This window comes from Oncorhynchus tshawytscha, linkage group LG01, assembly GCF_018296145.1.
Source record: "Oncorhynchus tshawytscha isolate Ot180627B linkage group LG01, Otsh_v2.0, whole genome shotgun sequence".
NCBI classification, from domain to species: Eukaryota; Metazoa; Chordata; class Actinopteri; order Salmoniformes; family Salmonidae; genus Oncorhynchus; species Oncorhynchus tshawytscha.
The window spans coordinates 40,518,505-40,590,293 of NC_056429.1; the positions used below are offsets into that span (position 1 = coordinate 40,518,505).

The 71,789-nt window shown below is 43.5% G+C and overlaps 2 long non-coding RNA genes across 2 annotated transcripts; one reads left to right on the plus strand and one right to left on the minus strand.

Moving 5' to 3' along the window:
• The first annotated feature begins 13,925 nt into the window (after window positions 1–13,925).
• Window positions 13,926–40,884, plus strand: LOC121846469. Its single transcript, XR_006083335.1, has 3 exons — window positions 13,926–14,820; window positions 30,509–30,563; window positions 39,927–40,884. It is a non-coding gene; the product is annotated as an uncharacterized LOC121846469 (long non-coding RNA).
• On the minus strand, window positions 14,159–15,369 carry LOC112248518. Its single transcript, XR_002953240.1, has 2 exons — window positions 15,156–15,369; window positions 14,159–15,031 (listed from the first exon to the last, which is right to left on the minus strand). It is a non-coding gene; the product is annotated as an uncharacterized LOC112248518 (long non-coding RNA).
• Window positions 40,885–71,789: the final 30,905 nt, after the last annotated feature.

Sequence of the window (71,789 nt, forward strand, 5' to 3'; positions counted from 1 at the left end):
CGTATGTTGTCGAATTTCATCCCACTACCGGGTTCCATGCGCAGAGATAAGGCAAACCTGTTAACTGAAATGTTTCCAGATGACTGCCTCATGAAGCTGGTGGAGAGAATGCCAAGGGCGTGCAAAGCTGTTATCAAAGCAAAGTGTGGCTACTTTGAAGAATCTCAAATATAAAATATGTTTGAATTTATTTAACACATTTTTTGGTTACTACATCATTCCATATGTGTTATTTCATAGTGACAGTCTTCACTATTATTCTACAATGTAGAAAATAGTAAAAATAAAGGAAACCCTGGAATGAGTAGTTGTCCAAACTTTTGACTGGTATTGTATATATACAGTGCATTTGGAAAGTATTCAGATCCCTTTGACAAAGCAAAAAGTAAAATTTTTTTTGCAAATGTTTAAAAAATAAACTGAAATAGTATATATATGTTGAAGCACCTTTGGGCAGCGAATTCAGCCTCAAGTCTTCTTGCGTATGACGCTACAAGCATGGCACACCTATATTTGGGGAGTTTCTCCTGTTCTTCTCTGCAGATCCTCTCAAGCTCTGTTAGGTTGGATGGTGAGGGTCACTGTACAGCTATTTTCAGGTCTCTCCAGAGATGTTAGATCGGGTTCAAGTCCTTGCTTTGGCTGGGTCACTCAAGGACATTCAGAGACTTGTCCCGAAGCCACTCCTGCATTGTCTTGGCTGTGTTCTTAGAGTCATTGTCCTGTTGAAAGGCGAACCTTCGCCCCCAGTCTGAGGTGTTGAGCCCCCTGGAGCAGGTTTTCATCAAGAATCTTTCTGTACATTGCTACATTCATCTTTTCCATTGATCCTGACTAGTCTCACAGTCCCTGCCTCTGAAAAACATCCCACAGCATGATGCTGCCACCACCATGCTTCACCATAGGGGGATGGTGCAAGGTTTCCTCCAGACGTGACGCTTGGCATTCAGGCGAAAGAGTTCAATCTTGGTTACATGGCAAACTCCATGCGGGCTGTCATGTGCCTTTTACTGAGGAGTGGCTTCTGTCTGGCCACTCTACCATAAAGGCCTAATTGGTGTAGTTCTGCAGAAATGGTTGTCCTTTTGGAAGGTTCTCGCATCTCCACAGAGGAACTCTGGACCTCTATCAGAGTGACAATTGGGTTCTTGTTCAACTCCCTGACCAAGGCCCTTCTCCCCTGATTGCTCAGTTTGGCCTGGCGCCCAGCTCTAGGAAGAGTCTTGGGGGTTCCAAACTTTTTCCATTTAAGAATGAGGTCACTGTATTCTTGGGGACCTTCAATGCTTCAGAAATGTTTTGGTACCCTTCCCCAGATCTGTGCCTCGACACAATCCTGTCTCAGAGCTCTACGGTCCATTCCTTTGACCTCACGGCTTGGTTTTTGCTCTGACATGCACTGTCAACTGGGGGACCTTATGTGCCTTTCCAGATCATGTCAAATCAATTGAATTTACCACAGGTGGACTCCAATCAAGTTGTAGAAACATCTCAAGGATGATCAATGGAAACAGGATGCTCCTGAGCTCATTTTTCGAGTCTCATAGCAAAGGTTCTGAATACTTATGCAAATAAGGTATTTCTGTTTTGGAAACATTTCTAAAAATCTGTTTTCAATTTGTCATTATGGGGTACTGTGTGTAGACTGATGAGGATTTTTTTTTATTTAATCCATTTTAGGATAAGGCTGTAACGTAACAAAATGTGGAAAAAGGGGTAGGGGTCTGAATACTTTCTGAATGCATTGTATGTATTTAATTGACCTTAATAAATGATCATTGTAATTGCGCACACATTAATGTCAGACATGTACCTATTCTGATGCTCTGTTGCTGATGACTGGGATGAATGCAGGAGCAGATTTCAGGACCAGGACAAGACACCTTATTTTTGACAGATGACTGATATATGGGCATGTACGTGATAGGCCTATCTGGCTTATATGATTATGACATTTATAATGCTTCTTGACAGTGTCTTAAAATGTATTTTCTTAGTCCAAGTAAAGTGAAACAGGATGGTAATAATGCTTCATGACAGTGTCGTAAAGTGTATTTTCTACAAGTTATTTCAAATATGATGAAAAAACATGACTAAAGAATTCATTAAAACAAAGGATTTAAGAAACAAACGTTTAAACAATAGGAAACCTCTTGGCAGGGACAACACTAATTTGAATAAATGTGTCATAACCAGCCATGAAATAACCCAATATATGTCGCAACAGTTGTAAATATATGGGTCATGAAAATGTTATGACCAAATTATGAGACGTTATGTCAGCTGTTATGACATATTATGACATGGTTATGAATATGTCATAAGGTGTTATGTCAAGTAAAGTGTTGCCGAAGATTCTAATGACATTCTTAACGCTACGAAGGCTCTGTGAAACGAGGCCCTGAACATTGCGAAGGTCCTATAGGATCATATTCCCAAATTGTCCCGCATATTTTAAGAAAACCTTCCATGAAAAACACTCAAAAACTTTGGTGACATTCAGAGAACATCTAAGAATGTAATTTTAAAACATATACATTCCGTTCTCAGTAACAAAAATCTTATTAAGTGTGTTCAGGTGTGTTGGCCGCGCCCACTAATTGACCCCACCTGATCTTAATGAGTGCTTGTTTCCTTTGAAATTGTGTTTGTTTGAATAGACTAAAATGAACATCTTTGTATGTGTAAGAAATAACATGGCATGCTAGCTTCATCTTGGTGGTTTAGAGGATTAATTCCAGCAAAAGATTACAGGGTCGAATCTCACTGATGACATGTCACAATAAAAAATAAAAAATGTGTTTGCATGAGTAATGCCTAAGGAAATTAATTTCCATGTGTCCTATCTGTGTTTGGAGTTAAAAAAAAGTTAACCCCAAATAAGCTAGCAGTGTTGATACAACTACTTATTGAAACAGTGAGGGAAAGTTAAGTTATTAAAAACACCTCAAAATAAAACCCTAATTTCCCTTCTCACAGCATTAATAAAACCTTACAGGAAAACTTTAAAGGAGCCAGAGTAAAATGTTCTCAGAACCTCACTGCAGGGGGGTTTGAACAGACCCACTGCTGTTGGAGATCACACTTACTGACTCAAGGTAGTTTGGGGAATGGGTAGGGGAACTGGACAATAATAATGATGATACTAATAAGGATGTTTCCACTACCTCTATGCACTGGCGACCCGTCATTCAGGACAGAGCCCCACCTGTTTTAAGCCCAACATGTTTTGAATGTTAACTGGCATTAATACGAGTCACTTATCAGTTTGCAAACAAACAATCTCTTTTTTGCATTCTTGAGTAAGGCAGCTCCAAAATGCAGGTGTTTCAGCCTAGCTCAGTGCTTTCTGTGGTGGAGGGGCAGCGAGCAGAAAATACAGAGCGTAGGGGTTGGTAATCTCTAGTTGCGCCGTGAATGGCTCAGTGTTCTGTCACTCATGGGGACACTACGTTACTGCAAAATCTACAGGGAGAGCTAGAAAGTTCAAACCCCCTTGGGTGCTGCCATAGATTTACATTAGAAGTGCCCATCCATGAAGGCTCAAGGTCATTGGCCACAGATAAAAGGGCGTCAAGTCAAGTTATATCTACCGCTACGGTAGATATAACTTGATTTGACGCCCTTTTATCTGTGATTGGACTGATGTCAACATCGTACTTTCAAAATCTCAGCTAGCAAGCTAGACAAGCAGTCATCGTATTTCATGTCGACAATCTACTGGCAAATCCTTTTCAATCCTTGTCATGTGAAGATAAATTATAGATAAAACGTTATTCGTGCTCATCAGCCATTGTACATAAACATAACACAACAAGTTGGAAATCACAAATTCAACAATGCGTGGTTTGGAAGGAATCCGTGGCTAACTTTAAGCATTGCAAAGCAATCACTATTTTTGCAAAGCAATCACTATTTTGCTTCCCCTGGTATTCGGTGGAGAGGGTTGTGGTTCAAGTCTGGGTTTAAGGGTCTCTTTTCGAAGCTTAAAATGATAAACATTCTGCCGCGTTCAAAACTGGAAACTCGTAAATCTCAGACTTCCGTGAGACAACTGTGAACTCTGAAAAAATTGAGCTCCGACTGGGAAAATATACTTTGAACAGTCATCCAACTCTGAATTCCAAGTCGGGAACTCGGGCCTCTTTCCAGAGCTCCGACCTGAAGATCACGTCATGGTTCGACCTTGTTTTTTTACAGAGTTCCCAGTTGTCTTAAAAGCACCATAAATCCAGACTTTGATGACAAAGTTTGATGACAAAATGTACCCACAAGAAGGACAGAAGTGCCACCTTCCTGTTCAAGTGGGGCAGAGATCAAATTCTTTTCAATAAATAAATAAATAAATAAAATAAAAATATATCAACCCCAAACATTTTTTGGGGGGGATTGCCTGTTTTACATGTTATTTTGCCATTAATACGTGTCACATACACAAACAGGCAGCTCCAAAATGTAGGTGTTTCGGCCTAGCTCAGTGCTTTCTGTGGTGGTTGGGCAGGCCACCGTGATTGGCTCAGCATTGCACCGTGATTGGCTCAGTATTCTGTCACACATGGGGACACTACGTCACCCACCTTTAGAAAGGGTAGACATCAAGAATGTGAGCCCTTTGGGTGCTGCCATAGAGTCACATTAGAAGTTCCCTTCCAATAAGGCTCAAGGTCATTGGCCACAGATTAAATGACGTCAAATCACATTATATCCACAGTAGCTTTGATTGGACTGATGTCAACATCTTTCAAAATCTTAGCTAGCAGTCATCATCATAAACCAAGTAAACTACTGGCAAATCATTTTTAATCCTTGTCATATGACAAGAGAAATAATGAAGATAAATTATAGATAAAATGTATCGGTGCTCATCAGCCATTGGACATAAACATAACACAACAAGTTGGAAATCGTGACAGTGGCTAACCGCAAGCATTGCAACTGGGAATTCAGACTGGGAAAATATGTTTTGAATGGTCATCCAACTCGGAATTGTAAATCTTTTGCTTTGATTACATACTTTGCCAACGAAGGCCCGCTGCTCAAAACAAGGTGAGTCCAAAAATGTCTTATATGCTGCTGCATAAATTATGCAATATGCCAGAGAGATATGGTCAGCCATATCAGCTATGTTTTTTTAAAAGGCAGTAAACGAGGCTGAATGAATTGTTTTGCTGCCAGACAAGGCTCCGCTGATAGCTAGGTGTAGTGGTGGTAAGGATTCACTCCATTGTGCTGAAAATAAAGCTCTGCTGTTGAGACAGATTTATGTGGACCCTAACAGTTTGTGGGCACTGCTTGTCGCCTTTATGGAATCCATACATTTTTAAATATTATTTTGCCCCACCAAGATTTACATGCTAAAATCGCCACTGCCAGAGCGATACAGTGGGGAGAACAAGTATTTGATACACTGCCGATTTTGCAGGTTTTCCTACTTACAAAGCATGTAGAGGTCTGTAATTTTTTATCATAGGTACACTTCAACTGTGAGAGACGGAATCGAAAACAAAAATCCAGAAAATCACATTGTATGATTTTTAAGTAATTAATATGCATGACATAAGTATTTGATACATCAGAAAAGCAGAACTTAATATTTGGTACAGAAATCATACGTTTCCTGTAGTTCTTAACCAGGTTTGCACACACTGCAGCAGGGATTTTGGCCCACTCCTCCATACAGACCTTCTCCAGATCCTTCAGGTTTCGGGGCTGTCGCTGGGCAATTCGGACTTTCAGCTCACTCCAAAGATTTTCTATTGGGTTAAGGTCTGGTGACTGGCTAGGCCACTCCAGGACCTTGAGATGCTTCTTACGGAGCCACTCCTTAGTTGCCCTGGCTGTGTGTTTCGGTTCGTTGTCATGCTGGAAGACCCAGCCACGACCCATCTTCAATGCTCTTACTGAGGGAAGGAGGTTGTTGGCCAAGATCTCGCGATACATGGCCCCATCCATTCTCCCCTCAATACAGTGAGTCCTCCTGTCCCCTTTGCAGAAAAGCATCCCCAAAGAATGATGTAACCACCTCTATGCTTCACGGTTGGGATGTTGTTCTTGGGGTTGTACCACAGATGGCTTTGGTCACTTTTCTCCTAACTTAGCCTACCGTTCTTTTTTTTGTTGTTGCCCTTTTTCTCCCCAACTTCGTGGTATCCAACTGGTTCTTACAGTCTTATCTCATTGCTGCGTCCTCCGAAACACAACCCAACCAAGCCATACTGCTTCTTGACACAATGCCCAGTAACCCGGAAGCCAGCCGCACCAATGTGTCAGAGAAAACACTGTGCACCTGGTGACCTGCACTGTGCCCGGCCCGTCACAGGAGTCGCTAGTGCGCGATGGGACAAGGACATCCCTGCCGACCAAACCCTCCCCTAAACCAGACAATGCTGGGCCAATTGTGCGCCGCCCCATGGGTCTCCCGGTTGCGACTGGCTGTGACAGCCTGGACTCGAACCCAGAATCTCTAGTGGTCCAGCTAGCACAGCGATGCAGTGCCTTAGACCACTGCACCACTCGGGAGCCCTCTTAGCCTACTGTTCTGACTTGGTGGTCCACATGTAGCCTATAGCCTGTTTTAGAGAAATGTCATCAAGTATTGTAAGAGCTTTCATTGTCTGATTATATGCCCCTTTTATTTATCCTACGGTTCTGACTTAGTGTACAGGGGGAATACTGTAAGAACGGTCCATGTTCTAAATTATGTCACTGTAGATTTCAAAAGTGCTGAACAAATACATGTTAACTCCGTCAGACTTAGCTCTCTCATTAATATCTTGAAAGAAATTCCGGATTGCCTCTTATCCGCCCATCGTTCACTTATGTCATAGTTTGTACATCTCAACTGTCAGTAGAAACCACATTTGTTTAAGCAAGTCAGCCATATCAGCTATGTTTTTTTAACGGCAGTAAATTAGGCTGAATTAACTGTTTCGCTGCCAGACAAGGCTCTGCTGATAGCCAGGTGTAGCGGTAGTAAGGATTCACTCCATGGTGCTGTAAATTTACGCTCACATTTATTTATATATACAGTGGGGCAAAAAAGTATTTAGTCAGCCACCAATTGTTCAAGTTCTCCCACTTAAAAAGATGAGAGAGGCCTGTAATTTTCATCATAGGTACACTTCAACTATGACAGACAAAATTTGAAAAAAGAGTCCAGAAAAATCACATTGTAGGATTTTTAATTTATTTATTTGCAAATTATGGTGGAAAATAAGTATTTGGTCAATAACAAAAGTTTATCTCAATACTTTGTTATATACCCTTTGTTGGCAATGACAGAGGTCAAACGTTTTCTGTAAGTCTTCACAAGGTTTTCACACACTGTTGCTGGTATTTTGGCCCATTCCTCCATGCAGATCTCCTCTAGAGCAGTGATGTTTTGGGGCTGTTGCTGGGCAACACGGACTTTCAACTCCCTCCAAAGACTTTCTATGGGGTTGAGATCTGGAGACTGGCTAGGCAACTGCAGGACCTTGAAATGCTTCTTACGAAGCCACTCCTTCCTTGCCCGGGCGGTGTATTTGGGATCATTGTTATGCTGAAAGACCCAGCCACGTTTCATCTTCAATGCCCTTGCTGATGGAACGAGGTTTTCACTCAAAATCTCACGATACATGGCCCCATTCATTCTTTCCTTTACACGGATCAGTCGTCCTGGTCCCTTTGCAGAAAAACAACCCCAAAGCATGATGTTTCACCCCCATGCTTCACAGTAGGTATGGTGTTCTTTGGATGAAACTCAGCATTCTTTGTCCTCGAAACACGACGAGTTGAGTTTTAACCAAAAAAGTTATATTTTGGTTTCATCTGACCATATGACATTCTCCCAATCTTCTTCTGGATCATCCAAATGCTCTCTAGCAAACTTCAGATGGGCCTGGACATGTACTGGCTTAAGCAGGGGGACACGTCTGGCACTGCAGGATTTGAGTCCCTGGTGGCGTAGTGTGTTACTGATGGTAGGCTTTGTTACTTTGGTCCCTGCTCTCTGCAGGTCATTCACTAGGTCCCACCGTGTGGTTCTGGGATTTTTGCTCACCGTTCTTGTGATCATTTTGACCCCACGGGGTGAGATCTTGCATGGAGCCCCAGATCGAGGGAGATTATCAGTGGTCTTGTATGTCTTCCATTTCCTAATAATTGCTCCCACAGTTGATTTCTTCAAACCAAGCTGCTTACCTATTGCAGATTCAGTCTTCCCAGCGTGGTGCAGGTCTACAATTTTGTTTCTGGTGTACTTTGACAGCTCTTTGGTCTTGGCCATAGTGGAGTTTGGAGTGTGACTGTTTGAGGTTGTGGACAGGTATCTTTTATACTGATAACAGGTTCAAACAGGTGCCATTAATACAGGTAACGAGTGGAGGACAGAGGAGCCTCTTCAAGAAGAAGTTACAGGTCTGTGAGAGCCAGAAATCTTGCTTGTTTGTAGGTGACCAAATACTTATTTTCCACCATAATTTGCAAATAAATTCATTAAAAATCCTACAATGTGATTTTCTGGATTTTTTTTCTCATTTTGTCTGTCATAGTTGAAGTGTATCTATGATGAAAATTACAGGCCTCTCTCATCTTTTTAAGTGGGAGAACTTGCACAATTGGTGGCTGACTAAAAACTTTTTTGCCCCACTGTATATATAATATATGATTTTTTTTTAAACAAAAAATAAGAACCTCCCTACAACTTAAAATTAAACTCTCCCAGGGACAGGCGACATTTTCACTTCTGTTCTCAGAACATTAAAAAAATGTTGCAAGGTTTTAGGGGACAGTCAAAATTCATAAACTTTTGAGAGACTACTTTCATTTCAATATGTCCTACCTGCACTTGGTACACTAGTGGTGGGAGAAGCACTCTCATGTCACATTTAGTAGGCTATCTGGGGCTAATATCTGGTGGGCAAAGACACAATGTTTAAGTGGAAAGTCAAAATGGATAGCCTAAACTTGGATGCACAATTGAGACGCAGGTTAGCGTTTTTCGTCATGAATCTCTTTCTGGAGGCTACACTACAGACTGGCCACTAGCTGGCATAACCATAGTCAAAATCAGATTTTAAATCTTACCTTAACCCTAACCTTAAATTATGACAACAAAAAAAATCACATTTTTGTTTTCATGAATTTGTACAATATAGAAATTCTGCATTTGCAGCTGGCCTATCTAAGGGGGGCATCACTCAGTTCTGCCTCCAGGATCATGACAATAAATGTCAACCTGAGACTCTCCTTTCATTTCAATATGTAGCTCGCTAGTTACCTAAAGTAACAGTGTCTGCGTCCAGACTGAGACTAGCTAGCTAACTCATAGAAACAATTTGGCTAAAAACAATACAGTAACTGAAGCCTATGCATGACATATTTCAGTGAAATCTGTTTTGATATTTCAAGTGAGGTTGTTATTCATTAGTAGGCATATTTTGAGAAAAACAGTAGGCCTATGATAAACCATGCAATTCACGCATTATATCCATTATAAATAACTTTGCACCGACATTAGGCTATTCTATTACAGTTAGGTCCATCTTGTATTTAAATAATGTGTTCAACCCCCCAAAAATTGCTTAAATTATTATTGAAATCTTGTTGTTGTGTTTTCATAACGCATTAGCTTTTGTTTTTATCTTCACATTTCCAAGATAGCTACTTAAGCAATAAGGCCGAGGAGGTGTGGTATATGGCCAATGTACCACGGCTAAGGGCTCTTCTTACGCACGATGGAACGCGGAGTGCCTGGACACAGCCCTTAGCCGTGGTATATTGGCCATTTAGCACAAACCCCGAAGTGCCTTATTGCTATTATAAACTGGTTACCAACATAATTAGAGCAGTTAAAATAAATGTTTTGTCGTACCCACGGTATATGGTCTGATATACCACGGCAGTCAGCCAATCAGCATTCAGGTCTCAAACCACCCAGTTTATAATAGAATACAACCAACGGAATGTTTCCAGTCTCACTGTCCTCGAAAGTGCTCTGTGCGGGTACCCACGGAGTTCCCAATTGAGGCTCGGTGGGAAATTGACACCTCCTGCTAAATGTGAGCTGGATTAACATGCCAATGTGTCTTAGTAAGTATGTGCAATGCGCACCCGGTTTCTAGGTTTTATTGCCATTTAGATGAGGGCTGAAGTTGCACATTAGCACAACCAGAACGTGCTATTTGAGTACCATGGTTTAGGTTGTAAACACCACAAATTACCCGTGTAAACCTAATAGGCTACGCAATATGATTAATCACATCTCGCACCACCTTGGATAGGAGCGCAGCTACCTAGAACAGATCTGTAGATGGATAGTGTAACTCAAAAACACGACATTGAAATCGAAGTTTTCAACAGACAATTATTTGCATAAAATATGAAAGACAGCCAGCCATGTATCTAATATTGAAATGCAGGCATGCCGTTTTGGACAGTATGATCTTTGTGAGATAACCACTCATTGAAAATGACCAATAATATTTCCCATGCAACATAAATAATGACCAAAAACTACTCTTGGCAACGAATAGCCTATTTCTTAAAATTGTCCAAAAAATTATAAAAAAGGTCAAAATAATAATTAAATCATGTACAGCCACTAAAGCCTCAGAAAATAGAAGGAGCTACATCCCTTCTGACTATGAGTTAGACTTCTGATGTTGCTGCAATTATGGAAACAATCCGGCAACATTTCAATCACTTCCAATTATATTTCCATACTGTACCGTTGCCTACAAATTTCCATTTGTTGTTGCTTTATAAAAAATATGATGAGCCTAGTATTCCTTACCTGGAAAATGCCTAGACAGAAATATCATGTGTAGTTTTGTTTTCGGTGCATGGTGATGTTAGATCACCATTGTTTTTATGAACTAACACAGTTAATACTGACTGTAGAGGCCCAAAAATGGTAAAATTAAATAAAATATTATTGGAAAGTCAGCAGTGCGATTTCAACATGTAAATCTTGGTGGGGCAAAAAAAGTAAATAAGTGGGATGTATGCCAGCAAAGCCACTACACAACACTCAACAATACATTAATTGCACTGTAATTGTGACAGACGGTGCCCACAAACGGCCTACATAAAGCTGTCGCAACATCTTACCACTGCTACACCTGGCTATCAGTGGAGCGTTGTCTGGCAGCGAAACAGTTCATTCAGCCTAATTTACTGCCTTTTAAAAAACATAGTTGATATGGCTGACTTGCTTAAACAAATGTTGTTTTTAATTGAGATGTACAAACTATGGCATAAGGGTACGACAAGTGGATAAGAGGCAATCCATAATTTCGATTAAGACTTTAATGAGCGAGCTAAGACGGACGTAGTCAATATAACTATTTGTTCAGCACTTTTGAAATTAACAGACAGAAAAAAAAGAAGAAAAAAAAGAGAGAATTTAGAACATGAGCCATTCTTACAGTGTTCTCCCTGTAAACCAAGTCAGAACCGTAGGATAAATAAAGGGGGCATATAAGTAGACAATGAAAGCTCTTACATTACTCGATGATGACATTTCTCTAAAACAGGTTATAGGCTACAGTAGAACAGTAGGCGAAATTAAGGGGGGTAAATAGACCAAATTATTAGGGTGAAGCACACTAACATCTTACTACACAACATACACTTAGTATTACATTCTTAGCTAGAGTATACATATCTTCCTGGCATATTACCTAATTTATGCAGCAGCATACAATACATTTTTGGACTCACATTGTTGTGCTGTGCTGACTTGAAAAGGAAGGTGGCGCGGCGGTCCTTTGTAGGCTAATTTTGTCGTCAACTTCTGTCATTCTCTGGATTTATGGTGCTTTCATAATAACTGGGAACTCTGAAAAAAAACAAGGTTGAATCATGATCTCATTGATCTTCAGGTCGTAGCTCTTGAAAGAGGCCGGATTTACAATTCCGAGTTGGATGACCGTTCAAAACGTAGAAGGCTAGCATCACGGAGTCGCCTCTTCACTGTTGACGTTAGGACTGGTGTTTTGTGGGTACTATTTAATGAAGCTGCCAGTTGAGGACTGGTGAGGCGTCTGTTTCTCAAACTAGACACTAATGTACTTGTCCTCTTGCTCAGTTGTGCACCACACCTTTTTCTATTCTGGTTAGAGTCAGTTTGCGCTGTTCTGTGAAGGGAGTAGTACACAGCGTTGTACAAGATCTTCAGTTTCTTGGCAATTTCTTGCATGGAATAGCCTTCATTTCTCAGAACAAGAATAGACTGATGAGTTTCAGGAGAAAGTTCTTTGTTTCTGGCCATTTTGAGCCTGTAATCTGACCCACAAATGCTGATGCTCCAGATACTCAACTAGTCTAAAGCCTGACAGTTTTATTGCTTATTTAATCAGTACAACAGTTTTGAGGTGTGCTAACATAATTGCAAAAGGGTTTTCTAATGATCAATTAGCCTTTTAAAATGATAAACTTGGATTAGCTAACATAACGTGCCATTGAAACACAGGAGTGATGGTTGCTGATAACGGGCCTCGGTACGCCTATGTTGATATTCCATAAAGATTCTGCCATTTCCAGCTACAATAGTCATTTACAACATTAACAATGTCTACACTGTATTTCTGATCAATTTGATGTTATTTTGATGGCTAATTTTTGCTTTCCTTTCAATAACAAGGACATTTTTAAGTGACCCCAAACTTTTGAACGGTAGTGTATATATATATTTTTTACATTGTTAGCAAACTGATATGTGACACGTATTAATGTAAAAATAACATGCAAATAACATGTAAATCAAACAAGTATAATTTTCAACGTTTGCTGAGCTTGAGATCCTGATCTGCATTTTGGCAAAAATATGAATGAACATCAGGGTGAAAACATAGATAGGCTTAGCCTATTATGCATGTTTGATTCAAATAAAGACTAATAAATGTCCATATATATATTAAATGAATGTTGAGCTATACAGTGGGGAGAACAAGTATTTGACACACTGCCAATTTTGCAGGTTTTCCTACTTACAAAGCATGTAGAGGTCTGTAATTTTTGTAATAGGTACACTTCAACTGTGAGAGACGGAATCTAAAACAAAAATCCAGAAAATCACATTGTATGAGGTACATACATCAGAAAAGGAGAACTTAATATTTGGTACGGAAACCTTTGTTTGTAATTACAGAGATCACTTCAACTGTGAGAGACGGAATCTAAAACAAAAAGTCGTCCTGTCCAGAAAATCAAAAAGCTATATTTTTGTCTCATCAGACCACATGACCTTCTCCCATTGTATTTTAATCCATGATTTTTTAAGGTTTTCTTTGAGACTGTAAGCTTTTCAGGTCATTTTGCCGTGTATTGCATGACAGATATTTGATCACTTGCATAGCCCCAGACCGGGGTGATAGAATCTTGAATTTCTTCCATTTTCTAATAAATGACTTGTTGCCTTCTCACAGACCTGTTAGCCTTGTGCAGGTTTACTTTTATCCCTGATGTCCTTACACAGCCCTGGTCTTGGCCAATGTGGAGGCGTTGGAGTTTGATTGAGTGTGTGGACAGGTGTCTTTTATACTCATTCACCTTATTACAGGTAATAACTGCACCTGTTTGAACTTACGTTACAAATACTGTCATGCAATAAAATGCAAATTAATTACTTAAAAAATCCAATGTCCATTTTTGTTTTAGATTCACAGTTGAAGTGTACCTAATAAAAATGACAAACAGACTCAAAATCAACAAATACTTGTTCTCCCCACTGCATGCATGTTATTATCCATATTGGCATATGGCAGGCAAGACCATGTTGAGTAACAAAAGCCTAAACAGATGTCCAAGGAACATCAGGGATAAAATTTAAATGGGTTTAGAATATTTACCTGCACAAGGCTGGGAATGCAATCGAGGCTCCATATGAAGACTCCAGAGGCTTGCTGTGGCCAAATCAAGCATTGCTGTGCGCCTTCCACATTTTGTAACAATGCTGAGGGCTCCATATAGCTCTGTATTGACACGATTGGTTGAAGGTAGACGCGGGGGGGCTTACATCCTGTATAAAAAACAAATTCACTTCCATGACAAACATGGATAATTTTGTGGGAAGGATAACAAGTTTACAAAAAAACAACAATATTTGATACCTTGCGTAGGCATTTCAAAGACACCTAAATTAGTTTGAACTCCTGGAAAGAGATCGGGGACGTAATGGTGATACATGCTTTATAAACAAACAAACTCTCGTATAAACAGAAACTCACTACCTTAAATTGATTATTTTGAGGAAAGGCTACCAGAAAAAAGATCTTTATGATACCTTGTTTAGGGATTTCAAAGACGACAATTTGTTTGAACTACTGGAAAGAGATCGGGAAGACAATGGGGATAGATGCGATAAAGAAATCAATGGAGTTAAATAAACGTTAAATCCACGTTAACAGTGGATATTTGTCAAAATCCGATTTGGATATACTTGGCTGTTTTTGATGCGTAACATTTAGAAGTTTTTCCAGATTTAAAAGTGACTACAAATGCTAACTCCCATTCGTATAAACTGGTAGCATAGCTAGCATACAGAAATAGGTGTTGGTAGTTAACTGTAGTTAAAAAACAACAACCTGTAATGCAGTTGATTAATGACATGAACATGTATTGGAGTTGACATCCGTACAAGCATTATACTCCTATTTCTACCTCAACATGTGAAATACACATATAAACAGCCTAAATGTAGGCTAGTTTTTCTGGGGAGCAATGGTTAGATTTGCGATGGGATGCTGGTGGGAAAACGGTGCAGTCCTCCTACTTCATGCGCTCTTGGGTGAGCTCTTACGTCAAGCACCAGGAAACTGACGCCACATCTCAGATGAGGTAAGGTCTTGTCTTTTAGCTAGTTGTTTGTAATTAGCTGGATGGCTATCAAGATTAGCCCTGAATCACTACGAGTGAAGCGGTGCAGACGAAATTATTGGATGTTTAGGACAGCGCTCCTAAGCACAAGACGTATGCGCTCTTCAACTTCTGTACAGCCACTGCAATGTCAGATTGACCATGCAGAGCCTAAGGCCAGTAATGCAGTGTCCTGCAATGCAAAAGAGAGGACTGTTAGTTTGGTCAGGGGTGTAATCTTTACTCCAAACAGTTCCATTTTGCAACGAAAAAACGAGTTTCTATTGGACAGATTGAGCAAACAGGGAGGGACCTACCTTAAATCTCTCCAACAGAAACTGTTTGAAATAATGATTACATTTAAAATTTAAATCATTTAGCAGATGCTCTTATCCAGAATGTCTTACAGGACCAATTAGGGTTTGCTCAAGGGCAGCGCGACAGATTTTTCACCTAGTTGAATCAGTTACTGATCCCATTGCTCTTAACCACTAGGCTGGCTACCTGCCGCCCCAGGTTTAAGTAAGGCGGTAGTTGTGATTAAGGAGAGTGAGGACAGGTGTGGAGGCTGATTAGCAATGAGCTGATGCTTGTTGAGGAGCTCTGTTCAAGTCAACTAGTTAAAGTGTTGCAAACAGGCATGGAGGCTGATTGGCAATTAGTAGCAGCTGGTGCTTGTTGAGTTGCTATCGAGCTGCGTTCAAGGCAACTAGTTAAGTGTTGCTTTCAAGTCTGGCCCTCTCCTGAATTTTTGTTCATTCTTAACACCATTCAATGATCTATTCAACACCCATGTGTATGTCTTCTATGGCCTTTGTCATTAACCAATAATTATACTCTATTCAGTCCTATATAACTTCACTGGCTCTGTACTTTTACAAATTCCTTTAGGCTATAAATACTAATGAAATCTCTTTGCTTAATTAGATTTTGCTGGTACACTTGCAGTTATGGCTGAACTTTCCCACGAGAGCGGCTGATTGAATGGCTCTCCAGTCCGTATGGAAGCGGGAAAACATTCTGCAGAACCGGGGAGATCATTTCCATAATTACCCCTGTCTATCAGCCCTAACGACCTTTGCAACAATAAAAAAAAATCTATTGTTAATTCCATCTCATACTGCTGACATGCAAGTGATTCCTATCTTTTACATGTTTGAGGGGTTCACAAGATAACAAGTGTAGGCCTACCTCTTTTTCTTCTTTCTCCCCCATTTCAGCTCCAAAGAGCAGTCGATTCAATTAGCCCCGACACTTCACAGCCAGGGTCGAGACTGGGGCTGCTGACGGAGGGTATAGGCAATGAAAGAGATCCACTTGTGCCTCCCCATCCACGCCTCATCCCCTATATGGACCAAAGTTGTATAATTTATGGGCCTGGGAGATTTTTTAAAGATGGATCTTCATAGCAATCCATATTCATGTTGCGTTTTGAATGGTGGGATAGAAAATGAAGTACAGAATAATTAAAAAGATCACAAGTCCCCCCTCGCAGGTAATTATGCCAAAGTCCCAAATGGCACCCTATTCCCTATTTAGTGCACTAGTTTTGAATAGGGCCCAAAGCAGAAAGTAGGCTTACCACACTGAGGCTGCAGATGTTTCCCTTTCATATCACAGAGCACATTGGCCAGTGTTAATTAGTGTTGCTTTGTCAGTGTAACATTTCTCCTGTTGATTCAGGTGTTAAATTATCACTCAGTAGTGTAAAATAACCGCAGTGTTGGTGTTAATAACCAGAGTTGAATCAAAACCACACCCATCATTGTCATATTTCCCAGCGTGCTCTATTGTAAGTTGGTTTAAAAAAATAGTTTATTCCTGTTTACTGTCTATCCTGCTGCCTAGTCACTTTATCCCTACCTACAGTGCATTTGGAATATATTCAGACTCCTTAACTTATTCCACATTTTGTTACCTTAAAGCCTTATTCTAAAATTGATTAGATTGATAAGGGAAAAAAACAATCTACACACAATACACCATAATGACAAAGCAAAAACAGGTTTTTAGAAATGCTACCAAATGTATAAACCAAAAAAATGGAAATATGACATTTACACAAGTATTGAGACCCTTTAATCAGTACTTTGTTGAAGCACCTTTGGCCGCGATTACAGCCTCTTGGGTATGATGCTCGAAACTTGGCACACCTGTATTTGGGGAGTTTCTCACATTCTTCTCTGCAGATCCTCCAAAGCTCTGTCAGGTTGGATGGGGAGTGTTGCTGCACAGCTATTTTCAGGTCTCTCCAGAGATGTTTGATCGGGTTCAAGTCCAGCATCTGGCTGGGCCACTCAAGGACATTCAGAGACTTGTCCCAAGCCACTCCTGTGTTGTCTTGGCTGTGTGCTTAGGGTCATTGTCCTGTTGGAAGGTGAACCTTGGTCCCAGTCTGAGGTCCTGAGTGCTCTGGAGCAAGTTTTCATCAAGGATCTTTCCGTACTTTGCTCCATTCATCTTTCCCTTTCCTGACTAGTCTCCCAGTCCCTGCTGCTGAAAAACACCCCCACAGCATGATGCTGTCACCACCATGCTTCACCGTAGGGATGGTCCCAGGTTTTCTCCAGACGTGATGCTTGGCGTTCAGGTCAAAGAGTTCAATCTTGGTTTCATTCTGAGAGTCTTTAGGTGCCTTTTTGCAAACTCCCAGTGGGCTGTCATGTGCTATTTTACTGAGGAGTGGCTTCCGTCTGGCCATTCTACCATAAAGGCCAGATTTGTGGAGTGCTGCAGAGAGGAATGTCCTTCTGGATGGTTTGCCCATCTCCACAGGGGAACTGGAGCCCTGTCAGAGTGGGGCGGCAGGGTAGCCTAGTGGTTAGTGTGTTGGACTAGTAACCGGAAGGTTGCAATTTCAAACCCCTGAGCCGACAAGGTACAAATCTGTCATTCTGCCCCTGAACAGGCAGTTAACCCACTGTTCCTAGGCCGTCATTGAAAATAAGAATTTTGTTCTTAACTGACTTACCTAGTTAAATAAAGGTAAAATAAAAAAGAGTGACCATCTTGGTCACCTCCTGAAAAAGGCCCTTCTCACCCAATTGCTCAGTTTAGCCTGGCGGACAGCTCTAGGAACAGTTTTGGTGGTTCCAAACTTCTTCCATTTAAGAATGAAGGATGCCACTGTGTTCTTGGGGACCTTCTGTGCTGCAGAAATGTTTTGGTACCATTCCCCAGATCTGTGCCTTGGCAGAATCCTGTTTTGGAGCTCTACGGACAATTCCTTTGACCTCATTGCTTGGTTTTTGCTCTGACATGCACTGTCAACTGTGGGACCTTATATAGACAGGTGTGTGAATTTCCAAATCATGTCCAATCAATTTAATTGACCTACAATCAAGTTGTAGAAACATCTCAAGGATGATCAATGGAAACAGAATGTACCTGAGCTCAATTTCTAGTTTCATAGCAAAGGGTCTAAATACTTAAGTAAATAAGGTGTTTTTTATTGTATTTTTATACACTTGCCCCAAAATAAATAAAAAAACAATTTTCGCTTTGATATTATGGGGCATTGTGTGTAGATTGATTTTAGAATAAGGCTGTAAAATGTGGAAAAAGTGAAGGGGTCTGAATACTTTCCGAATGCAATGTGTATGTACATATCTATCTCAATTACCTCGTACCTCTGCACATCTACTCAGTACTGGTACCCTTATATATACAGTAGCCAAGTTATCGTTACTCATTGTGTATTTATTCCTTGTGTTATTATTTTTCTATTATTTCCCCAAAAAATTCTCTGCATTATTGGGAAGGGCCAGTAGTAAGCATTTCATTGTTAGCACATAGATTAAGTAAGGGAAGAACACATATGTTATTTACATTACCTTTGGAAATAATAGACAACGCAGCTGGGCGAGGAGGACCCGAGTTCATTTTTGTACAGAACGGGGGCATTTATCCCACTTATACTCCGGAGTGGTGCAGCGGTCTAAGGCACTGCATGTCAGTGCAAGAGGCGTCACTGCAGTCCCTGGTTTGAATCCAGGCTGCATCACATCCGGCCGTGATTGGGTGTCCCATAGGGCGGCGCACAATTGGCGTCTGGGGTCGTCTGGGGTAGGCCGTCATTGTAAAAAATGATTTGTTCTTAAAACCTGTTGTGACTAGGGGGCAGTATGTTCATTTTTGGGAAAAAAACGTTCCCGTAGTAAACGGGATATTTTGTCAGGACAAGATGCTAGAATATGCATATAATTGACAGCTTAGGATAGGAAACACTCTAAAGTTTCCAAAACTGTAAAAATATGGTCTGTGAGTATAACAGAACTGATGTTGCAGGCGAAAGCCTGAGAAAAATCCAATCCGGAAGTGCCTCATGTTTTGAAAGCGCTGCGTTCCAATGCGTCCCTATTGAGCAGTGAATGGGCTATCAACCAGATTACTCTTTCTCCGTATTCCCGAAGGTGTCTACAGTATTGTGACGTAGTTTTACGCATTTATGTTGAAGAATACCCGTAAGCGGCTACATTGCGCAAGTGGTCACCTGATGCTCCCAGAGAGATTCTCGCGTAAAATACAGAGGTAGCCATTAATCCAATCAGTCCTACTGAAAAACGAATTGTCCCGATGGATATATTATCGAATAGATATTTGAAAAACACCTTGAGGATTGATTATAAACAACGTTTGCCATGTTTCTGTCGATATTATGAAGCTAATTTGGAATATTTTTCGCCGTTTTCGTGACTGCAATTTCCTGGCGATTTCTCAGCCAAACGTGAAGAACAAACGGAGCTATTTCGCCTACAAAAATAATATTTTTGGAAAAAAGGAACATTTGCTATCTAACTGGGAGTCTCGTGAGTGAAAATATCCGAAGCTCATCAAAGGTAAACGATTTAATTTGATTGCTTTTCTGATTTCCGTGACCAAGTTACCTGCTGCTAGCTGGACAAAATGCTATGCTAGGCTATCGATAAACTTACACAAATGCTTGTCTAGCTTTAGCTGTAAAGCATATTTTGAAAATCTGAGATGACAGGGTGATTAACAAAAGGCTAAGCTGTGTCTTAATATATTTAATTTGTGATTTTCATGAATAGGAATATTTGAATAGGAATATCCGTTGCATTATGCTAATTAGTGTCAGGCGATGATTATGCTCCCTCATGCGGGATGGGGAGTCATTAGAGGTTAAAGGACTTGCCTAGTTAAATAAAGGGAAACAAAAGAAAACAATACTAAAGCACACATTTACTGATAGAAATATAAGCAAAATTGTTACATGCAAATTCATACTTTCTCATCTTTTGGATGCTAGAGATGCAACCCAGTTGTTTGTTCGATTAGTTCGATATTTATGGACGCGACCCAGTCATTTGTCCTTTATGGGCAATGTTTTTATCTAGCTGAAATTACAGCTACACAGTCACAACCTCTGCAGCCAGAACACAAAAAAAATATTTTCTCAAATTTTGTGCACAAAGTTCTTTACATTCATCTTAGTGAGCATTTATCCTTTGCCAAGATAATCCATCCACCTGGCATATCAATAAGCTAATTAAACAGCGTTATCATTACACAGATGCACCTTGAGCTGGGGACAAAAGGCCACTCTAAAATGTGCAGTTTCACACAACACAATGCCACAGATGTCTCAAGTTTTGAGGGACTGTGCAATTGGCATGCTGACTGTAGGAATGTCCACTAGAGCTGTTGCCAGAGAATTTAATATTAATTTCTCTACCATAAGTCGCCTCCAACGTAGTTTTAGCGAATTTGGCAGTACGTCCAACCGGCCTCACAACCGCAGACCACATGTAAGCATGCCAGCCCAGGACCTCCACATCCGGCTTCTATCACGGTTCAGGTATGACCCAAATGCAGACAGTGTCGAAGAAACAAATGCATATTTCTTATACAGGGGCAGGCAAACAACAGAAACAGGAGCAAGAAACAGACAGGCGCAGGGGAACAAACACTGGTAGGTTTCACAAACAAAACAAACTGGCAACAGACAAACAGAACACAAGTCTAAATACACAGGGGATAATGGGGAAGATGAGCGACACCTTGAAATCACAAAGCACAAAGACGGGTGAAACAGATCAGGGTGTGACAGCTTCTTCACCTGCGGGATCGTCTGAGAACAGCTACCCGGACAGTTGATGAAACTCAGGAGTATTTATGTCTGAAATAAAGCCCTTTTGTGGTGAAAAACAAATTCTGATTGGCTGGGACTGGCTCCCCCAGTGGGTGGGTCTATGCCCTCCCAGGCCCACCGATGGTTGCACCCCTGCCCAGTCATGTGAAATCCATAGATTAGTGCATAATTCATTTATTTCAAATGACGGATTTCCTTATATGAACTGTAACTTATTAAAATCATTGAAATTGTTCCATGTTGTGTTTATATTTTTGTTCAGTATAGTTTGTTGCTAGCAAACCTGCCAATATGAAAAATACCAGTTGCTGAAAACCGCTGGTCAAACTAGAAACATGGGTGGATTTGAGAGCATAGCACCACTTGCATCATGACTGCAACAGTAGGGACCAGAGAAATTTATTTTCATCAGTCACCACGTTAGGTCATCAGATGCTCCCAAAAATGTTTCTGAAAAGACAAATACACTACATGACCAAAAGTATGTGGACACCTGCTTGTCGAACATCATGGGCATTAATATGGAGTTGGTTCCCCCTTTGCTGCTATAACAGCCTTCTCTCTTCTGGTAAGCCGTTCCACTAGATGTTGGAACACTTATTTCCATTCAGCCCCAAGAGCATTAGTGAGGTTGGGCACTGATTTTGGGTGATTTGGTCTGACTCGCAGTCGGCGTTCCAATTCATCCCAAAAGTGAATGGACCTCGCTTTGTGCACGGGGGCATTGTCATGCTAAAACAGGAAAGGGCCTTTCCCAAACTGTTGCCACAAAGTTGGAAACACAGAATCGTCTAGAATTTCTTTGGATGCGGTAACATTAAGATTTCCCTAAGGGGTCTTGCCCAAACTATGAAAAACAGCCCCAGACCATTATTCCCCCTCCACCAAACTTTACAGTTGGCATTATGCATTCAGTCAAGCAGTGTTCTTCTGGCTTTTGACAAACCCAGATTCTTCCGTGAGTGATTCGTCACTCCATAGAGCGCATTTCGACTGCTCCAGAGTACAATGACGGTGAGCTGTACACCACTCCAGCCAATGCTTGGCATTGCACATGGTGATCTGAGGCTTGTGTGCGGCTGCTCGGCCATGGAAACCCATTTCATGAAGCTCCCGACAAATTATTCTTGTGCTGACGTTGCTTCCAGAGGTAGTTTGGAACTCAGTAGGACTCAGTAGGACATTTATTAGTAGGACATTTATTCATAGCTGATGCTTAAAGTTAGAGAGGGAGATATAAGACTCCAGCTTCAGAGATTTGTGCAATTCATTCCAGTCATTGGCAGCAGAGAACTAGAAGGAAAGGCTGCCAAAGTAAGTGTTGGCTTTGGGTATGACCAGTGCTATATACCTGCTGGAGCTCGTGCTACGGGGGGGTGTTGCTATGGTGACCAGTGAGCTCAGATAAGGCAGGGCTCTACCTAGCAAAGACTTATAGGTGACCTGGAGCCAGTGGGTTTGGCGACGGATATGTAGCGAGGGCCAGCCAACGAGAGCATACAGGTCGCAGTGGTGGGTAGTATATGGGGCTTTGGTGACAAAACGGATGGCACTGTGATAGACTGCATCCAGTTTGCTAAGTAGAGTGTTGGGGGCTATTTTGTAAGTGACATCGCCGAAGTCAAGGATCGGTAGGATAGTCAGTTTTACGAGGGTATGTTTGGCAGCATGAGTGACGGAGGCTTTGTTGCGAAATAGGAAGACGATTCTAGATTTAATTTTGGATTGGAGATGCTTAATGTGAGTCTGGAAGGAGAGTTTACAGTCTAACCAGACACCTAGGTATTTGTAGTTGTTCACATATTCTAGGTCAGAACCATTTAGAGTAGTGATGCTAGTCGGGCGGGTGGGTGCGGGCAGCAATCGGTTGAAGAGCATGCACTTAGTTTTACTAGCATTTAAAAGCAGTTGGAGGCCACGGAAGGAGTGTTGTATGGCGTTGAGCTCGTTTGGAGGACGGTTAACACAGCGTCCAAAGAAGGGCCAGATGTATACAGAATGGTGTCGTCTGCATAGCAGTGGATTAGAGAATCACCAGCAGCAAGTGCGACATCATTGATATATAGAGAGAAAAGAGTCAGCCCGAGAATTGAACCCTGTGGCACCTCCATAGAGACTGCCAGAGGTCCGGACAGCAGGTCCTCCAATTTGACACACTGAACTCTATCTGAGAAGTAGTTGGTGAACCAGGCGAGGCAGTCATTTGAGAAGCCAAGGCTATTGAGTCTGCCGATAAGAATGCGGTGATTGACAGACTCAAAAGCCTTGGCCAGGTCAGTGAAGACGGCTGCACAGTACTGTCTTTTATTGATGTTGGTTATGATATTGTTTAGGACCTTGAGCGTGGCTGAGGTGCACCCATGACCAGCTCGGAAACCAGATTGCATAGTGGAGAAGGTATGGTGGGATTCGAAATGGTGGGTGATCTGTTTGTTAACTCGGCTTTCAAAGATTTTAGAAAGGCAGGGCAGGATGGATATAGGTCTATAAAAGTTCGGGTCTAGAGTGTCTCCCCTTTTGAAGAGGGGAATGACCGCGGCAGCTTTCCAATCTTTGGGGATCTCAGACGATAGGAAAGAGAGGTTGAATAGACTAGTAATAGGGGTTGCAACAATTTCGGCTGATAATTTTATTAAGAGAGGGTCCAGATTGTCTAGCTCAGCTGATTTGTAGGGATCCAGATTTTGCAGCTGTTTCAGAGCATCAGCTATCTGGATTTGGGTGAAGGAGAAGCGGGGGGGGTTGGGCAAGTTGCTGCAGGGGTGCTGAGATGTTGGCAGGGGTAGCCAGGATCGATCATTGTGGATTTGTCGGTGGTGAAAGTGTTTGCTATCCTCAGTGCAGTGGGCAGCTGGGAGGGGGTGCTCTTATTCTCCATGGACTTTACAGTGTCTCAAAACTTTTTGGAATTAGTGCTACAGAAAGCAAATTTCTGTATGAAAAAGCTAGGCTTAGCTTTCCTAACTGACTGAATATATTGTTTCCTGACTTCCCTGAAAAGTTGAATATCGCGGGGGCAATTTGATGTTAATGCAGAACGCCACAGGATGTTTTTGTCCTGGTGAAGGGCAGTCAAGTCTGGGGTAAACCAAGGGCTATATCTGTTCTTAGTTCTAAATTTTTTGGAAAGCACTTTTGAAGAGCAACCAGGCAACTACGCCCCCTTTGGCAGTTCTATCTTGTCGGAAAATGTTATAGTTAGGGTGGAAATGTCAGGATTTTTTGTGGCCTTCCTAAGCCAGGATTCAGACACGGCTAGGACATCCGGGTTGGCGGAGTGCTAAAGCAGTGAATAAAACAAACTTAGGGAGGAGGCTTCTAATGTTAACATGCATGAAACCAATGCATTTACGGTTACAGAAGTCAACAAATGAGAGTGCCTGGGGAATGGGAGTGATGCTGGGGGCTGCAGGGCCTGCGTTAACCTCTACATGACCAGAGGAGTAGGATAAGAGTACTGCTAAAGGCTAAAAGAACTGGTCATCTAGTGCATTCGGAGCAGAGAGTAAAAGGAGCAGATTTTGAGGCGCGGAAAAATAAATTCAAGGCATAATGTACAGACAAGGGTATGGTAGGATGTGAGTACAGTGGAGGTAAGCCTAGGCATTGAGTGACGATGAGAGAGGTTTTGTCTCTAGAGGCACCATTTAAGCCAGGTGAGGTCACCACATGTGTGGGGGGTGGAATAAAAGGGCTAGCTAAGGCATATTGAGCAGGGCTGTAGGTGCTACAGTGAAAGAAGACAAAAATCACTAACCAAAACAGCAATAGACAAGGCATTTTGACATTAGGGAGAGGCATGTGTAGCCGAGTGATCATAGTGTTCAGTGAGTAGCTAGGCAAGCTGGAGGAACGCCGATTCAGATAGCTAGCGTGACCTTGAAGCCCAGGAATTGTCTGATGGATCTCTTCGACTAGCCGGGAGATGGGCCTAGCTCCAGGCTAACTGGTGCTTGCTTCTGGACAGAGACGTTAGCCAGGAGTAGCCACTCGGAAAGCAGCTAGCTAGTTTCGATGATCCGGAGTAAAGGTTCAGAGCTTGCGGTAGGAATCCGGAGATGTGGTAGAGAAAAAGCTACTACTACTAGCTAGTAGCTAATTAGCTGAAGGGGGTTCCGGTTCTAAAGTATAAAAAAATAGCAGATTCCTACCACATTGGGTGAGGCTGGTTGCAGGAGAGTGTGTTCAGTCCGTAGATGGAAATTGAGATTAAAAATATAAAAAATATATACAAAGAAAAACAATATATTCACGGGAAGGGACAAGACAAACAAAATATCATCTGACTGCTACGCCCTCTTGTAAATCTACATTTTATGCACTACACCAGCCTTTCTTAAAGTATGGGTCGTGACCCAAAGCGGGTCGCAGACCTGTTAAAACCTCTACTGACTCCCCATCCCGCATGCGGGAGCGTCATCATCGCCTGACAATAATTAGCATAACGCAACGGACATAAATATCCCTAGAAAATATTCCTATTCATGAAAATCACAAATGAAATATATTGAGACACAGCTTAGCCTTTTGTTAGATTTTCAAAATATGCTTTACAGCCAAAGCTAGACAAGCATTTGTGTAAGTTTATCGATAGCATAGCATTTTGTTCAGCTAGCAGCAGGTAACTTGGTCACGGAAATCAAAAAAGCAATCAAATTAAATCGTTTACCTTTGATGATCTTCGGATATTTTCACTCACGAGACTCCCAGTTCGCTAGCCATGTTCCTTTTTCCCCAAAATATTTTTGTAGGCGAAATAGCTCTGTTTGTTCTTCACGTTTGGCTGATAAATCGCTCAGAAATTGCAGTCACGAAAACTGTGAAAAATATTCCAAATTAGCTCCATAATATCGACAGAAACATGGCAAACGTTGTTTATAATCAATCCTCAAGGTGTTTTTCAAATATCTATTTGATAATATATCCTTTTTCAGTAGGACTGATTGGAGTAATGGCTACCTCTGTATTTTACGCGAGAGTCACCCTGGGAGCCATCAGGTGACCACTTACGCAATGTAGCCACCTACGGCTATTCTTCAACATAAATGCGTAAAACTACGTCACAATGCTGTAGACACCTTGGAGAATACGTAGAAAGTGTAAGCTGGTTGATAGCACATTCACAGCTCAATAGGGACTCATTGGAACGCAGCGCTTTCAAAATATGGGGCACTTCCGGATTGGATTTTTCTCAGGCTTTCGCCTGCAACATCAGTTCTGTTATACTCACAGGCAATATCTTTACAGTTTTGTAAACGTTAGAGTGTTTTCTATCCAAAGCTGTCAATTATATGCATATTCTAGCATCTTGTCCTGAGAAAATATCCCGTTTAAAACGGGAACGTTTTTTTTTTTTTCAAAAATGAAAATACTGCCCCTAGAGTCGCAACAGGTTTTAATGGTGGATCGCAACTTGTTAGAGTAGAGGTTAAAGCCTTTGAAAGCATTGCTTGCAAGTACAAATAATTTTCTAAGATGTTTATCTTGTTGTATCAGAGAGTATTTGTACTAGATGGTTTGTAATTCAGGTTTTATGTCAAGTGTATCACCCTGCTAGCCTAGCATGTCTGTTAATTAATGTAGCAGCTAGCTTTACTTATGTAAATTCCTTTCATTTCTTTAGGTAGCATACAGGTGAATTTTGTGCACTATTGGTGTTTAGAATAAGTTATTTTCACAGTTGTTGGCTAAGCATTGTGTTGTGTATTTATATATTAGGCTTAAGCTGCGTCAGTAATTACATTCCTTTATATGTTTCAGTTTCACACTGGTTCATCAATAAAACACTGGAGGTTTTTGGAAGCGTATCCCTGACTCTGGTTCGGTTTTTCTTTTTGAATGGAGTTTGTCTGGCTGTCAAATTATGGTTACACACACCATGAGGACAGTATAGTGAAAAAGCAAGTGACCAGCTGGCACAGCTACTACTGCAAAGGATCCACACACACAGCGGACCCTGCAACATGGTAGAGGCCAGAGTGGACGACCTCGCTTCTGTGACCAGTTCAAACAGCACCCAGCAGCAGCAGCCAGAGCTGGCGCCAGAGCAGAAGCAGCGTGAACATGAGCATCCTTCAGAGAGAGAGAGAGAGAGAGAGAGGGAGAGAGAGAAATACTTGAAGCAGCTGCAGAACTTGAAGTTGAGGTATTCAGCAACAAAATTAGCAGACCACTATCATGAAAAGACGTAGCTGAATGCACAGGTGAATATGTCAGGGAGAAAGCTGAGCTACACAACCATTTCCTACCAGACCTAGGACCAGCACATGATGACATCAGGTCACCCTCGCCTAACCACTCAGACAACACCCTAGCTACATGGGCGACCGCACGTGACTACAACCGCAGATTCACCCTGATAAGCAAACAAAGGGACATTCCATAGTGCAGCACTGTCCAAGCTTAACTCATTGCTCCCCAATCAGACAGGAATGTACACTGCTAAAGCCCCACATCGTAAGGGAGAACTTCGGTCAGATAGCATTGCTCACGACCATCCATTTGACACCCTAGCTCGGCCTTACTGCCCCCAACACAACCCAGCTCCTGCAGACCAGACCCAACCTAAAATGGTAGACTTTGCCAAGTACCTAGCACGTCGTGAGCTAGTGAACACAGGACTCACACAGTTTGACGACTGGCCTGAGAGCTTTAGGGCATAGCATTGATCATTCATTGGTGCTATACAAGGACTCGACCTCTCTCCGAGGGAAGAGCTGGAGTCAGCGCAACACGTAAAAAGGATCCGTCCAGTCCATGTCAATAACCGGTGCTATGGGTCATCAAGTCATTGAGAGCTCACTCTTCAAAAGATTAGACACCTTTCCCAGAATCTCCAGCAAAGATTATTACAAACTAGGAGAACTTGGACATCTTCTGACAGAAGTGCAGGCTGCAAAAGCAGACGGATCCCTACCTGGTCTGGCCAACCTGGACACCCCCCACAGCGTCATGCCTATAGTTGAGAAGCTACCATATGGCCTCCAGGAAAAGTGGGTCCTTCAGGAAATAAAGTACACAAGGATGTCTTGCCCCATTCTTACTTTACAGGGTACATCTCCTGCGAAGCCAGATCTAGGAATGACCCAAGATTCCTAATCTCCAGCCGCAGCAGTGGCCCCATGAGAAGTGAGAATATTACCATGAGAATCTCACGCATGAGAACCCCCAACGTGGATCAAAGTGCCCAGATTCTGTTGCTGGGGAGAGACATTGTTATAGTGCATAAAGTGAGAAAACAACACAATGCCCCCTTTGTTCAGAGATTCGACTTGGGCTGGGTACTATTGGGCGAAATATGCCTGGAAACTCACAAGCTGAGCATGAGCAGCATCAAAACGAACGTATTGGAGAACGGATTGCCATCTTTCCTCACTCCGTACCAGAGCTACTTTCGCTCCAGAGAAAAAGGTGAGCTATGGCGGGGAGCAGCAGGATGATTTCTCCCATATATTCAAATGAAGTCCTTTTCACAAAGCAGCTGAAGACAATCTCGGACACACAGTGTTTGACAGGACAGAGAACGACAATAAGACCGCTCTATCCATCAGACAGTCTTTTTTTAAAGACTATGGACAAAGAGTTTTACAAAGACAACACAGCTGGGTAGCTCCTCTTCCCTTCAGAACACCCAGACCTCCTCTTCCGAACAACCACAAACAAGTGTTCACTCTGGAAGCCTGACATGAAAGAGGAATTGGTCACCTTCATGGAGAAGGTATTTGAAAACAACCATGCTAAGCCAGCGCCCCTACTGAAAGACGGAGCGGTGTGTTGGTATCTGCTGACCTTCGGGGTCTACCATCCACAAAGGTCAAGCCAGATCAGGGTGGTTTTTGACCCCAACGCACAGCAGTACGATCTCTCCCTTAACAACGTGCTGCTCACAGGTCCAGACCTAAACAAAAGCCTCCTTGGAGTTCTCATCCTCTACGGAAAACAAACATTGCTGGCAGAGTCACACCTACGACTGCACAAGATCGTATCGGACGTGAAACCAGGCCAATGCAACACAGTCTTGGATTATGCTGGGAAATAACAAAGGACACATTTTCCTTCAGAGTATCAGTCAGTGAAAAACTATACACGCTTTGTGGAAGTCCTGTCAACAGTCAATAGCCGCCTCGGCCTGGTAGATCCGATAACCACTAGACAGAGCCATACTGCGGGAACTCTCCTCAGACACTTGCGATTGGGATTCACCATTCCCCAAAGGAAAGCTGAAAGAATGGGAAGCATGGAGGAATTCACTACAGCTTCTGAAGCTGCTTCATATATCACGCACCTTTACCACAAACTCCCTCGAAGGCAAAACGTACAGAGCTATATGTGTTTTCAGACGCTTCCAACAAAGCTATCGCCGCAGTAGCTTGCCTCAGAGCCACAGACAAAGTTAACCCCTCAGTCTGAGCCTACTATACCCTGGCTCAAACTATGTAGAGCAGTGTTGGCAGCAATGTTCCCCAATTTTTGTTTTGCCACTGAGCAAATTTCAGGTCTGCTGAGTGTAAATTTGAACATTGTGAAAATTCTGTGCAACTTCCAGCGCGCGTTTACTGTGAACACTGAGGCTGTACCTGTTTTAAGTTACATTTTTGACAGTGGCCAAGTAGGCTACTTTGGCTATTTGATTATAATGTAGGCCTACCATAAAAACAATGGATAAAAAGCATCCCATAACATTTTAACATGGAAATGGCTGTTTTATCATTCACCCTACAGTAGCAGCCAATGTGTGGTGTTCAATGTAGGACTATATTCCATGAGACTTAAAAAAACATGCAGGGCTTGACAACCTCTACAGGATCAGTGTCCCCCCGCAGGATGGTTGAGCTAACGTAGGCTAATGTGATAAGCACGAGGTTGTGAGTAACACAAATTTCTCAGGACGTAGACATATCTGATATGGGTAGAAAGCTTAAATTCTTGTTAATCTAACTACACTGTCCAATTTACAGTAGCTATTCCAGTGAAAGAATACCCATGCTATTGTTTGTGGAGAGTGCACAGTTATGAAAATGTATCAATAAACCAATTAGGCACATTTGGGCAGACTTGATACAAGTCTTGGATCAGTCTAAAACGTTGTACATACACTGCTGCCATCTAGTGGCCAAAATCTAAATTGCACCTAACCTGGAATAATACATTGTGACCTTTCTCTTGCATTTCAAAGATGAAAAGAAAAAAATGCATGTTTTTTCTTTGTATTATCTTTTACCAGATTTAATTTCTTATATTCTCCTACATTATTTTCATATTTCCACAAACTTCAAAGTGTTTCCTTTCAAATGGTATCAAGAATATGCATATCCTTGCTTCAGGTCCTGAGCTACAGGCAGTTAGATTTGGGTATGTCATTTTAGGCAAAAATGTGAAAAAAAGGGGCAGATCCTTATTAACCTGTTTATCCACTTGTCCTTCAGACAAGGAGATGACTGAAAATGTTGTGGTGTTTTGACGCAAGAAACCACTTTACAAAATAGAATGCATTATTGTTCCCATACCATTATTACAGAGTCAAAGAAATGATGCTTCCCTCTCCCTATTTGCTTCTAGGGTTGCAAAGGGTCGGAAAACTTCTGGAAAATTTCTGGACATTTTCCATAGGAAGGTAAGCCTTGGAATTTGGGGAATTTTGCTTAAATTCATCAAAACATTTGCTTATAACAGTGAACGTTTTTGTGGGATACACATAAGGCAATACTAGGTATTGTGCAACCCTCTCTGAGATGCTATTGAGCCCACACTACACTGTCTGAGCCAAGGACTACATGCTTTCTGGTAAGTTTTGATTCCAAAACTGGGTGGGGGGAATATATTGTATATGACATACATGATCATACAGTTGTTTCCCTTGTTTCGCAAGGGCCACAGCTTTTTTTGGAGTGATAGGTAACAATGCTTCGTGGGAGGCAGTTGTTGATGTGTGCAGAGGGTCCCTGGTTCGAGGAGAGGGATGGAAGAAAATCTGTTACACATGGGTGGAACTGGTAACTCTAAAATTCACTCGAAAGGCACCCAGGGGATATATGCAAATAAGGCTCAACACCGTATTTGCATAAAATAAGGTGTTGAGTGTGTGTGATACTTTGGCATCGCTCTGAAGAACCTTATTGTCACGATCGTCGTAAGAAGCGGACCAAAGCGCAGCGTGGAGTGAATGCATCATTTAATAGATTACGAAAAAACACGAAGTAAACTGTACAAAAACAATAAACAAATAATGACCGTGAAGCTATCATAAGAACTGTGCTGACACAAGCAACTAACATAGACAATCACCCACAACCCACAATGACAAAACAGGCTACCTAAATATGGTTCCCAATCAGAGACAACTGCCTCTGATTGAGAACCATATCAGGCCAAACACAGAAACAGACAAACTAGACATCCAACATAGAATGCCCGCCCAGCTTACGTCCTGACCAACACTAAAACAAGGAAAACACAAAAGAACTATGGTCAGAACCCCCCCCCACCAAGGTGCGGACTCCAACAACTCCTAAACCTATAGGGGAGGGTCTGGGTGGGCATCTGTCCGCGGCTCTGGCTCTGGCTCTGGACCCCACTCCATCATTGTCTTTGTCCACCTCCTTAGCGTCCTTTGAGTGGCGACCCTTGCCGCCGACCTTGGCCTAGGAACCCTAACAAAGGGCCCCACTGGACTGAGGTAGCTCCGGACTGAGGGGTAGCTTAGGCTGGTTGATGTCTCTGGCAGCTTCTGGCTGACTGACGGCTCTGGCAGCTCCTGGCTGACTGGCGGCTCTGGTAGATCCTGGCTGAATGGCGGCTCTGGCTGAATGGCGGCTCTGGCGGATCCTGGCTGACTGGCGGCTCCATGCTGACTGGCGGCTCTGGCGGCTCCATGCTGACTGGCGGCTCTGGCGGCTCCATGCTGACTGGCGGCTCTGGCGGCTCCATGCTGACTGGCGGCTCTGGCGGCTCCATGCTGACTGGCGGCTCTGGCGGCTCCATGCTGACTGGCGGCTCTGGCGGCTCCATGCTGACTGGCGGCTCTAGCAGCTCCATGCTGACTGGCGGCTCTGGCGGCTCCATGCTGACTGGCGGCTCTGGCGGCTCATGACAGACTGGCGGCTCTGGTGGCTCGTGACAGACTGGCGGCTCTGGCGGCTCATCACAGACTGGCGGCTCTGGCGGCTCATGACAGACTGGCGGCTCTGGCGGCTCATGACAGACTGGCGGCTCTGACGGCTCATGACAGACGGGAGACTCTAGCAGCTCTGGGCAGACGGGAGACTCTAGCAGCTCTGGGCAGACGGGAGACAGCTCTGGGCAGACGGGAGACTAGCAGCTCTGGGCAGACTCTCTAGCAGCTCTGGGCAGACGGGAGACTCTAGCAGCTCTGGGCAGACGGGAGACTCTAGCAGCTCTGGGCAGACGGGAGACTAGCAGCTCTGGGCAGACGGGAGACTCTAGCAGCTCTGGGCAGACGGGCAGCTCAGACGGCGCTGGGCAGACGGGCAGCTCAGACGGCGCTGGGCACACTGCCAGCTCAGACGGCGCTGGGCAGACTGCCAGCTCATGCGGCGCTGGGCAGACTGGAGACTCCGGCAGCGCTGGAGAGGAGGAAGGCTCTGGCAGCGTTGGACGGAGGAGCTCTGGCGCCTCTGGACTGAGGGGCTCTGGCGCCTCTGGACTGAGGGGCGGAAGCTCTGGCAGCGCAGGACAGGCAGGAGACTCCGGCAGCGCTGGAGAGGAGGAAGCCTCTGGCAGCGCTGGACAGGCGGGAGCACCTGTAGGGATGAGACGGAGAGACAGCCTGGTGCGTGGGGCTGCCACCGGAGGGCTGGTGCGTGGAGGTGGTACTGGATAGACCGGACCGTGCAGGCGCACTGGAGCTCTTGAGCACCGAGCCTGCCCAACCTTACCTGGTTGAATGCTCCCGGTCGCCCTGCCAGTGCTGCGAGGTGGAATAGCCCGATAAATTGTGAGGATAAAGCTCAATACATTTTTGGGGCTGACTCTCGGGCTTCCATCCGCGCCACCGTGCTGCCTCCTCATACCAGCGCCTCTCCGCCTTCGCTGCCTCCAGCTCTTCTTTGGGGCAGCGATATTCTCCTGGCTGTGCCCAGGGTCCTTTACCGTCCAACTCGTCCTCCCATGTCCATTCCTCTTGGGCTGCTCCTGTTGCCGCTGCCTGTCACCACGCTGCTTGGTCCTGTTGTGGTGGGTGTTTCTGTAAAGGTTTTCCTCCTCTTCGTCTGAAGAGGAGAGGCAAGAAGGATCGGAGGACCAATATGCGGCGTGGTAAGTGTCCATGGTTCTTTTAATAAGAAATACTCAACATGAACACAACTGATACAAAAACAATAAACGTGAAATGAACGAAAACCAAAACAGTACCGTGTGGTGAAAAAACACAGACACGGAAACAAACACCCACCAACAAACAATGAAACCCAGGCTACCTAAGTATGACTAATGACACCTGCCTCTGATTGAGAACTATACTAGGCCGAAACATAGAAATCCCAAAATCATAGAAAAACAAACATAGACTGCCCACCCCAACTCAAGCCCTGACCATACTAAATAATGACAAAACAAATGAAATAAAGGTCAGAATGTGACATTTGCATGTTTCCCCTCTTCAACCAATATTTTTAAGTGTAGGGAATAGGGCACCATTTTGGACGCACCCTCGTGGTTCCACCAGTCAGTGTGCCGTCCGGAGGACTGCCTTTGATTCCACGGAGAGTATGAGCAACCAACCTCAGTTTAGTCCAGTTGTCTCACCAACACATTAAGGGGTTTTAGCACTGAGGATGTATTTCAAAATGAGCTCTCTCTGTGACCGTGACTTTGGGACTATGTGGACTGTGTACTTGTCCACCACAAGATCACAGCAGATGTTGTCTGTTTAGTAGAGGAGGTTACATGGATGGTTAAATTTGAATTAGTCAGTTTGCATGAAAGTGAGAGGCGGTTGGTTGTTTTTCATTTATGAATATGTTACAGAGTGACTACAATGTTCAGTGTTTGAGTTTTTGGACCAAAATATAATTCTTCATTTTTTGCATATAAATGGGTTTCAAGAGGTACTCTTAGCCTACTGCTTGGGCATATGGCTTTTGTTGTTTTGCAAAATCTTTTAAAATAGGATTCTAGTCATTGCCTTCTTCTACATCACACAATATGACAGTGTCAATGTATGGATCTTGTCCTTCAGATTTTCCATCAGTTTCACATTACTCAGTGTTCTTCCCTATCTTTGGTAAAGGACAAGTTACACTGTTTTTGTTCTAAAAGGATATCATGATACAATAATTACCTTTCTAATAATTCCTGGTTGTCTTAGATATAAGTTAGCAATTTTGTATATCCATTATTTGTTATAATTTTTTTTTTAAACATAAGCACACTGAAGCCTCTAAGCCTGTATGTTATCAAGGCATATGGCCACCAATATGCTGTCTCTGCTCTCTGTGCTTGAAGAGTAATGGTATCTGACGGTCTCACGTTGGATATAGTTCTGCCACTCACTTAGCTAACTCAACATCAGCAGCACTGCAGAATGAGAGCGAAAGGAGAGCGAGAGAATAGAAAGAGATACAGATTAAATACCACATGCTAATTTAGTGTGGATTCCTTTTTAAAGATATTGACATTTGATCATTGGTAGCCTGAGATTGATTTCTCCAGCAGAGCTGCACTCTCTCTCTCTGGACATGATCATTGGAATAAGACCTCTGGCTTTATTCAGCGGGATTGTTATATTGCTACATGAAAATATGTGTTCATGCTTTCATGCACATATTGAGATATACAAAACATCAAGAACACCTTCCTAATATTGAGTTGTCACACAATATGTGTTATTCAGTTACACGATTGTGACTGGTTGAGGTTAGGTGAGGGTTGTGGTGATGTCCACCTACTGTGTGACTACAGTTAAATAGCTGACGGAGGCAGAGATGTAGTTCCGTTTAAGAGTCTTTATAGATTCAGGTAATGGAGATGATACATGGCAGGGAATGATTGACAGTTGTTGACTTGAGACTCGTCTTGAATTGAGATTTGGTAGGCTTTGTATGGAGTATGGCTTATCTAAAAGGAGATGACTGGCAATAAAAGAAAATGACATACATAATAGGCTGTGATTGGAAATAATCAATGACAAATGCAATAAGCATATACACTGAACCAAAAATATAAAACGTAACAATTTCTAAGATTTTGCTGAGTTACAGTTCATAAGGAAATCAGTCAATTGAAATAAGTGCATTAGGCCTTAATCTATGGATTTCACATGACTGGGATACAGATATGCATCTGTTGGTCACAGATGCCTTAAAAAAGGTAGGGTTGTGGATCAGAAAACCAGTCAGTATCTGGTGTGCCTCATGCACCGTGACATCTCCTTTGCATAGAGTTGATCAGGCTGTTGATTGAGGAATGCTGTCCCACTCCTCTTCAATGGCTGTGCGAAGTTGTTGCATATCGGCAGGAACTGGAGTACGCTGTCATAAATAGTGATCCAGAGCATTCCAAACATGCTAAATGGGTGACATGTCGGGTGAGTATGCAGTCCATGGAAGAACTGGGACATTTTCAGCTTTCAGGAATTGTGTACAGATCCTCGCAACATGGGGCCGTGCATTATCATGCTGAAACATGAGGTGATGGCGGCGGATGAATGGCACGACAAAGGGCCCCAGGATCTCGTCATGGTATCTCTGCACATTCAAATTTCCATTGATGAAATGCAATTGTGTTCGTCGCATTATTGCCATTATCCTTGTGATCAGGCGACAAGTGGCTAATCTGCCCTTGCCTTCCATTCTGCTAGCTGACATTCAATCGCTGGAAAATAAATGGGACGAACTGAAAGCACGTATATCCTACCAACGGGACATTTAAAACTGTAATATCTTATGTTTCACAGAGTCGTGACTGAACGACGACATTAAGAACATACAGCTGGCGGGTTATACACTCTATCCGCAGGACATAACAGCAGCCTCTGGTAAGACACGGGGTGGGGGCCTATGCATATTTGTAAACAATAGCTGGTGCACGACATCTAAGGAAGTCCATCGAGAGCATCCTGACAGGTTGCATCACTGCCTGATATGGCAACTGCTCGGCCTCCGACTGCAAGGCACTACTACAGAGGGTAGTGCGTAGGGCCCAGTACATCACTGGGGCCAAGCTTCCTGCCATCCAGGACCTCCATTACAGGCGGTATCAGAGGAAAGCCCTAAAAAATTGCCAAAGACTCCAGCCACCCTAGACATAGACTGTTCTCTCTGCTATCGCACATCAAGCGGTACCGGAGCGCCAAGTCCAAGAGGTTCTTCTCAACAGCTTCTACCCCCAAGCCATAAGACTCCTGAACATGTAATCAAATGCCTACCTAGACTATTTGCATTGCCCCCCCCCGTCTTGCTCATGTGACAAAATTTGATTTGATTTGTCAGTAGCTTATTCCTGCCCATACCTCCACCATGGGGCACTTTGTTCACAAGGTTGACACCAGCAAACCGCTCGCCCACGCAACGCTATACACGCTGTCTGCCACCTGCCAGGTACAGTTGAAACTGGAATTTATCTGTGAAGAGCACACTTCTCCAGCGTACCAGTGACCATCTAAGGTGAGTGTTTGCCCACTGTAGTCGTATATACAAACGGCAAACTGCCATCAGGTCAAGACTCTGGTGAGGACGTCAAGCACACAGATGAGCTTCCCTGAGAATTTTTATCTGACAGTTAGTGCAGAAATTCTTCAGTTGCGCAAATCCACAGTTTCATCAGCTGTCCGGGTGGCGGATATATCCTGGGTGGAGGTCCGTGGTCTGCGCTTATGAGGCCGGTTGGACGTATTGCCAAATTCTTTCAAATGGCATTGGAGGCGGCTTATGGTATAGAAATTAACATTACGTTCTCTGGTAACAGATCTGGTGAACATCCCTACAGTCAGCATGCCAATTGCATGCCCCTTCAAAACTTGACATCTGTGGCATTGTGTTGTGTGACAAAACTGCACGTTTTAGAGGGGGCTTTTATTTTCCCCAGCACAAGGTGCACCTGTGTAATGATCATGCCGTTTAATCAACTTCTTGATATGCCACACCTGTCAGGTGGATGGATGATCTTGGCAAAAGAGAAATGCTCACTAACCGGGATGTAAACAAGTTTGTGCAGAAAATGTTAGAAAAATAAGCTTTTGTGCTTATGGAAAATTTCTGTAATCTTTTATTTCATCTCATGAAACATGGGACCAAAACTTTACATGTTGCGTTTATATATTTGTTCAGTATAAATTGGTTACGCATAAGCAGAGCAGCAGTTAATCAAAGAAAGGAGGTGCAGTAGCATGCGGCATGGTAGGCCGAAGCTATAGCAGGCTAATTTATCAATGGCTGCATGGCAAGCAAACAAACAATATAACGCTAATGAAGGTAGCAAGCATAGCCATAAAGCAGGCCTAGTTAGCATGACAAAGGCAATGAACAAACAGTGCTACAATTATTAACGTGACCATTAACACTACAAGTACTAAAGAGATCAGATCAATGGACTCAAAATGTCTGTTTGACTGAGCCATTAGTATTTCACAGCCATTAGTGGCCAATATCAACTATAGCCTACAAATATAATGGTGATGGAGTTCTCTCCTTATCCTCTTGTATTTACATTTTAATGACACATAGTGGTTATTTGTGATAGTAATGCTACGTTTGATACCGGAGCTCTGAGGCATGCGTTGAAATCGCTAAGCAGCTGACTTTGAAGCAGTGTGCCGATGCGTGTATCACTTTATAAGAAGTATGTCAATGATGTCCGAAGCTTTGTTTGATCAAACCGTGTGTTGCAAAACGCGAGATCCCACTGACTTCGCCGTGGTTCCGTGGAACATTCAAGGACGTGAGGGTATGAATTCAGTTTATTTAGTATTGTATAAGCTTCTGTCTTAACATCCTAAACAGTGCCATAGATTCAGTTTTTCACTAATAGTCAACTTGAAGGCAAAAAGCAAAGCATGATGTCAGCCTGATGTTCTATTTGATTATAGGCTACTAAAGCTAATGACTTACCTTTGCCACAGAGTTTTGCTGATAATCACACACTGCTATTTATTGTTGACCAGCAGATGTCACTAATGTGCGTTGTTGAACAGATAATGAAGCTCTGAGTAATGAACCGTTTTCCGGCACAATTTGGTGAAAGCGCAGAAGCCTTCAGAAAGGCTTGGTTTCCCATCACTCGTTTTTGAGAGCGATTTGTCGTGTTCAGCTTTGTCTGGGTGAAGGACCCGGATTGAAAGGAGGCACCCTCTAACCTGCCCGTATAAATACCTTGCCATTAAGTTATATAGTGCTCTCCGTCCTCACGTGACCGTAGAGATGGGTTGAGGGCACACCTGCCACAAACGCCCTCCCCCGCATCCACGTCACTGATAGTGGAGGCTGGTGAGGGGAGGATGGCTCATAATAATGGTGGGAACAGAGTGTAATGGCTGGCATGAATAGAATGCTGTCAAATACATGAAAACCATCTATTTGATACCATTCCATCCACTCCATTATTATGAGCCATCCTTCCCTCAGCAGCCTCCACTTTTCACCAAGCAGGGAATTCTGTACGGATTAAAAAACAACTGTCACACCCTGATCTGTTTCACCTGTCTTTGCTTGTCTCCACACCCCTCCAGGAGTCGTCCATCTTCCTCATTATCCCCAGTGTATTTATACGTGTGTTCTCTGTTTGTCTGTTGCCAGTTCGTTTTGGTTTGTTGAGCCTACCAGTGTTTTTTCCCGTGCTCCTTTCTGTCTCTATTTCCTGGTTTCTAGCTTTCCCGGTTTTTGATCATTCTGCCTGCCCGGAGCCTACCTGTCATTCTGTACCTTGTCACACCACCCTGGATTACTGGACTCTGCCTGCCCTGAGCCTGCCTGTCATTCTGTACACTTTGGACTCTGCTCTGGACTACTGACCTCTGCCTTGACCTGTCGTTTGCCTGCCCCCCCTGTAATACACTTTTGTTACTTCGAAACTGTCTGCATCTGGGTCTTCTCCTGAGCCTTGACACCATCTGTCAGTATCTTTTGGCATTACCAGTAGAAATCATCAACAATCATCAGACAACCAATAATACATATCCATATAGTGGCTTGCTCTTCTTGGACAATCATAAATATGCTAGGCATATGAAATGATCCTCTTTGATGATATGATATTTGACTTGAAGTCCAAAGTATTTATGATTAGAGCAAGGTTTTTAATTCCCTGCTTGGTAACGTGGATGCGGGGGAGGGTATTCGTGGAAGGTATGCCCTCCACCCATCTCTATGGTCACGTAAGGAGGGAGGGCACTCGTGGCAGGTGTGCCCTCTATATAACTCTATGGCAAGGTATTAATATTGGTAGGTTCGAGGATATCTAATTTAAATCCAGATCCTACACCCAGATAGCTGAGTAGTTGAGCACGACAAATAACAACCTGTATACGTAAATGTGAGTACAAGTGTTTTATCTTATTTGAGAGGATAAGAATAGGACTCGATCATTGTCTGTGTTTTGCATGGTTGAGATCGGCCACTAATGGCTTAGTCAAACAGCCTCTTTGAGTCTATCGATCTATTCACGTATGTACTTGTAGTGTTAATGGACACGCTAATAATTGTAGAACTTTTTGTGCGTTGCCTTTGTTATAATAACTAGGCCTGCTTTATGGCCATGCTTACTGCTATTGTTAGCTTTGTGTTGATTGTTTTCCTGCCGTGCTACCATTGCTAAATTGGACTGCTATGGCTTCGGCATACTGTTCTATTGCAACCCCTTTCTGGCCATTAATTGTTAACTGCTATATTTAGGCTTTCCTTTACCCATTTATATGCTTATTGCATTTGCATATTGTCATTGATTATTGCCACTTACAGCCGGGTTAATGCATGTCCATTGCTGTTATTGCCCATTATTATTTACACCTTTCTGTGTCTCCTTTCAGAATCTCCATACAAAGCCCACCAAGTCTCAGTTGAAGATGAGCCACATGTCAACTGTCAATCATTCCCTGCCAGATATCACTACCTGAATCTATAAAGACTCGTAAACTGAACTGCATCGCTGCCTCCGCCTGCTCTTTAATTGGAGTCCCACAGTCGATGGGCATCGCCACAACCCTCACCTAAACCTCAATCAGTTACACAATATTGTTCAATTACAAGATTGCAACAGGCTGTGAACCAAAGTTTTGGTCACTGTTTCTCTGGGCACCCTTATTAGGGGAAGACATGCAGGCAATGCGTATGCTCATGTTCAGGCGAGAGCTTTGTACCTGGAAGGTCGTTTGTGTATAAGCTGTTGTTGGTGTTGGTTTATTTCTGTGAGCAACCATGCTGTCTTGAAGAAATGTTTGGGGTGCGGTCGATTTGTTCTGAATGGTACGTGTTGAGTTTGACCATCATTGAGTTTATTCATTTGACAATATTTAAGATGCTGATTTAATGTAAAGCTCCTGCCATGTCATTTTGTTTTCAGTTTGTTTGGAGAGGCTTTGCTGGTTTGAGATCCAGGCAGTTTATTAGCAGTGCCCTCCAATAAGTTGACCGTCTTTAAGTAAAGTCATTTTTGTATTTCTAAAATACCTCATGTTTTTGTAAATGGAGTGGTTTAACTGTTTATTTTCACTGTTTTTGGTCATCTTGTGAACTTGGCCAACTGAATCTCTGTGAAATCACTGTTGTATTTCAGAAAGCTGTGTAGTGGAAGTAACAGGCCGTTATTGTAAATAAGAATTTGTTCTTAATAACTGGCTTGCCTTGTTAAATAAAAGGTTTAGTTGTGTTTTAATCATTTAATGTACTCTTGTTCATGTGTCAAACAAGCAAACCTAATCCCCTGAGCTTTAAACGTTTGTGGTTGTTCTGCCTCTGTACTGTTTCCATCTAATGGGCTTAGAACCTATAACCTTTTAGATGTTACAATTGTAATAAAACATTTTATATTGTTGCCAAGGTGTTGTCTAGTCCATTGCATTGCTCAAAACTGTTGACCCAACTCAATAGGTGGCCTGTCACGAACCTTTCTTAGTTTAGGTGTTCCCCTCATTAAACAGTAACTGGCGGTGTTGCTACAGCAGGTGTTACTACAATATATTAAAGTAGTGTCTGCAAAAACACTGCAGTAAATACAACAGTATATTAGTCATGTAAAAAGGAAGATTGCTCAAGCAACACTTCTCCCAGTACTTGATTATGGTGATTATGATCTACATACATGCAGCAGCCTCTGCTTTAAAACCTTTAGATTCCGTTTCATCACTGTTTCATCACTGTTTTGTCACTGGGGACAATTTTCATACATATCACTGCATTTTGTGTAGTTCTGTTGGCTGGGAGGCTCTGACTACCAGAAGGGTCCAGCATTGGCTCCTTTTTGTATATAAAGCGGTTCTTCAGGCTCCCCCACTACCTTGGCTCACACAACAGAAGATCCAGCCATTTTCAGACCAGCTCTCTGGACTGGATGGTTCTGGAGGTCCTGTCTCCGCTGACCTGGGGGAACAATGCTGTTTTTATGTCTCCAGCTCATGGAATAGTCTTCAGGCCACCTTGAAAATAGACTTTAAAAAATACAGGTAATTTTTGATCTTGTATTTATTTTATTGATATTATTTATTGTATGTTAACAATGGTGACCCACCCTGTATAAATAAAACAATTATGTAAGCAAAAACACTACTGTGAATACTATAGCATACGACAGTCATGCCCTCAAACACACTACAGTGAATACTATAGTATACTACAGGCATGCCCTCAAACACACTACAGTGAATGCTATAGGATACTACAGTCATGTCCACAAAAACACTACAGTCAATACTATAGTATACTACAGTCATGTCCTCAAAAACACTACAGTGAATACTATAGTATACTACAGTCATGTCCTCAAAAACACTACAGTGAATACTACAGTAAAGTCTGCAAAAATACAGTGAATAATATAGTATAGACATATATTAATGATACAGTATTTAGACCATAATATACTATAGTATTTTTTCATGTGGGTTAGCTGTAAATGTGTAACATGTTTGATTTCTAAATGCATTGTATCCACATTTGTGGTTGTATTGTGTTTCTCATTAGCCAAATAAAATCAATCGATCAAGGGATACTACAGTGTGGATTATAGTATTCCACAGTATACTACAAAAATCTATAGTAAGTGCTTCACGATCGAGGGGGGACCTCAGAGGAAATACCCAACATGAGCTTCCCACAGCATGTTCAAATCAAAACAGCACCGACAAAGCTAACAGCTAGCAGTAAAGCTGGGTAAGCAGTCCAATCGACCTAGAAATTCTAACGTAAGCACTACGTGATCGAAAGATACTACAGTGTGTAGTATAGTATTGTACACAGTATACTACAATATTCAATAGTAAGCACTACATGATCAAGGGATACTACAGTGTGTAGTATAGTATTTGATAGTATACTACAACATTCTATAGTAAGCACTACACGATTGAGTGATACTACAGTGTGTAGTATAGTTCTCTCCATATACTACACAATTCTAAAGTAAGCGCTACATAATCGAGGGATACTGCAATATGTAGTAAAGTATTCTCCAGTATACTACAAAATTCTAAAGTAGACACTACATGATCGAGGGATACTACAGTGGTGTACAGGATTCTACAATATTCTGTAATTAGTACTACACATTATCGAGGGATACTGCAGTGTGTCGTATAGTATACTACATTTTACTACAGAATTCTAGAGTAAGTAGTACAGTGTTTTATAGTAAACTGTAGTATTTTTTATGTGGGGCAACACGCAAGTGTAGCTCTGATAATGCTAGAGGTTTGTAAGTTAGAAGTACTATGGGTAATGTTTCCCTGTATACATATCAGAAATTCAGTTCTGTAATAAACTTCCATTTGCACAACGTTCATTGTGATGTGCCGTCTGTTGGTTACAACCGGTAATAGATACAGTATTAACACACTGACAACAAAAAGGATGTCCATAGAATGTCCACCAATGAGGATATCCTCTCATGGAAAACAGTTTTTTTATTTATAGATGAAGGCATGGTGATTTATGATTATCATACAGTATCTTTGAAAGGTGTTGAAATTGGTTATCAGGTGGCTATTTATCAGGTGGCAAAATGCTAAGGAACTGTGTAAGATTGCAATGAACTCAAACATATGCAGCTGAGCCTATGCATATCAAATCTGTACAAATGCGCATCTCTTAGGCAGGCCTTTTTGCCCCGGTTGTGTCAAAAGTTTGTTCAGTGCAACTTTGTAAACGATGACAGTCTGTAAATAAACATGTTATTAGTTGCACTGTTTTCACTGAGTAAGAGGCCTCTGGTCAAACGGCAGAATCAGAATCAGAATTTGTCTCGTTTAAACACATGACAAAATCATCAAAGCGCGGTGTCAAATTGTCAATTGGCAGCACCTCCCCCTATCCCTGTAATCTCTTACAACTCAGCAGAGTGAACCTGCTAACCAACTGTGTCCATGTGATGGGACTTGAGAGGGAGCCCAGAACAGCAAACTCAATTATCATGTAAGAATTCTGCATGAAAACAATCTATACGAGAAATTAGAGGTATTCCTGTCAGATGACTTGCGTTAGTGGGGTAATCTCATTTGGAACAACTGACCCCCTTTGAATGTTATCAAATGTTTACAAAGTGCTTTATGTGTCTAAATTCAATCAGAAAAATTGTGTGTCCGCCCGGCGTCATGCAGCACCCAGTGTTGTACCCTCGGGTGCCTTGATGTTACTGGGGATCGAATACGAGCCTAAACAATTTGTTTGTGTGACAGACCAGGGTTTGAATCCGGGGACACCTATGTGCCACAAGACTGTTTTAACCCAATGCGCTAAATCCCAGACATTAGTTTGGGGACTTATCATCAAGACGCATTATATACATAATTTTTTTGTCATAAGCATTAACTAATAATAATGAGCATAATTACAATATACACTGAGGGCATAAAACATTAAGAACACCTACTCTTTCCATGCCATAGACTGACCAGGTGAATCCAGGTGAATGCTATGATCCCTTATTAATGCTACTTCAATCAGGGTAGATGAAGGGGAAGAGACGGGTTAAAGAAGGATGTTTAAGCCTTGATACAATTAAGACATGGGTTGTGCCATACAGAGGGTGAATGGGCAAGACAAAAGATTTAAGTACCTTTGAACGAGGTATGGTAGTAAGTGCCAGGTGCACCGGTTTGAGGGTGTCAAGAACTGCAACGCTGTTGGGTTTTTCACACTCAACAGTTTCTCGTTCGTATCAAGAATGGCCTACCACCCAAAGGACATCCAGAAAACCTTCGCAACTGTGGGAAGGATTGGAGTCAACATGGGCCAGTATCCCTGTGGAACGCCTTTGACACCTTGTAGAGTCAATGCCCCTACGAATTGATGCTGTTCTGAGGGCAAAGGGGGAAGGAGGAAGGGGTTCCTAATGTGTTGTACACTCAGTGTAGATACACATGAAGATGCAAGACCTTTCTCTCATACTTTTCCACGATTACGCTCCACATATGACATCTTCCTACTTTTGTGTTCGTGTCTACCTGGTATGAACCTCTGTCGTTTCTTACAATGTCCTACAGTTGCATGTCTATTAGGCCAGTGTTTTGCTGCATCCTCCTGTAAGGGGCCTTCAAACTTTGGGAATCTCACAAAGGCTCCATTCTTCTCTGTGTTGCTTTTCTTTATCACCCAGCCTCAGGGCATGGCAGAGCCCTCAAACCCCTGTATTGTCTGAGAAAAACCACATATTACATTTGCTCGGCATAAGCCATTTCACTTAGCTGTGCTGCTGGAATTCTTAGCTGGGTCATTCATCTATGTACATGGTTTGGATACACATCTGAGACAAAGCAAGCCAGTGAAGGATAACATTCAGGAAGTTACATACATTTCAAGTTTGGTAGCCTATGTCATTTCTCTTCTCTTATTTATGCCTCGGTGTTGTGATGGGGGATGTTGATAGGGATTCTTGAAGAGAGAGAAAGGGAATGTTTGGGACATTTGCTCCGAGCGATATCTGGATTTCTGCCAGTATCTGTAATGTTTTGAAGCTCATTAGGAATTCGGGGCTTTTCCATCAGGAATGTCAATTGAATGGAGAGGAAACCAAGAGGCTTTTATATCCACTGTAACAATTAACAATGAATAAGAAAACCCATTTTTAAAAACTCACCATGAGCCCAGCCATTCACTGATCACACCGTTTTGTCTCTGATATTGATGCTAACTTATTATTCAGAGAAATATTTGAATACAGTGGCCAGATAAATAAAACCAAAGCATGGATTATGTCTTACCTTGTTCTTAGACTGCTTACAGGGTAAGGAAACCAACAAACCATGTAATTTTGGTGAACTGCCCCTTTAATTTGGACCTATTTGCAAAATGACAGCCTAATTCTTTGGGTCCCCACAACAATTCTATAGTAGCTGTTAATTTATTTCCCTTTAATCTATGACCCACAGTTATTGTCAAGAACAAGAAGAGTCCTCGTCCCCGATTTAGCACATTAGGCGCTCTGTAAACATTTGATTTATTTTAAAGAAGGGTCCAGTTGTCTCAAATTGCATTTATTGAAACCATAGTCATCTGACAGGAATTCTTTCGGTTAATCCCCAGGATAGATTGTTGTCCAAGAACAATTCTTCTGATACAATCTAATTTGGTTATTCTGATGGGAAGATAGCTGAGAGGTGAGTTGTTTTTATTTGTTTTTGCCATAACAAAATATCCTCTGATAATGGCCAACTGTTATGTTTAGATGTAGGCCTAACAAGTCATTGCCTTTTCTCCTGACGTAGGCCTATTAAAGCTAGAGTCCTTAATTGAAACAGAAAAAAAAACAAATCGGAAAACCCACCTCTGTTTTTGGTAAAAAGCTGAAGGATGGGCCTGGAGAAATGGAACCACTGTCAAATTCATAGAAAGATCTATGGGTGCCAGGACTGACCATCCATGATATCACAATTCTAGTTTTAACCTTGTTTTGAGGCTATACAGTGTTTTTTACATGTACATTGTTTATAAAGATTGGAGAAAACACGCTTATATTTTGTGTTCTGATGGGGTACGACAGTTGAACTTAGCTGAGGCATTTCGAAGTTATGTTCTTCAAGAATCAATGGGTATATATTATTTATTTATAAGTGCAAAAATCTATGTAGCAACTAAGGATTCTAACATGAGACCCTTTTAATTTATTTAACCTCCATTGAACTAGGAAAGTCATTTAAGAACAAATTCTTATTTGCAATGGCGGCCTACCCCGGCCAAACCGTACAGCGCTGGGCCAATTGTGCGGGTTAGGCCGGATGTGATACAGCTTGGAATCGAACCAGGGTCTGTAGTGACGCCTCTAGCACTGAGATGCAGTGCCTTAGACCGCTGCGCCACTCGGGAGACCCACATTTTATCAATCATAACTTCATTAAGCCCAACTGAGGTTAGCTCTGTGTAACTTCACGTAACTCAATGGAGTCTATCAGAGGATACTGCTACAAGGAAATTAATGTGAGTAATCCCAATCAGAAACCCCATTGGAAGTTTACATAGGTTTAGGGGCCAGTTTGTGGGCCAATTTTCAATGTTACAGTAAATCTCCAACCGTACAACAAGGTCAAGAAACCAGAGAGGCAACAGATATCTAATAGATATCCAATGCAGTCATCAAAAGTAATGATAGCCTCAGTAAATAATGAAGGGGACGCATCTCTTATTCCACGGTTGCATCTCTTATTCCACAGTTGCATCTCAAATGGCACCCTACTCCCTTTATAGTGCACTACTTTGGACCATAACCTAGTAGTGCACTACATAGGGAATAGGGTGGGATTTGGGACGCATCCCAAGAGACAGTCGTACAGTCTCTCTCTAAGCGTAATCCTCCGACCCCATCTCGTAGCTCTTGTCTGCCCAGCCTGCGTGTCCTTGTCCTAGCATCTGTTTGGCAGCCACACAGAGTCACACAGAGTCAACCAGAGTCTAAAGTTCACCCTGCCTCCTGAGTGGTTTACTGCGCCTGCTAGGTTGGATTGCTGTCTTTCCGTATGCTTGGTGTCATGGCCTGCTCTACCACTGCACCCCAGGGGTCCTGGCTGCTACTGTACCCCGCCCTTTTCTCTCTCCGTGTGTGTAGCCTGCTCAACCTGCCCAAAACTCAGACTGTAACACACTCTGTCTGGCTGTAGTGTGTATTTCTTTCTCTTATCCAAACAGCACTTGCCCTGCTGTGTGTAAGCGTGTGTTCTGTACTGTAACGTATGTGTCTAGGGGTGTGCATTCATATCTCTAGTATGTATGCTCATCCATTCGCCATGCTCCAGGGACAGAATCAGACAGGCAGGACAGGCAGTGTATTCTAGGCTCTTTACTCACCCCCCACGTCAGGAGGATGACAGGCTTCTGGTTTCACGGTAAAATTAGGATGACATCGGTCGAGTCACAAAGGTCACCGCACCACACCCGAAATGTCCCCACTATCCCCACAATAGACACTGCAGCATGTGGATCTTATCCATAGAGCGTCTTAGATTAGATTACTCCTGCGCCTCTTTCATGCTCTTGCTTGTGCCTGTTGTTTTTTCCCGTTAACGTTGCGACTGCAGAAATGTTTGTAATGACCGGTCAAACACACCGGTAGTGGCTGAAATGAGTTCAATGGGATACATTGGCTTCTCGTTTAATCTATAAAAATGCGAAAGCTTCGTTGGGGACTTAACGCACCGTCGCCACGGTTACGTCACAAGAAAGAGAAGAAAGATATCTTTATTTTGATGGTTGTACCTTTTTTGTGGATTTGAAAAAAGTTATAATTTAATACAGTTCAAATGTTTTCAAGTGAAATGTGCTGAAATGAAAGCAACTTCCGAAAATGAACACTCAGATTGTTGTGATATTATGTCTATGTCACGCCCTGACCTGAGTATTGTTTGTTTTCTTTATATATTTTGGTTAGGTCAGGGTGTGACGAGGGTGGTATGTGTGTTTTTGTCTCATCTAGGGTGTTTGTACTGTCTAGGGGTTTTGTAGACTTATGGGGTTGTTTCCATCTAGGTGGTTATGTAGGTATATGGTTGGCTAGATTGGTTCTCAATTAGAGGGAGGTGTTTATCATGACTCTGTGTCAGATATATGTGTATAGGTGGCAGGGAAGTCAGGTGCAGGAGAGTCAAACGGAGTGTAAAATGGAGTCTTTTAATAAATGTCCAAGTACATGCTCCATAACACTAAATATAAAAAATGAATATAAACAAATATGGGTACAAAAACCCGTCGCGCACCTATACAAAAAACACTACACTGACAATAAACAATCTCTGACAAAGACATGAGGGGAAACAGTGGGTTAAATACACAACAGGTAATGAATGGGATTGAAAACAGGTGTGTGGGAAGACAAGACAAAACCAATGGAAAATGAAAAATGGATCAATGATGGCTAGAAGACCGGTGACGTCGAACGCCGAGCACCGCCCGAACAAGGAGAGGCAACGACTTCGGCAGAAGTCGTGACACTCTGATTGGGAACCATATTTAGGCAGCCATCTTCTTTGGGTATTTGGTGGGTTGTTGTCTATGTTATGTTGCACGTTAGCACATTGTTTATATAGCGGTCACGGTCATCTTATTCGTTTTGTTGTTTTTGTTTAAGTGTTCTTCGTGTTCTTCATTAAATAAAGAAGAATGTGTTCTAACCACGCTGCGCTTTGGTCTACTCCATACGACGATTGTGACAGAATAACCCACCAACCAAGGACCAAGCAGCGTGGTATCGGACAGCAGCAGCAATCGCAGGACTTCTGGACTTGGGAGGAGATTCTGGACGGCAAAGGACTCTGTGCCCAGGGGAATATCGCCATCCCAAAGCAGAGCTGGAGGCAGCGAAAGCAGAGAGGCGCCGGTATGAGGAGGCAGCATGGCGGTTCGGCTGGAAGCCCGAGTGGCAGCCCCAAAAATGTATTGGGGGGAGGGCACACGGGGAGTTTGGTGAAGTCAGGTAGGAGACCTGCGCCAGCTCCCCGTGCTTACCGTGGAGAGCGAGGGCGTGGAGCGCACGGTGTCCCCGGTGCGTGTGCATAGCCCGGAGAGGTACATTCCAGCTCCTCATATCGGCCGGGCTAGAGTGGGCATCAAGCCAGGTGCAATGAAGCCGGTTCTACGCATCTGGTCTCCAGTGCGTCTCCTCGGGCCGGCATCCATGGCACCAGCCTTACGCATGGTGTCCCCGGTTCACCAGCACAGCCCAGTGCGGGCTATTCCACCTCGCCGCACTGGCCTGGCTACGGGGATGATTCAACCAAGTAAGGTTGGGCAGGCTCGGTGCTCCAGATATCCAGTGCGCCTTCTCGGTCCGGTCTATCCGGTGCCATCTCCACGCACCAGCCCTCCGGTGGCAGCCCCCCGCACCGGGCTTCCTGTGCGTTGCCAGAGCCCAGTTCTCCCTGTTCCTCCTCCCTGCACTCGCCCTGAGGTGCGTGTCCTCGGCCCAGTACCACCAGTGCCGGCACCACGCACCAGGCCTACAGTGCCCCTCGTTTGTCATGAGCTGCTAGAGTCTCCCGTCTGTCCTGAGCTGCTAGAGTCTCCCGTCTGTCCTGAGCTGCTAGAGTCTCCCGTCTGTCCTGAGCTGCTAGAGTCTCCCGCCTGTCCTGAGCTGCTAGAGTCTCCCGCCTGTCCTGAGCTGCTAGAGTCTCCCGCCTGTCCTGAGCTGCTAGAGTCTCCCGTCTGTCCTGAGCTGCTAGAGTCTCCCGTCTGTCCTGAGCTGCTAGAGTCTCCCGTCTGTCCTGAGCTGCTAGAGTCTCCCGTCTGTCCTGAGCTGCTAGAGTCTCCCGTCTGTCCTGAGCCGTAAGAGCCGCCAGTCTGTCCAGAGCCGTCAGGAGCTGCCAGAGCTGTCAGTCAGTCCAGAGCTTCCCCCTGTCCGGAGCTGCCCCTCTGTCCGGAGCTGCCCCTCTGTCCGGAGCTGCCCCTCTGTTCGGAGCTGCCCCTCAGTCCAGTGGGGCCTTTAATTAGGATCTTAGACCCTAGGTCGGAGGCGAGGGTCGTCCCTCTGAAGAGGCCCTTGAAGAGGGCCATGACTATGGTAGAGTGGGCTCTATGTCCCGCACCCGAGCCGCCGCCATGTAAGAGGCCCACCCGGACCCTCCCTTTTAGATTAGGTTTTTGCGACCGGAGTCCGCACCTTTGTGGGGGGGTACTGTCACGCCCTGACCTGAGTATTCTTTGTTTTCTTTATATATTTTGGTTAGGTCAGGGTGTGACGAGGGTGGTATGTGTGTTTTTGTCTCATCTAGTGTGTTTGTACTGTCTAGGGTTTTTTGTAGATTTATGGGGTTGTTTCCATCTAGGTGTTTATGTAGGTCTATGGTTGCCTAGATTGGTTCTTAATTAGAGGCAGGTGTTTATCGTTGTCTCTGATTGGGAACCATATTTAGGCAGCCATCTTCTTTGGGTATTTGGTGGGTTATTGTCTATGGTATGTTTCACGTTAGCACATTGTTTATATAGTGGTCACAGTCGTCTTATTCGTTTTGTTGTTTTTGTTTAAGTGTTCTTCGTGTTCTTCATTAAATAAAGAAGAATGTACTCTAACCACGCTGCGCTTTGGTCTACTCCATACGACGATCGTGACAGTCTGATCTCACAAACAATGTAAAGTATGTTTAGATAGGTGTAATCTAGAGCCAAGCCTGTTGGTTTTTAATCCGAGGGTATTCTGCTATTGGCACACTTGTTTAATTATGCAAGAGAAAGTGACAACAACAGTAATTAATGAGGCAGTCTAGACAGCGCAGGTGAGTGTGGGTAGGGTCGACAGAGCAAGTTTTTGGTGGTTGCCGCCCTGTATGTTTTATTAATATGTGCAAATACACCCACAGTGTTTATACAGAGGCACACAATGTCCTTTATTTTAACACAACATTTTAAAAGAATACCCGATACAACAAGAAAATGTATATGTAAGTGCATAAATGAAGGTGAAATTTTTACAATAAATGTAATACCTGAAATCCCATCAGAATCCCTGAACTATACAAATTCAAATGTTTGGAGTGTGTTCATCCGTTGTTCAACTGTTTGTTGCATTTATTAGAATTGTTTTTAAAACCTTTAAGCAATTTCGATGACTGTTACTGGAGACACTTTATGAATACCAGCCCGGATAGAGATCAAGATGATGCTGTTATCAGAAGGCCAATCAGAGCCACCATTACCGCATCAAAACTGTTATGCTATTGGTCAACCAAAAATAACCAGGAACTACAGGACAACAGAACAGAGAACGGCTGAGGTTGAGTTGTGTAGCATTGGAGACTGTTGGCGCTGGCGGTGAGTTTTGGCCTCTCCCTGGTAGAATCATTTGTTACCGATGGTGAAGGTCTCTTGTCTCCCGGGTCCCTGGCAGGACCAAATTAAGAGGTACACTCAGGATGGATGAGTGTAGGGCAAATGAGGGATTGGAGGACAGGCCAGATTTTTCCAGTTTTTTTTCCTTCTTCTTTCTTACCACTGATTCTTTAACTGCAGGATGTCAGACAGATGAGCCCAGAGGAAAATATTCTTTGTTTTTCTTCAGTGTTTTTTTTCTTCTTTTTTTCTCCTAGGTGTTGTTTTTTCAATTTCCGTTGACATTACACATCAGGAAAGAGAGAAAAAGGCTACTGTTAGTGAAATACTTGGAAATGCCAGTAAACTGTGCTTTGAAATATGTTTAATATATTCAGAATATCCTTAGTATGTAGTGGAGCAGGTTGAGAGCTTCAAGTTCCCTGTTGTCCACATCACCAACAAATTGAACATGATCCAAGCACACCAAGACAGTCGTGAAGAGGACACAACAAAACCAATTCCCCCTCAGGAGACTGAAAAGATTTGGCATGGGTCCTCAGATCCTCAAAAGATTCTACAGCTGCACCATTGAGAGAATCCTGACTGGTTGCATCACTGCCTGGTATGGCAACTGCTCGGTCTCCGACCGCACGGCACTACAGAGGGTAGTGCGTAGGGCCCAGTACATCACTGGGGCCAAGCTTCCTGCCATCCAGGACCTCCATAGCAGGCGATGTCAGAGGAAGGCCCTAAACATTGTCAAAGACTCCAGCCACCCTAGTCATAGACTGTTCTCTCTGCTACCACACGGAAAGCGGTACAAGTCTAGGTCCAAGAGGCTTTTAAACAGCTTCTACCCCCAAGCCATAAGACTCCTGAACATCTAATCAAATGGCTACCCAGACTATTTGCATTGCCCCCCCCTCTTTTACACCGCTGCTACTCTCTGTTGTTATCATCTATGCATAGTCACTTTAATAACTCTACCTACATGTACATCTTAACTCAATTACCTCGACTAATCGGTGCCCCCGCAGATTGACTCTGTACCGGTAACCCGCTGTATATAGTCTTGCTATTGTTATTTTACTGCTGCTCTTTAATCACTTGTTACTGTTATTTCTTATTCTTATTCCTATTTTTTAAACTGCATTGTTGGTTAGGGGCTCATAAGTAAGCATTTCACTGCTGTATTCGGCGCATGTGACTAATACAATTTGATTTGATGTGATTGGATTTGTAAACATCCTTGATTTAGAACTTGGGAAAAACCTGGCTAGGGATCTATCCGACAGCAAGAGAGAGCAACACAATTTGTGAGTGTTTGAGAGAGACAGAGATGAACAGAGGAAGAGAGAGAGAACAATTAGAGAACATTTATGCAGAGAGACAGATAAGAAGAGGAAAGAACGGTAGTAGGCGTCAGTTGCCACCAACATTGTGACAAGTGTGGAACAACGTCCTGCCTGTGTTTACTGGCTGTGATGGAGCTGGATGCCCTGAGGAGCCTATAGGATCGCTAGCTGGGGCCCGAGCAGGGTACAGCCCAGAAAAGTGTTATTACGTACACCCGGGAAGAATTATTGGATGTCAAAGCGATGTCAACTTACCAACATTACGACCAGGAATACGACTTTCCCGAAGCGGATCCTTTGTTTGCACCACCAACCAGGGTGGATCCCTGAGGCCGACCAAAACAACGTCGCCGCAGAAGAGCTAGACGGAGCGGCCCCCTGGTCAGACTTTGGAGGCGTGCATACCACCCACTGCTTCTGAGTATATTACTCGTCAATGTCCAGTCTCTAGATAACAAGGTAGTCGAAATTAGGGCAAGGGTTGCTTTCCAGAGAGACATCAGGGATAGTAACATAGTCTGTTTCGGGATGGCTCTCTCGGGATATGTTGTCGGAGTTGGTACAGCCACCGGGATTCTTTATGCAACGCGCCGACAGAAATAAACATCTCTCTGGGAAGAAGAAGGGTGGATGTGTATGATTCATGATTAATGACTCATGGTGTAATCATAACAACAAACAGGAAATCCTTTTGTTCACCTGACCTAGAATTTCACACAATCAAATGCCGACCATATTATCTCCCAACAGAATTCTCGTGGGTTATTGTCACAGAAGTGTATATCCCCCCTCAAGCTGATACCACGACGGCCCTCAAGGAACTTCACTGGACTCTATGCAAACTGGAAACCATATATCCTGAGACTGCATTTGTTGTAGCTGGGAACTTTAACAAAGCAAATTTGAGAACAAGGCTACCCCAAATTCTATCAACATATTGATTGTAGCACTCGTGAGGGCAATACACTGGATCACTGCTACTCTAACTTCCGTGATGCATACGAGGCCCTCCCCCGCCCTCCCTTCGGCAAAACTGACCATGACTCCATTTTGCTCCTCCCGTCCTATAGGCAGAAACTCAAACAGGATGTACCTGTGACGAGAACTATTCAACGCTGGTCTGACCAATTGGAATCCACGCTTCAAGATTGTTTTTATCACGCGGACTGGGAAATGTGCCGGGCTTCCTCAGAGAATAATATTGATTTATACACTGATTCGCTGAGTGAGTTTATAAGGAAGTTCATTGGATATGTTGTACCCACTGTGACTATTAACACCTACCCTAACCAGAAACCGTGGATAGATGGCGGCATTTGCGCAAAACTGAAAGCACGAACCACTGCATTTAACCATGGAAAGATGACTGGGAATATGGCAGAATACAAACAGTGTAGTTATTCCCTCCACAAGGCAATCAAACAAGTGAAATGTCGGTATAGGGACAAAGTGGAGTCACAATTCAACGGCTCAGACACAAGACATATGTGGGAGGGTCTACATGCAATCACAGACTACAGACAATCACGGACTACAAAAAGAAAACCAGCCACGTCACGGACACTGATGTCTTGCTTCCAGACAAACGAAACACCTTCTTTGCCCGCTTTGAGGATAATACAGTGCCACCGATGCGGCCCGCTACAAAGAACTGCAGGCCCTCCCTCTCCTTCTCCATAGCCGACGTCAGACATTTAAACGTGTTACCCCTCGCAAGGCTGCCGGCCCAGACGTCATCCATAGCCGCGTCCTCAGATTATGCACAGACCAGCTAGCTGGTGTGTTTACAGACATATTCAATCTCTCCCTATCCCAGTCTGCTGTCCCCACATGCTTCAAGATGGCCACCATTGTTCCTGTACCCAAGAAGGCAAAGGTAACTGAACTAAATGACTATCGCCCCGTAGCACTCACTTCTGTCATCATGAAGTCCTTTCAGAGACTAGTCAAGGATCATATCATCTCCACCTTACCTGCCACGCTAGACCCACTTCAACTAGCATACCGCCCCAATAGGTCCACAGATCATGCAATCGCCATTACATTGCTCACTGCCCTATCCCATCTGGACAAGAGGAATACCTATGTAAGAATGCTGTTCATTGACTACAGCTCAGCATTCAACACCATAGTACCCTCCAAGCTCATCATTAAGTTTGTGACCCGGGGTTGAGCAATTGGGTCCTGGACTTCCTAACGGTCCGACCCCAGGTGGTGAAGGTAGGAAACAACATCTCCACTTCGCTGATCCTCAACACTGGGGCCCCACAAGGGTGCATGCTCAGCCCCCTCCTGTACTTCCTGTTTACCCATGACTGCGTGGCCATGCACGTCTCCAACTCAATCATCAAGTTTGCAGACGACACACCAGTAGAGGGCTTGATTACCAACAATGACGAGACAGCCTACAGGGAGGAGGTGAGGACACTCAGAGTGTGGTGTCAGGAAAACAACCTCTCGCTCAATGTCACAAAACAAAGGAGATGATCGTGGACTTCAGGAAACAGCAGAGGGAGCATCCCCCTATCCACATCGATGGGACAGCAGTGTAGGTGGTGAAAAGTTTTAAGTTCCTCTGCGTACACATCACGGACAAACTGGAATGGTCAACCCACACAGACAGTGTGGTGAAGAAGGCGCAACACACAGACAGTGTGGTGAAGAAGGCACAACAGAAATTTGGCTTGTCACCAAAAACCCTCACAAACTTTTACAGATGCACAATTGAAAGGATCCTGTTGGACTGTATCACCGCCTGATATGGCAACTGCACCGCCCAACAAAAGTCTCTCCAGAGGGTGTTGCAGTCTGCCCAAAGCATCACTGGGGGCAAACTTCCTGCCCTCCAGGACACCTACAGCACCCGATGTCACAGGAAGGCCAAAAATATCATCAAGGACAACAACCACCCGAGCCACTGCTTGTTCAACCCGTTACCATCCAGAAGACGAGGTCAGTACAAGTACATCAAAGCTGGGACCGAGAGACTGAAAAACATATTCTATCTCAAGGCCATCAGACTGTTAAACAGCCATCACTAACACAGAGAGGCTGCTGCCTACAGTACATACAGACTTGACATCATTGGCCACTTTAGTAAATGGATCACTTGTCACTTTAATAATGCCACTTTAATAATGTTTACATATCTTGCATTACTCATCTCATATGTACATACTGTATATTTATACCATCTATTGCATCTTGCCTATGCCGCTCAGTCATCGCTCATCATATATTTATATGTACAGTATATTTTCTTATTCCATCCCTTTACTTAGATCTGTGTGTATCAGGTAGTTCACATTGATCTGCCAAATTTGTTACTTGATTTCAGACAAATTTAGTAGAATAGATTGAACGAACCAAAGCATAATTTTCAATCATTCCAATCAGTAAATGCACTTCAGATGAACAAAGAGCACCATCACACTTTTTACAGATTATACAAGATCGCCACAGGCTGATAGAGAGAAAGAGAGAGAAATGAAGACGCCATGTCTCAGAGAGCGCTAAATATGACCAATCACTTTCAAGTTGATAATTAATCAGCTGTGAAATGAAATGTAAGTGTGCAAATAGACTACATTTAAATATCCAGATCAGGCTACTCCATAAACCTATACAATGCAGAATGCAATTTCTATTGAATAGAGATTCAAGACCGAATTTTTTTTTCTAGATTTTGTCCTCCAGAGAGCTTGCTTTACAACAGCAATCATCTAGTTTCCAGTAAAGCTGTGTTTTGGTCAGAAAAGTGTCCTGTTTTGCTTCGATGACTGTATTTGTGTTGTTGTTCCCAGAAGTCTCAGTAACAGAGGTCAGAAGTCTCGTGTGACAGAAGTGTTGTTTGCGGTGAGGGATGACTGACTCACAGACATAAGATGTCATGCTATAGAATTATAGCAGTGAGTGAGTGACTTCCCTACATACAATGCGGAGAGGGCGTTGGGGGGCTGTGTGTCATCCACCACACTTGTAGGTCTTATTAGCCTGTGTGAGAGTGCGGATTCCCTTGCATGGCAAACCCTTATTTTACATTTTACACCCCTTCACCCCCCATCATCCTCATCACTACCACCCTATCTCCAAGATCTCCATCAAATAATAGCCAATTAAATGACTTTGGTCGGAGCCAAAATGACACTTAAAGGAGTCTCTGCATGCGTTGTATCAGTCTTTTTCTGGTTATTTATCCATGAATGGCGGATCCTTAGCATTTGGTGGCATTTGGTGGTATCTGTATCATGGGTTAAGTGCAGGTCATTTGTATGTTAATGGCTCGTTGGCATGTAGTTAAGGTATGTGAATGTCTCAACGCCTCAGTGGAGAAGCAGCAGAGCTCTCGAGGAGGGCTGACAGCAGCGTGATGTTAGACACGGTCATAGAGATAGGTAGAACAACATGTAACAGTGTTTTAACACTGTGATGGGGGATTTTGTAAGTGTCCAGTGATCTGATCGTTTGTTCACGTACTGTTGCCACTACTAAAACTCGAGGTATTCTGTATTTTATCAGTATATGTCTGTTTTAGCTCTTGGTTATTCTGAAAAAAAAAGGAATAATAAAAGGAATATGATATTTGCCATGACGTTAGAACATTGCTACATGATTACCCAACACAATAAAAAAAAACATGCAATACAACACAAAATATGCCCTTGTTTTTAATTCTAAACAATTCCCCAATGCAATGAAACAGAATGTATAGGCCCATTACAACAACGCACCTGAAGCTCTCCTCCCTTATAGCACTTCCTGTAAAGAGATGCAGGAAGTTATGTATGTTATGTTCTATGAAAATGTTTAGGGTATTAGCATACACAGCCGTAATTAAAACATAATTACAGAAACAAATGGTGCTGTGAAGCACTGAGCCTCGCTACCTTGGCGCCTCTACTCTACTCTGTCTATCAGCCTCCCCTTGTTAAGCTGGCTAAAACAGGTTTATGAAACAAGCATTGGAACCGAGTGGGGCATTAATTGTTATCATTGCCTTGGAAAGCAAATAGGCTGCTTCTCAAATGGCACCTTTTTCCCTATGTAGTGCGCTACTTTTTTCAAACCAGGACCAATAGAGCTCTGGTCAAAAGTAGTGCACTACATAGGGAATAGGGTGCCGTTTGGGAGGAAGACTCTGTGTTAAAAGAGAGGAGAGGAACCTGGACAAATGACTGCTGAAAATGAGAGTGTGGAAATTGGAGAGGGATTAGCGTGGACGATAATGAAGCAATTAAAGGGAAGTGCTGAGCACTCAGGTGCCTTTACCCAGGCAGCCGCTCCTACTCCAGCTGCTTTCAGAGCGCTCTAACGCAAATATATCCCCACCGGTGAAGGGAGGCAACGGTAATGTATCACTCATAAAGGGAGGAGAAGAGGCAACAAAACACACCACAAATATCATGCTGCTCCTGCCTGTAACATTTTGTCTGCAAGAGGAATTGCTGAAATGTGTGTTTTTCGTACCCGAGAATGATAATACCCAGGTTCATCCTCTCTATGCTAACCCGATTAGGGGAAGAAAGGAATGGAAAGAGGAGAGTAAAGAGGAACAGGATAAGGGAAGGGGAAAGAGGCAGGGGTGATTGGAAGGGGAGAGAGACAGGGGGAGGCAGGGAGAGAGAAGAAAGGAAGGGGAGAAAGTCCTTGTCTACTCTCCAGTGATGTGAGACATCCTGGTTGGGGTAATAAAGACCCTCTCAAAGTCAACAGTTCAGAAAGTCCTTTGTCCTCCTAAAAGAGTCTTTAATTTTTAACGCAAACTTGCACTTAGGTATGCATGAACTTTGGTACAATCCAGAGACATGTGTATAATAGGATGTAATGGATGACGGTCATGTGTTCAGTAATGATGTCAGCCCTCTGCAGCCCAGCGCCGCCTGGTTCTCTGATAGAGGAGGGCCTAATGTAAATTTAATTTGGACTGATGTATGGTAGGGATGTGAGTGGGGGGTGCGAGTGAGAAAGGGGTGGTGTGAGGGGTAGGGGCTGAAGGGATGAAGGGTTGGGGCAACGAGGGGAGAGGTAACGGAGGGACGGGGGGACAGCGGAGGAGGTAGAGGCGGACGGGGGGAGTTAGAGGGGGACGTCTCTGTGAAGTGTCTCCACGGGGGAGCAGCTGGATTGGGGATCTGACACTCTGCCAACAATCCTGTCTGCTTAACCAGGATTAATGACGGTGTCCCAGTGTCCGCCCCTGTACCCCTGTACCCCTGTACCCCTACACACACACACACACACACACACACACACACACACACACACACACACACACACACACACACACACACACACACACACACACACACACACACACACACACCCCCCTGCCATGCCACGTTTACCCCTGACAATGTGGAGGGGAGGGAAGGTTGCTTTTGGTTTCCAATGAGATCAAAAACCTGAATGGGGGTGGCTAAACGCATGCCTTTTCACAGACCGTCCACCCCCACCCCTCAGACCACCCTCGCCTCACTTCTAATGAAGTGGATGAATGCTAAATCAATGTTTTTAGTGGTGCTCATCACCCTCTTTACCCCCCTCTCAATGATTTGTGGCAGATTGAGAGATTATTGATAGCCATGACTACTAGTCTTAATACCGCTGGGAGTTTGATCGAGCACGAGATCAGAGCATATTAGGAGATACTGTGCTACAGATTCAAATTGGGATTTTATATTGAAAATGCAAAACGATGTTGTAGAACCATTACTGAGACGTTCCACAGACACAATGTGTGACAAGGAGAAGGTTTGAAGCCGCTACGTCACCTTTTTATGGAGATGAGGTCCTCTGAAAATGACCAAACACTGTATCAACAATCTATAATAACACAGGTTCTTTACCAACAAGGGGTGGAACATGGAAATCACATGCAGAGAATGAAGTTGAAGCCTTTGTATTTCCTACAGCAACAAGTAATATAGTTTCAGTAGATTTGTATGGTCGCACATAATAATCAACATCGGAGCGCTCCGCATAGATATATACCACCATCTTCGGCCCTGTCGCTCACACCACCAATCGGGCACAATTATTAGCTTATAATACTAACAAGACGAGTATACAAACAAAGTGCATTGTTGAGGGAGTTGTTCCGCAGGGAAAAGGAGAGCAGATCCTGGCTGAAGGGCACACACTTGCTAAAAACATATGCTACTTACAATTAGGCAACAACACTTGAATTTGGACTGAAGGACACATTCACCACTTTCGGTGTCCCCAGGCACACCGGGGAAACACTGATATTTTACAAGGCAACCCCCCCCAAAATCCACTCTGAACTCTTGTTCTGTTTCTTTAGTCTTTTATCTCACTTGTGATCTATATCCTATCTCTCCTATCCCCTTGATCTCCGCCTTAGACTTCACAGCAACCCTGGAGGTATGACACACGGCTCCTCACACCCTCGACCCCGGACGAGCGTTTTCTTTTTATCATCCTTTCTCTGTGTTTAACTAAGCATCGAATGAACACGGAGCTAATTCCACATTCCCTCTGTCATCATCATCACCATGAGATCTCTCCAGCTCAGCTCAGAGTCCTTAATAAATGCGTCCGGGGAAGACGAGTGCGGGACGAATTAATGGTGAGTGGTATTCATCAGGCAGGCGAGGAAACGCTGCGGCCAAGATCCAATTATATATATTCATTAAGTGATAATGATATCGTGGTCTTTTAACTGGGAAGAAAAGAGTGTAATTGAATAATAACAGTTGTACCACTGGGGGGGGGGGCAGTGGGAGGAGCCTCCATCCCTGACACAGTGACCCCTGGGGGGAGAAAGGGAGAAGGGAGGATTGATGGAATTCTATTAAACCCTGATAGATTTATTATGAAGGCCTGAGTGCACTCGGCACGCCACTTTGTCACTCAGACTAATCAGCAGGCTAAGGCTGCATGCGAGGGAGGGAGGGAGGGCACTGTGGCTGGCTCACCTCCCTTTTTTGTATGTGGTGGGTGTGGGTCTCCCTCCCTCTGTCTCCCCCCGTGTCTCGCTCTTTCTCTCCCCCAACCCCCACCTCTCCACAAAGACAAAGTTAGGGGCGTCTGACATGACGACAGACGTGGCGGGCCTGTCGAGCCCAGTCATGACCTGACACAAATGGGCCAGCTGAGCACCCTGACCCGCGGGGTGAGCCCTCATTTGTTTATTAATGGCAACACCATAAGGGTGTGTGTCACTGGGACCAACAGCCTTTGTGTGGCAGCCCCACAGACCCAGTCCTGGGAAAATCATTTGTAAACACTTAGGAAGAGGAGATGAGAGGAAATCTCGTTCCCCTTCGGTTGACATTATGTGTGTGTGTTGGGTTGGCGGGCTGGCTGGCAGGAGGTAGGTACACTGACAGACATACACCCACACACACTAACAGGGTCAGGGACACACACACACACATACACACACACTCCGGCCAATGTGCATACACAGGGACAAGTGTGAACATTTGAATAACTGTGTGAACATTTGAATAACTGTAGTTTACTGTAGATATCATGCTGATACAGGTATCTTATCCTGTGGGGATGCAATGTTGATGCAATATGATAAATTAAGTTTCAGCTCCTTAATCATAATTTGGAATGGAACAAACAGCTTAAGTGGTGTTTAAATTGATTTTTTTTCCACGAACACACAAGCAAACAATCGCTGAAATTGAAAGTTTTCTACAAATGTTGTTTCTTAAATGCAACATTGTTGATATAGAAACCCTCTGAAAAATAGACTCGTCAAACCCTATTTTGTATCAAAAACTGTATCAATCATTTTACAATTATACAGACCTGCAATCTTTGTGTGGATGTGTGTCTGTCAGTATGTGTGTCTGCTTCAATATGAGTGTATGTGTGTGTGTGTGTGTGTGTCGGTGTGTCGGTGTGTATGGGGACAGGGGAGTCTGCGTGGGTTTGATCCCCAGTGTTAGCCTGGATTAGTGAGACAGACTGGAGGAGACTAGAGGAAGCTCATTATCAAGACAACAACACTCCTCCCCATAGACTCTCTCTGTTGTCTGTTTACTTATCGTCTATCCCACATGCTCACTTGAAGGGTACAAGACAGTACAATAACATTACCCTCCTCTCCCTCCACACACACACACACACACACACACACACACACACACACACACTCTCTCTCTCTCAGGAGTGTGGGTGACATGTATATTAACAGGTCCTTAGGCCCTGAGTGTGGGAGTGGGAGTGTATGTGTTTCAAGTTTTCTTAGTCCTATGAATGGGATACACATGGAATACACTTTCCAACGAAATGCTTACCTGCAGTTGTGCTTTGTGTGTGTGTGTGTGTGTGTGTGTGTTGATCTCCTTGATCTCTCAGTGTATCACGCCTTATAATCTCTCAGTTTAACAAGATAGCGACTATGATTCCTGAGCCATCAGCATCCTCACTGTCGATCTCTTCAGCAGATCCAGCTCTTCTGCTGTAGGAAGCCTCTTAGCTAGCTCTTCATGACAGTACAGGGCCTGGTGGGTCTGTAAGGGATTATCCAACGTCTTCCCTGTTTGATGTGTGCCTGCAATCAATGACAGCCCTCTTTTTTCCCAACCTCCTTTCAGCACCTCCTGTGGTGGTCAGACAGACAGACAGACAGACAGACAGACAGACAGACAGACAGACAGACAGACAGACAGACAGACAGACAGACAGACAGACAGACAGACAGACAGACAGACAGACAGACAGACAGACAGACAGACAGACAGACAGACAGACAGACAGACAGACAGACAGACAGACAGACAGACAGACAGACAGACAGACAGACAGACAGACAGACAGACAGACAGACAGACAGACAGACAGACAGACAGACAGACAGAGAGAGACAGACAGAGAGAGAGAGCGTTTCCAGACCCACTGTTTAGACACGCTCGGCTTTGATACAAACTTGTGTTTGTTTTCTGCCAGGCCTGCCATCCCGGATGCAATATAGTTGGATAAATATTTTGAAGCTTCATAGGCATAAATAATTGATTTATGTTTCACCACCAGGCACGACAGCCAGTTCACACGGCCTGGCGGTGCTTTGGTTGGAGCCGACATATAACGGAGAAACGTAAAAGAGGAGAATAATGTTTATCCCGGTATTGCAATTAGCTGGGGAGAACATGCAGCTAACGTGTGTCTGTTCCCTGGCAGGACTGGGGTGAATTAAAGAGCCATTGTGAACAAGCACAACTCTGGCTTTTGTTTACGTGTGGTGAAGCGGAGCGATAAACATGCTCGCTCAGTGCTGCACAGGCAGCAGTTTTAAATGACAATGTGAGTCAGTCGTCAGTCAGACTCCCAACAGCAGCCCTAATGAAAGACAGACAGATGGACAGACAGCCACTCAGCTGAGAGACTTGACACACAGTAGGGTCAATAAGGCACAGATACTGTATGTCAAATCAAATCAAATTGTATTTGTCACGTGCGCCGAATACAACAGGTGAAACGCTCACTTACACGCCCTTAACCGACAATGCAGTTTTAAGAAAAATAAGTGTTAAGAAAGTGTTTACTAAAATAAACTGAAGTGTAAAAAGAAATCTAAATGTGAAAAAGAGCAACAATAAAATAACAGTAGCGAGGCTCTATACAGGGGGGTAACGATACAGAGTCAATGTGCGGGGGCACAGGTTAGTGGAGGTAATTAAGATAACATGTACAGCTCATGCAGGTAGAGGTAAAGTGACTATGCATAGATAATAAAGGGAGAGAAGCAGCAGTGTAAAAAGGAGAGGGAGTCAATGCAAATCATCTGTGTAGCCATTTGATTAGCTGTGCAGGAGTCTTATGGCTTGGGGGAAGAAGCTTTTAAAAAGCCTCTTGGACCTAGACTTTGCGCTCTGGTACTGCTTGGTGTGCGGTAGCGGAGAGAACAGTCTATGACTAGGGTGGCTGGAGTCTTTCCTCTGACACCGCCTGGTATAGAGGTCCTGGATTGCAGGAAGCTTGGCTCCAGTTATATACTGAGCCGTACACACTACCCTCTGTAGTGCCTTGCGGTCTGAGGCCGAGCAGTTGCCATACCAGGCGGTGATGCTCTCGATAGTGCAGCTGGAGAACTTTTTGAGGATCTGAGGACCCATGCCGAATCTTTTCAGTCTCTTGAGGGGGAATAAGCGTTGTCGTGCCCTCTTCACAACTGTCTTGGTTTGTTTGGACCATGATAGTTTGTTGGTGATGTGAACACCAAGGAACTTGAAGCTCTCAACCTGCTCTACCACAGCCCCATCGATGAGAATGGGGGATTGCTCTGCCCTCCTTTTTGCTGTAGTCCACGATCAAATCCTATGTCTTGATCATGTTGAGGGAGAGGTTATTATCCTGGCACCACACTGCCAGGTCTCTGACCTCCTCCCTATAGGCTGTCTCATCGATGTCTGTGATCAGGCCTACCAATGTTGTGTCGTCGGCAAACTTAATGACGGTGTTGGAGTCATGCTTGGCCATGCAGTCATGGGTTAACAGGGATTGCAGGAGGGGACTGAGCACGCACCCCTGAGGGCCTCCCCCTGTTGAAGATCAGTGTGGCAGACGTGTTGTTACCTACCCTCAGGAAGTCAGGAAGTCCAGGATCCAGTTGCAGAAGGAGGTGTTTAGTCCCTGGGTCCTTAGCTTAGTGATGAGCTTTGAGGGTACTATGGTGTTGAACACTGAGCTGCAGTCAATGAATAGCATTCTCAAGTAGATGTTCCTATTGTCCAGGTGGGAAAGTGTGGAGTGCAATAGAGATTGCATCATCTGTGGATCTGTTGGGGAGGTATGCAAATTGGAGTGGGTCTAAGGTTTCTGGGATGATGGTATTGATGTGAGCCATGACCAGCCTTTCAAAGCACTTCATGGCTACAGATGTGAGTGCTTAAGGGTTTGTGGTCATTTAGGCATGTTACCTTGGTGTTATTGGGCACAGGGACTATGGTGGTCTGCTTGAAACATGTTGGTATTACAGACTCGGCCAGGGACTGGTTGAAAATGTCAGTAAAGATACTTTCCAGTTGGTTAGCACATGTTCGGAGTATACGTCCTGGTAATCCGTCTGGCCCTGTTGCCTTGTGAATGTTTACCTGTTTAAAGGTTGGCTACGGAGAACATGATCACACAGTATTCCGGAACAGCTGGTGCTCTCATGCATGCTTCTGTGTTGCTTGCCTCGAAGCGAGCATAGAAGTAATTTAGCTCCTCTGGTAGGCTCGTTTTACTGGACAGCGTGTGGATGTGCTTCCCTTTGTAGTCTGTAATAGTTTTCAAGCGTAGTCTTGATCGGAGCTCATCCAGTTTATTATCCAATGATTGCGCGTTGGCTCATAGGACAGATGGTAGAGGCGGATTACACACCTGCCGTCGGATCCTTACAAGTCACCCCGACCTACGTCCCCAATATATACGTCTCTTCTTCATGCGAATGACGGGGATTTGGGCCTTGTCCGGTGTCTGAAGTAAATCCTTTGTGTCAGACTCGTTGAAGAATGAAATCCTCGTCCAGGTGAGTAACTGCTGTCCTGATATCCAGAAGCTCTTTTCAGTCATAAGAGATGGTGGCAGAAACAGTATGTGCAAAATAAGTTACAAAGAATTGCGAAAAAAACTACACACAATAGCACAATTGGTTAGGAGCCGGTAAAACGGCAGTCATCTCCTCTGGCGCCATTCACATCTCTCATGATGTGACTCTGTCTGTGTGTCTGTCTATCTGTTGCTCCCTGTTTCTCTCTGTCCAAGTATCGCATGTCTCACTCACTCTCTCTCTGTCTTTTTCTCTCCTACACACACCTCAACCCACACCCCCAGCCACACACACCTACTTTAACCAAGTCTCCTCTCATTTAGTTCCTTCATGACGGTCATAGATTAATAGACCTCCGGCAATCCTGACTGAATTACTGATGACTGATCTCTTCTCTGTGTGACAGCCTCGTCTCTACCCTCCCCAGGTCCATCCTCTCCTCCTTTCACCCTCACAGCCTCAGGCTATAGCTTATACACAGGGCCTAACCTCCTCTCATCCTCTCATTCATTCTCTGCAGAGCCCCAGGTAATGGATTCATTCTCCACAGGGCCTGACGTGGTTGTGAAACATCCTGTCCTGAGGGTAGAGACCCAGATAGTAAAACAGTAATCTCAGTGTTCATCCTCCCCGAGGTGATGAGGGCTTAATTTAGCCCCCTGTCCTTTCTCTCTCTCCATTACCCCCTCTCTCTCCGTTACACCCCACCCCGCCTGAGCCCTGCCAGCCTGCAGCGTGTAACACACCCTTGGGCCAATGTGTAACTCACCTCCTCCAGTCTGCCTTAACTTGTGACCCATCAGGCCACCAGGCTGGAGCTCCCAGGGGCCCCCTGATCAGGACTGGAGGGGCTGCTGGGTGAGCCACATGATCCAGCGGGAACCAGAAGGGCTGCCTGCAGGGGCCAGGGGACACCGTCTGGAACACCCAGCGTGACGACTGGGGACCTCTGAGATAGGGTTTTGATTAATTAGACATGCCTATTGGGCTTAAGACCCCTATTAGGACTTCATTAGGAGTGGCTAGGCAGCTCATGCTAGGCAGCTATGGATGGACTACTACAGATTGCCACTCGCTGAGTCTTGTGTAGGGGAGAGTGGGGTAAGTTGAGCCACTTTTTACAGTCAGAATCACTCCGTCAAGGAAAATATTGTATTTTTTCCAACAAAGATATCATGTATCAATACATGTATTTCAGGATATATACTGTTTTGAAAACATAGCTTGTCCAAAGAAAATGGTCAGGTTAAGTTAAACCGCCTACAAATGTCTGTACTGAATGAAATATTACCACCACCTTTTTTAAAACCATGTCTATCTTTATTCCCCGAACACAATTCAACACAATCACAATTGCTCTTTTTCTTTTAATAATTTCAGCATATTTGAACACAGACTTAACACATTTCAAAAACTTTGAAAGTACTTTCAACATAGGTCAGGCCATGTTGTTACCTCATATCCCAGCGATAATGCTTTGCATTATGCTTGGGAAGAAACCACATTTTCTCAACTTGCCATTGGCTCAACTTACCCCAAGGCAAAAACTTGACTATATTAGACCACACAGATACAAGGATGTACTTTCATGCTAGGTTTACTTAGATAGAATCATCATGAAACCTCTAACACAATAAATTAATTGGATTTCACCTGCTTACCACTTGTTCCATGTGATTTCTTCCTTCACAGACTCCATGACATATGATGACCTCTTCCTAAATATTTGGTCAAATTCTAAATTTTGTGTATGTTTTTCTAGAAACAAGGGTGGCTCAACTAACCCCTTTGGCTCAACTTACCCCACTCTCCTCTACTTGTAATGTAAAGAAAATGTCTTTAGTGGAGGTTTCTGTATCACAGCTACATTTCATCAGCAGGGTTTTATCACAGGTATCTGTCCATCTCTTACATCCCTCCGTACGCCTATGGTTGGGTAATTTTATCCCCCACCTCCCCCCGTTATCACCCCACAATGTGCCCTGGGCTGTGGGCTCCCTGGCTGGCCTGGCTCCAGTGACTAGTGGGTTTGCTCCCTGCCTTCATCCCCACCACTCATCTCCCTATCTCTTTAATGTAATTTAGCTGCAGTGTGGCGGGCGCCTCGCTCAGCCATTAATCCTTTTCCAAATGCCATAACATTTCCCAAAAAGCCCCTGCTTCTTAAAGCCGATAATTAGAATGTCTATTTAAAGTTCAACACTCCCTCGCCGTTATCAATTAAACAACGTTTAAAGGCGATCGGTAGTGCTCCACACACACAGACGCATACAAAGCTCTCCCTCGCCCTCCATTTGGCAAATCTGACCATAACTCTATCCTCCTGACCGTACGTACATATCTCAACCAGAAGCCACGAATTGCAAGCAACATCCACACTGAGCTATAGGCTAGAGCTGCCGCTTTTAATGAGCTGGACTCTAATCCGAAAGCTTATGAGAAATCACGCTATGCCCTCCGATGAACAATCAAACAGGCGAAGTGTCAATAGAGGACCAAGATCGAATCCTACTACACTGGTTCTGACACTAGCCAGATGTGGCAGAGCTTGCAAACTTTCATGGATTACAAAGGGAAACCCAGCCGTGAGCTGTCCAGTGACGCAAGACTACCAATGTGAGCTAAATACCTTATATGTACGCTTCGAGGCTAGCAACCCTGAACTATGCATGAGAGCACCAGCTATTCCAGATGACCGTGTGATCATGCTCTCCATAGCCGATGTGAGTAAGACCTTTAAACAGGTTAACATTCATAAGACCGCAGGGCCAGACGGATTACCTGGACGCATACTGAGAGCATGTGCTAATCAGCTGGCAATTGTCTTCACTGAATTTTTCAACCTCTCCCTGACCCAGTCTGTAATACCAACATGTTTTAAGCAGACCACCATAGTCCCTGTGCCCAAGAATTCCAAGGTAACCTTTTTAAATTACTATCACCCTGTAGCACTCACATCTGTAGCCGTCAAAGGCTGGTCATGGCTCACATCAATACCATCAACCCAGACACCCTGAACCCAGGGTCAAAATTTTCAAAGACTCCACCCACACAAGTCATAGACTGTTCTCGCTGCTACCGTAAGGCAAGCTGTACCGACGGTTATATTCTGGAACCAACAGGACCCTGAAAAACTTCTACCCCTGAGCTATAAGTATGCTAAATAATTAGTTCATAAGCTACCCAGAATGTCTGTATTGACCCTTTTTGCACTAATCTCTTTTCACTCATCCCATACGCTGCTGTTACTGTTCATTATCTATCCCGATACCTTGTCACTTTAACCCCTACTTACAGTTGAAGTAGGAAGTTGACATACTTAACCAACTGAGGTTGGAGTCATTAAAACCCGTTTTTCAACCACTTCAAAAATGTCTTGTTAATTAACAAACTATAGTTTTGGCAAGTCGGTTAGGATATCTACTTTGTGCATGACACAAGTCATTTTTCCCAACAATTGTTTACAGACAGATTATTTCATTTATAATTCACTGTATCACAATTCCAGTGGGTCAGAAGTTTAGATACACTAAGTTGACAGTGCCTTTAAACAGTTTGGAAAGTTTGTAAACACGAAATTTGTGGAGTGGTTGAAAAATGAGTTTTAATGACTCCAACCTAAGTGTATGTAAACTTCCGACTTCAACTGTATATACCACACTTGCGCAAAGAAACCGATTAGGAACGATTGGTTGTTTCTCCTCTGCATACAAAGAGTTAAATGCTGACTAGTTTGTTACCTAACTTTTTCCTTTGTGTATCAGATATAGTAGTCTTGATGTTGTAAGAGATGGAAGCTATTGTTGACAGTCAACAATATATATTTAAATTTAAACTGAGAATTTGGGGCATTTATTGCAAGAGCGTTTCATCGAGACAGGAGTATGAAATCAAGTAAGATAAATGATATTACTTAAGAGTGAAAGGAAGTATAATATTTGTGAAAGCATTATTTGGGATTTGATTTCATCAAGGGTTGAGAATGATGATGCGTTAGTGTCATACAGGAAGATTATGATTTTCCAAAGGAAGCCCAAACCTTATTGTTGGGGAACATACCATCTGGCTCTCATAGGGGATCTCACACATCTATCTTACTGCCTGGGACAACACTAGAGGAGACTCTCTCGGAGAGAGAACCAACCAGGGGCTTGCTGGCAATAAGAGTGATTAGCAATAAATTATGGATAGCATTAGTAAATCATTACATTTGTCTGACGATGTGATTCTGAATATTGTATGTCTTGTCTGGGCTGTGAACATGTGGCGAGTGATTAAGTTTTTATATTTTTTATATTAATAGATTCTGTGTATTTGTACCATTAGTATGGCCTTGGATTAACTTTTATGTTGGAGCACGATCCCACCTTCAAATTTAGAGAAGTTTTTAAACAGATGTGTAGTTGCATGTGTTGATGTATGTGTTTTCATATGTGTATACTGTATTTGTGAGTTTATCTATGTGTGTATATCAGTGTTCCCAGTATTACAGGTACTGTACAGTATACACATTCTCAATATTCATGGCAGCTTCATTAAATAGTACCCACAAAACACCAGTCTCAACGTTAACAGTGAAGAGACTGGTGTTTTGCAGGTGCTATTTAATGAAGCTGCCAGTTGAGGACTTGTGAGGCATCTGTTTCTTAAGCTAGACACTCTAATGTACTTGTCCTCTTGCTCAGTTGTGCACCAGGGCCTCCCACTCCTTTCTTTTCTGGTTAGAGTCCGTTTGTGCTGTTCTGTGAAGGGAGTAGTACACAGCGTTGTATGAGATCTTCAGTTTCTTGGCAACTTCTCGCATGGAATAGCCTTCATTTCTCAGAACAAGAATAGACTGACGAGTTTCAGAAGAAAGTGCTTTGTTTCTTGCCATTTTGAGCCTGTAATTGAACCCACAAATGCTGATGCTCCAGATACTCAAGTAATCTAAAGAAGGACAGTTTTATTGCTTCTTTAATTAGAACAAGAGTTTTCAGCTGTGCTAACATAATTGCAAAAGGGTTTTCTAATGATCAATTAGCCTTTTAAAATGATAAACTTGGATTAGCTAACACAACGTGCCATTGGAACACAGGAGTGAAGGTTGCTGATAATGGGGCCTCTGTACGCCTATGTAGTAGATATTCCATTAAAATTCTGCTGGTACCAGCTACAATAGTCATTTACAACATTAACGATGTCTACACTGTATTTCTGATCAACTTGATGTTATTTTAATGGACAAAAAATGTGTTTTTCTTTCAAAAACAAGGACATTTCTAAGTGTCAAAAATGGCTTGACGTCTTTAAGGTTGCCAATAAAATAATGTTTATACAATTAATACACAACTGCACTTTGTCATATATTTTCTCAAGATGTGGGACATATTTTAAGAATTTTATTTGAAATTGAAGAAAACCATTTTGAGGGGTATTACACTGTACACCACCTGAAAACACATTCATTTCGAATATAATTGAATATTCATGTTTGGACTTACAAAATGACCATCATTGGTTTGTTCAGATTCACTTAGATGTGGAGGTGTTTCCTCTAATAAAACATTTATATCCAGAGGAAAGTTCTAGCCACCAAAGCACTTTGACACCAGGGGCTCTTTTGAAGTTACCCCCAAGAGTCAGGCTCCTTCTGAGGGGGCCATTGTCCTACAGAACCCCCCCCACACACACACACACACACACACACATTCCCTCCCCCTCCATGGGTCCTACACAGTGCTAAGTCTCACGGTGGTAGCAGCTAGCAGTGACTTTAAAAGCTTTCCCATGAAAGGGCTAGTTTGACCCCTGCCCACTAAGCAGCAGCTAAATTGGGTAGATAGAGCATCAGGGTAATTTGTATTAACTCAATAAGTTACTATGCTGCTAAACAGGAAGGTCATGACTTTATGCTGCGGCAACCCAGCCCCATGGCAACCGGACATCAATGTAGCATCAGTTTCCCCCAAACACCGGCTCTGAGTCTGGCTGTAAATGCTGTGCGGTAAACAAGGGTACGATTGTAGCCGAGACAACAGTGCAAATTATATCAGCACTGATTGTGGCGGCGTAGTCAGACAAGACAACAGAGGGACAGGAAGTGAGTGTTTTGGGTTGGGAGGGGGGCCTGTCATGGCATGGAAAAATCTGCATGCATGAATGTCCTGGGAGAGAGGATTGGAGATGACTGTCAGGAGATGACTAGAGATGATTGAATCAAGGCTGAGATCAAAGGTCAGAAGTCAGGGGTTTGGGAGGCTACTGGCTACTGTCAGGGGAGGGATGATGCACCTCCCCCCTTCCCCTCATGGGAATGGCAAAAATCAGCATTTCCTTCATTGTCCAGTTTTCACAACTCAACCCAAGTTCTCATCGTGGCTAAAATCAATGTTGCCATTGTTGGGCCAAACAGTGCTTTCTGATCATGGCCAATGCAAAAAAAAATTGAACGTTGGAGCCGCCGCTCCGTTTGAACATACAGACTTGTTTATGAGAAGGGCTATACTTGTTTTTCACCCCTCAGAAGTAAAGGGGTCTTGTTCCAGCTAGGGAAAGTGGAGCTTCTCACTGGGCGAATTCAAGCCTTGTATTTGACAAATGTTTTT